The following is a 72,089-nucleotide window of genomic DNA, read 5'->3' as shown; positions in this document are numbered from 1 at the left end:
ATGTAAACACAGCAGCATAGCCTGTAATCAAGATGACATTTGAGAAGAAAAACTGAGTAGCAAAAAAGATATACAGATATTTCCACATTAAGCTGCTTGAAACCAGAGGGCGATTTTTTTATGAATAATACAGATACTAGAGCAGCCCAGCCAGCACTCGAGCCCCAAAAGAATGATTACATAAAAAAAATAATAATTTGCTTATGTGTACTGCTGATCTCCTTTCTACAGTGCTATTACAGAAGCACAAGGAGTAGTAATTAAATACACTTGCATAAAGTAGTGGTCCATCAAGGCCTTCTCTTCTGGCCTAAATTTTATCAGAGTACTGATTAGAGTAGAGAAACAGAGTACAGAGAACTGATTTACCTTTTAATATATTTTTGTACAAGAATAGGTTAAAAATTATTCCCAATCTCTTCATTTCATAGCATTTTAACCAAGTGTAATTTTATTTTGAAGTTTCTATCCAATCAGATTTCAGCCACCAATTTAGCATGATGTGTTTTAACCAGTCAGACCTGTGACTTGCATACTCAGAAGGCATTCAGAGAAGGCATAAAATACGTTAACATTTTCACGTCCATTGATTGGATGGTCAAAGGGGGCACTAGTCAGACTCGCAAACTTCATCTATAACAAACTGCACAAGCTCAAATACAACCGTGTAAATTCAGTAGGTGTTTTTTCATTTCACAATGCTTTTCAGAGAAGGCTTTTATTTCCCACCCCCTTGTGTTGGCTCTGTCTTTGTCTCTCTCTACTATTAGATCACTAAAGTCACCTGTTAATTGCTGTGGAGGCCTGGGAAAAAAGGGACCAATGAAAAAAAAAAGAGCCTGACCAGAGGAAACGGATCCTACAGTTTAAAAGCACCAACTTGAAGCCCTACCCGGAAGGAAGGAAGAGGAAGTTGCCGTTTGCTAGTTGCTGCATTTGCTAGTACTATATCACCTGGTTTGAGAACTGGTAAGAACGTGTGTGCACCTACATTCCACCTACTGGCTGGAAATGTTATGTGTCCCAGTAGTTTTGCCTATAAATGTATATGTGTATATTTTTTTATTTTCACAATACATTGTACTGGCTTTCAGAAACTGTGCTTCAGTGCTCCATCTCATTATCATGGGGAGTCATTACCATGTTGGACTGCTAAGTTTCATGGGCATAACACTTTATCAGCTACCTATACATTAATTAGCTAATTAGAAATTTTCTTTCCCATATGTTATTTTTTTGTGGTTTTGCTGAATCTAAACTTGTGTAGAGATGTTATTAGTAGTTGTGTAGTTAGTATGATAAGGTATAATACCTGGATACCGTTGGATGTATAAATGTTAACCAACGGTTTATTAAATGTGTATTTTCTTACTTCCCTTTCCTGTTTATATTTTCTCCCAATACTAAATATATGCAGTAAATATATAATCTATATATTCTTTAAATATCTTTCTCTAGTTATGGTACAGGTTGTTTCTTTCTCTTACAAAATATTATCCTAGCATGTAATTCATCTCTAATATCTAGTCTTCTGGCTTATTTGATTTGCATTCATGTAAGAAGGACAAGTGTTTTTTCACTTCCTTAGTACTATTCCACTTTCACTCTGTTATTCCCCCTCTTACTCCCTCACCCCTTCTGTCATTCAATCTTTGCTTTCACTACCTGCCAAATCATAGTGGAATTTCTTCCTAATGTAAACACAGCAGCATAGCCTGTAATCAAGATGACATTTGAGAAGAAAAACTGAGTAGCAAAAAAGATATACAGATATTTCCACATTAAGCTGCTTGAAACCAGAGGGCGATTTTTTTATGAATAATACAGATACTAGAGCAGCCCAGCCAGCACTCGAGCCCCAAAAGAATGATTACATAAAAAAAATAATAATTTGCTTATGTGTACTGCTGATCTCCTTTCTACAGTGCTATTACAGAAGCACAAGGAGTAGTAATTAAATACACTTGCATAAAGTAGTGGTCCATCAAGGCCTTCTCTTCTGGCCTAAATTTTATCAGAGTACTGATTAGAGTAGAGAAACAGAGTACAGAGAACTGATTTACCTTTTAATATATTTTTGTACAAGAATAGGTTAAAAATTATTCCCAATCTCTTCATTTCATAGCATTTTAACCAAGTGTAATTTTATTTTGAAGTTTCTATCCAATCAGATTTCAGCCACCAATTTAGCATGATGTGTTTTAACCAGTCAGACCTGTGACTTGCATACTCAGAAGGCATTCAGAGAAGGCATAAAATACGTTAACATTTTCACGTCCATTGATTGGATGGTCAAAGGGGGCACTAGTCAGACTCAAACTTCATCTATAACAAACTGCACAAGCTCAAATACAACCGTGTAAATTCAGTAGGTGTTTTTCATTTCACAATGCTTTTCAGAGAAGGCTTTTATTTCCCACCCCCTTGTGTTGGCTCTGTCTTTGTCTCTCTCTACTATTAGATCACTAAAGTCACCTGTTAATTGCTGTGGAGGCCTGGGAAAAAAGGGACCAATGAAAAAAAAAAGAGCCTGACCAGAGGAAACGGATCCTACAGTTTAAAAGCACCAACTTGAAGCCCTACCCGGAAGGAAGGAAGAGGAAGTTGCCGTTTGCTAGTTGCTGCATTTGCTAGTACTATATCACCTGGTTTGAGAACTGGTAAGAACGTGTGTGCACCTACATTCCACCACATGTGCTTCACCCTTGTTTAGACACCATAGGTTAGAGGGCATGGTGCCACCTCTTGTATTTTTCTGATAGCGTAGCCTAGTGTAGTCAGCTAGTTTGTTGCTGTTTGTAGTCACGTTAGCTTCCAAAATACCGCCTAGAATAGTCCTTTTTTACTCTGTTCATTCTTTTCCACTGTCTATGTACTTTTGACCTGTTTGAGTCTAGTCTTCTTGTCACCTTTGAACAGCGTGTATTGCCATTTTTGTTTGTTATATTGTTACACCTGACCATTAAAAGCAAAATCTACTCTAACCTCTTCTTCTACTATTTTGTCTAAACAAACCCGCAACAACTAAATTGTTATTGTACCCACACTAGACCTTATCCAAGGTGGAAACAAAAACACCTACAAGGAAATTTACAAGACTGACTGGGCATTGAGTGAAAGGTGGGCATTGAGAAGAAAGGTTGGCCAAAACAGTTAAAAACAGTTGTATACATTTGTGTTTTCTTTTCCATATTAAAAAACACAATATACCTCCATTTCAAATTCCGAGGAAAACCGTAATCCAAGGAAGAACTCCACAAAAAATGCAAAGCAAACCCGATGTCATTTTATAAGGTTAATATTGCTGCTTCAGCTGTAGCTACAGTGAAAGGAGATTTGTTAAGTTGTGTTCATTCTTGCTTTAGTAATGACATTCATTCTCACTGTATGAGATCGCTGTCTGTAATGCCTTTAATTGATCCCGTCTGTGATCCCTGTCATTTCTCAATAATATTGATTGGTTTCTATAGACATGACATCATAATGATGGTATTAAGAGGTGGACTGATTCAAGCAGGAGGCCACTGAAGCCCTAGATGTGAAATGCACGGCATGTCACTGCTTGAAGGAAAACATTAAGTCACCATTTTATTAAGGGGTCTAGAGGGTAAAGTCTGACATGATCCATCTCCTCCTAGTTGGGTGGAGTTAGTCTCCAAGAGTGGATACCGCTCTGTGTCTGCTGGATCCATAGAGACATTTCCCATAAAACTGGTTGCCAACAAGCATGTTTTTTTTTTTTCACCCTTCCATTACAGTGTACTGTATGTGCCTGCAAATGTTAAGCATATTAGGTAAAGCAAACTCCCATTTCAGTCCAGTTCAATTCCAGGTTGTAATGCTACAACATGTTGAAAAAGTTCAAGGAGGCTCAATACAAAGCACTGGAGCCCCTGCCAAAGGTTTGATGGATTAATCCCACAATGCAATGAGACATACTATTGAGTCCAGATCTTTATTACAGTCTCTTGGCCTCTTTCCCAGATTCTAGAAAAAAAGCCTTATAGCAAGATATTTGCATTTAAAGCCATTCATTTGGTAGACAAAAATAAAATTAAAAAATACAATCTGTCCAGGGTTAGGGGTTATCCTCAAAGCTCTGTCTGACTATACTGCAATTATCCAGGTACACAGTATTCCAGTCGAAAAAGCACAACTTTGACCACTGAGTCGCCTCCATGATTACATAGAGAACCAGAATATGTTTAAAGAAATGAACTGCAGTACAGTCTACCCTAAGAGATACACACACACAGCATCGTGAGAACATCTGTTTCAAATCCTGAATGAAACCTCATGAAATTGTGACAAATGAGACTGTAAGATTTCCTCGGAAAATGTGCACATGGTGTAACATATGCAGGATATAAGTGATTGGAATATGCAGAATGTCTAAGAATAGTTGTGTGGTCTAAAATAAAGGCTGCCTCTATCTGCAGAATGAGTAACACTGCTGTAATGTGCTCTTGGTTTGCACTGCCTGTTGGTGAGAACAAGGCAAACACTGCTGCTGATGTTACTGCTGCGATAATACTGTGCCAGCTTGTACTCAAGATGTACCCAGCTGACCTTCCAATTTTATAGCCTTGCCCTTGGGTAAAATAACTGTAGAGGAAATAAACCAAATTCTGCAGTATATTCGTGTGGTACAGCAGCAGTGAGGCACTCAGTGGCTGGTAAACCTTCAAAATGATTCAACTTTTTGTGTGGCCATGGTTTTCTATATTTTAACAGAGACCATGATTTTATTTTTTTTTTTGTTGTTGTTGTTGTTGTTTTTTTTTTTTTTACAAATAATTTCCTTTTAGTTACTTTTAGACTTTAGGCAATAATATTGCAATGATTGTCAATCCAAGGTCAAGTATACCAAGCTAAAATGTGTTTGTTTTTTCTTCATAAAAAAGCAGTGTAGATCTTTTTTTATAGTGAACAGTTAAACAGGTTTTAAACCAGGAAACATCCAGGATCTAGTACTGGACGTCTCGCTCCAGCTTCACTCATTTTTGCACACTTTTTTTGCACTAGGACACTTCAACTCTGGACTTGCACAGCACAGTGCCACTTTACACCACACCATGCTGCACATGGACACTTTAAGGACAATCACTAAATCACTTTAATTTGTACTGTCAATAGCTGCCATACGCATACATATATTTTCATATTTTCACATATATTTTCATATATTTTATATGGTTTTTACTTTTATTTATCAACCTGAAAAAAGGTAGATAAATAAAAAGTAAAAACTATATAAAATATATGAAGATATATTTCACTGCTTTTCGTACTATGTATGTATGTGTATGTGACAAATAAAATTTAATTTGATTTGGTAGGATTTTATTCAGATGACCCTTCCATGCAGATCATGGTGGTTTAAACAGTGCTGCAGAATGGAAAATTGCAGAATGAATCCTGCTACCACTGTTCTTACAGGCAGTTGTATCTGAAAGTTTTTTGTTTTTCAAGCTCCCACACATTTTTTTCCTTGTGTATCCGTGCTAGGCTAAAGTCTAACCATAGCCGGCTTGCTCTCCCATCCATTTTACTTTCAAACGTCTGCTCCCTGGACAATAAATTGGATTGCATCGGACTCCAGCAGACCACATGGCAAGAGTTTAGAGACTTTGTTTACGCAGAGATGTGGCTCAGCGACAGAGTTCCGGACGCCACCATTCAGCTACATGGGCTAGCTACATCAGCAAGTGCATTGATGATGTTAACATCTCCAAGACCATCAGTACACACTTCAACCAGAAGCTGTGGATGACCACAAAGGTGCATGCGCTCACACATGCCAGGAGAATTCACAGCCACTTCCAGGACAGCGGAGAGACCCGGCGCATGTGGCAGGGCATCCAGGCGATAACAAACTACAAGACAACTTCACCTGCTTGTGACCATGACGCATCCCTCCCAGATGTGCTGAATGACTTCTATGCTCAGTTTGAGGTGCGGAACAAATGGCGCCGAGAAAGACCATCCCTCCTCCCAACACCCAGGTGCTCTGTCTAACCACAGCTAAAGTGAGGAATACTCTATTCAGATTTCATACACAGAATTCATACACAGAAGTCTGCTGGACCAGACAACATTCCTGGCAGAGTGCTCAGGGAATGTGCAGAACAGCTAGCAGATGTCTTCACTGACATCTTTATCCACTGTCTCAGCAGCGCAGTTGTTTCTACGTGCATCAAGACAACGACCATCATCCCAGTTCCAAAGAAGTCTACCGTCTCCTGCCTCAATGACTATTGTCCCGTCGCACTCACACACGTCATAATGAAGTGCTTTGAGAGGCTGGTCTTGAGGCACACAGCTGGTCTTGAGGCACCCAGCTACCACCCTTATTGGACCCATGCGGTTTGCGTATTGTCCAAACTGTTTCATATACAAACCGTCAGCCACCTGGACAATAAGGACACATACATACAAATGCTGTTAATAGAATTCAGTTCTTCATTCAACACAATCATCCCTCAGCATTTGTTAGAGAAGCTAAGCATACTGGGCCTGAACACCTCCCTTTACAACTGGATCCTGGACTTCCTGACTGGGAGACCTCAGTCAGTCTGGATTGGGAATAGCATCTCCAGCACCATCACACTAAGCACTGGGGCCCCTCAGGGCTGTGTGCTCAGCCCACTGCTGTTCACTCTGCTAACTCACACCTGTGTAGCAATGCACAGCTCGAACAACATCAATAAGTTCACCAATGACACGACCGTGGTGGGTCTCATCTGCGAGAACGACGATTCATCGTACAGAGAGGAGGTGCAATAGTTAACAGCCTGGTGTAGAGCCAACAACCTGTCTCTGAATGCTGACAAAACAAAAGAGATGGTTGTTGACTTTATGAGAGCAAAGAACGGCAATTCTCCACTGATCATTGTTGGATCCTCTGTCGAGATTGTCAAGAGCACCCCATTCCTTGGTGTTTAATCTGGTCATGGTGTCTCAACACCAGCTTCATCACCAAGAAAGCCCAGTTACACCCCTACTTCCTGAGAAGGCTGAGAAAAGCCCATTACCCTTCTCCATCCTGACCATCTTCTAAAGAGGAACGATCGAGAGCATCCTGAGTAGCTGCATTACTACCTACCTGCCACACCTGCACTATCTTGGTTTCGCAAGACCCTACAGAGGATTGCTAGGACAGCTAAGAAGATCATTTAGTCTCTCTCCTCTATCACCGACATTTACACCACACGCTGCATCTGCAAAGCCAACAGCATTGTGGGCGACCCAACACACATACATAAGGTTGTCCCTGAATTACGGTGGTTTGATTTACGATTTTCCATTTCACAATGATGATTTTGAGCCATATGAGAAAATTATATAAATCTTTCAAATCTCTTGGGACAGGCAAAATTTGTGGCATATGTGTGGTAAGTACTCATTAATATCTTTTAGTCTACTAACGATCCAGCTCAAAATATATAATTACTTTAGATAAGCTAGCGTGTTATATTTAGGTCAACTACTTTTTCATGAAAATAAATAAGCCAGTGGGTAGCACACCAGAGCTTTTAGTTACCCAGTAGGTTAACTAAATTATTTAAAGTATTATTTATCCCCAGTGTATAGACACTGGGCGTATGTGTGGGTACATTGTACGTGACCTAGTATGACCTTGTCAGAACTGTACATGTTGACACACGGATAAACAGCTTTATTCAAAAGTATATGTGTGTATGATGTGTTACTGTGAGTGCTGCTCTGTACTGAAAACTGTAAACTGCTGGGAGGCCCGGTCATCGGTGTGGTCATGGCCGCAAAGTGTCACACAGCGAGTGATGATTATCCGATACAACATGCAGTTAGACACACTTCCGCTCTCCAAACCAGTGGAATTTATTTTCTTTGCCAGTGTGGCTTTAACTTAAAGACTCATGGCATATAAAGGACTATGTTGGTGCAGCCAAAGGGCAGATTTTAGGCTTTGCTAACACTCACAGTTTGCAGTCTATCATCAGATTCTGGGTCATGGAATGTCTTTTTTTTATCTAGGAAAGAGAAAGAAATGTAAATCGATCCAAGTTTGGTCTGATTTCCAATTTGAGTGAATCCATTGGCCTTTTGTAACATTTGGTTGAAGTCCATTCCTTTGCTAAAGTTCACTGTAGCATGCTTTTTAAGGGTAACCCCTATGAGATTCTATGTACAGAACAAAAGGCTTTCCTATAGAAGAAAAGGTTGCATGTGGAAAACATTGAGGAAGCATAAATTAATCCCGTGTTTTTCTCAACAATATTACTTAATTGTTCATATTATTTATGTAGTTCCTGTTTTTTTTTTCTATTCTATCCAGTTTTGTTTTATTTTAATCCTGGTCAAGGATTCACATGAATTTGGTTACTTATGTCTAAAAACCCTGTCCTCTGCAGACCACCACCAAGTCTGTCTTAGCCAGTGTTAAACTTGAAGAAGGAAGTAATGTGACAAATGCAACCAATCACACTATTTTAGGTCATGCCCCAGGCCTAAAGTGCTTTCACATATGGTGCGGTTTCTTTCAGTGGGCCAGAGTTCAGTTTCTATGACTACACCCAAATTCAGAGACTGCTTTCTCCAGATTTATTTATTTTTTTTCCGATAGGTTTAAAAAAATAAAATACATTTATTATATATATATATATATATATATATATATATATATATATATATATATATATATATATATATATAATTAAATAAATTATTATTTATTTACTTATTTTTATTGTCTTTATTTATTATCTTTTTTTTCATATTCTCTCATTTTTATCCATTTGTGGACTATTTACATACATGATTTACTATCTATCTATCTATCTATCTATCTATCTATCTATCTATCTATCTATCTATCTATCTATCTATCTATCTATCTATCTATCTATCTTTTGTGAGCTATCTCTCTCCCGATATATATATATATATATATATATATATATATATATATATATATATATATATATATATATATATATATATATATATATATATATGGAACTCTAACCCTAACTCCAGCTGCGTCGAAACACTTTGGGAATCAAAATGCCCCCGAGTGTTCACGCTCTGAACTAACATTTGTAATCAGTCAAAAATTGTACGCTGGCAGTCACTGGTGGGTTGACATCATGACCAGAAAGTATAAAACACAAATCAAGTGAAGGCAGCGTTAGCTTCTGTTTGTTCAAACGAAGCGCTTTGTGTGTATGTGTTGAACTGTCTGTCAATTGTTCGTCAGAAAAGAAAAAAAAAAAAAAACTCACCTGCTTGGTCCAGCACTCGCTCACAGGCTCGGAAGCACGCCGTCCGGCGGTTTCTTCCCCCTGCGATGAGAGCACAGAGCTCGCTTCATCTGAGAAGTAATAATAATAATAATAATAATAATAATAATGATGAAGATAATAAGCAGTAAGCCTTTTCGGGGTTGGGACCTGCCCATAGCCAAGCTACAGAACTTGCTGGACAAGCTGGACAAGCGCTCTCTGACACCGGGTCGCAACCTCCATTTCTGGATCTCCCGTTCTTTGCAGACCTGCACACTGAGGTCAAAGCCCCTTCAGCCCCTTTCAACGCTGTATTCACGTCATGGGGCAGAAAGTACACAGGTTTTGAGCGATGCTGCGGGTTGATCTATCTCTTCTGAGCTATCTCTCTCCCGGGATCACCTCCTCCCTCAAGACCCGGACATTACCCATGAAAACACTGCATAAAACGTCGGCGCTCATGAGTTAGGCTTACGCCTTGGCAGGTCAAGCTGCTGCGTCCATGTACACCATGGCGGTCCTGTAAGACGTTTCAGGCTGAACTGCTGCATTAACTGGATGTGGGAGGTGCCCCCGTCGAACAGTTCCCTAGCTCCGCCAGACGGCAGGCCTGGCCCTTAGAGCCACTAAGGAGACCACTAGGGCGGTCCATTGTCATCTCGACAACGAGGCAAGTCTGGCTCACTCTCTCAAAAATTTCCGACAGGGATAGGGCCGTGCTGTTGGATGCCCCACTTACTCTTTCAGGAGTGTGTTCCAGCAGTACCTCACAGGCCTCTCTTATGACCAACAAAGCCCCAGCCCAAACCCCAACCCATCATTTCCCATCAGGGATCCCACTTTTCGCCGAAACGCCGTGAAATGTCAGATCTGAGGACTGTCATCTTCAATAAGAGGGCTACAGCAAAAAAGGTCCTAACATAGGACCTTGAAAAAGGTGACGGCAAGCATCCAATTTTTGACTGATTACACACATTATTTCAGAGCGTAAACATTTGGGCGCGTTCCCAAAGCGTTTCAGCGCAGCGCCTCGTTCCCTCAGGAAACTAAGGTTACATATGTAACCTAGAGACGTTCTCTCAGATGCAAGTACACTTTAAAAGCTTCTTTTGCACAAGAATCTTACCACAGTACACATACTACACCAATGGTTTACATTTTCTGTTGCATTTTACCCAAACAATCACTGATCAGGTCTAGCACAGTCCTTACTTTCATATCTGTGTAACTGTGCGGTGTTGGGTTTGTTGGAACAAAGAATTTGAGATGCTCAATGGAAAACAATCATATATATATCCTATAAGTCATTCTCTCTGATTTGATCAAATCATCATGGAGGTGTAACTTGCAAAGGTGAATCAAATACCTCTTCAGTGCCTTGTGGGACGTGAGAGGAGATTTTTCCCATCCTAGTGTTTCTGCAGTTTTTTTTTTTCTCCCCTGAAAAAGCTGCGTGACTGGGTGCACATCGTCTGAGAATTTCCACATCTGTGTGTGTGAGAAGGTGAAATGGGGAATGAGAGGAGGGAGGGCTTGGAGTCAGGAGAGGGCACACAGCACCAGGCTGGAGAATAACGTGTCTTTGTGGACAAGAGAACCACAAACACACACACTAGGCCTCTGAAAGGTGACATTGATGCCGTGCAGCAGCACAGGAAACCTGCCAAGCTAATAAGCTAACAGGCCCCAGAACACCAGTACAGTATTATGGAGTTAGGAGGAAAATCTTTAATCTTGTCTGTGATCAACGTGTGTGTGTGTGTGTGTGTGTGTGTGTGTGTGTGTGTGTGTGCGTGTGTGTGTGTGGGTAAGATGGCAAATTCTGCCATTAATTATATATACACACGCTACAACCTAGAAGACAACCAATTAGTTATGTATTTTCACTTTATTTCACAAGATACAGTTATATAAAAAAATTACACATATTGCATGTTTTTTCCTACAGCTATAGCAAATGTACAGGTCACACATCCTGTAGCATATGTCACTATAAGAATTTTATGTTAATTAGTTAGTGTATGCTCATAGATGTTTTACCTGTACATACTGGTACTGTAGCTCTTTCACTCTGTCACCATTCCTTTCAAATCGTATGCGGTACAGCTGTTTCATGCTCATGTGGTGACTCTTCAACACCCTGTCGATAGTTGAGATGCTAACAGACTGTATGTTTTTAAAGACATTATTGTCTTCTACAACAGTCCCCTGGTGGTCTAGTGGTTAGGATGCGGCGCTCTCGCCGCTTTGGCCAGGGTTTGATCCCCGGTCAGGGAACCAACCCCAGCCACTCTTAGTGCCGGTCCCAAGCCCGGATACATGGGGAGGGTTGCGTTAGGAAGGGCATCTAGCGTAAAAACATGTGCCAAATCAAACATGCGGATGATCCGCTGTGGCGACCCCTAATAGGAGAAGCTGAAAGAAAGTTTATTGTCTTCTACAACAGCTTTGTGTATTTCCCTTAGCCTAATGGCATTGTTTGCTCGGACCATGGTGCAAATAATCTGATCTTGTTGGGGTGTGAAAAGGGGTCCTTTGCTGTACCCTCCGACCCGCCTCAGCCATTGTGAGGCCGTGATTGACAACATGGTCCACAATAGTGGCTCTAATTTCATCTGAAATGTGTCTATGCCTCTGGCCTCTTCTTCCTCTTCCTCTATTTTGTCTCCTTCCCTTCCAGCATGCATCCTTATTCTTGTTCTCTCAAACATGTTAGTTTCCTAGTTGTTCATCCATTATCAGCAACTGTAAATCCGTGTTTTGCTGTTTTTTTCACAAGATTCAGCCTTGACCTATTTTAGAAAACTAGTTAATTATTGGTTTATCTGAAAGTGAACATGCCCCTTCATTAGTGACATTCAAGTTTTATCTGCGCAATTCATCAATTCAAGACACATTGACAAAAAACGTTTAATAGAACTGTGAAGAAGAACAGCTTGACCAATTTTGACAACTGGTTAAATCATTTTGCATTCCATGACCTATGCAATGAACTGATGCCTAACTGTTTTGGGGGTTAAGACTATTTAGGTGAAACTAGTATATTTTAATCAACATGAACATAAAAAACTGATAATGATACAGCAGACTTGTATACAATGGATTAAATGATGTACCAAAGCATTCGTAATTTGATCAAAGTAACAAGAAATGCTCTTATGATGAGCACAAATGACTAAATGATGTGAAGGTTGAACAAGTGGTTTTGAAAATTTCATTTCTGATCTGAGAAACGCTCCAAAGCGACTGAGAAAATATGTAATAGGAAAAATGCTATTTTTATTTTTTTCTCTCCCAACAGAGATTTAAGACTCTGATGAGATGGTATTTGTAGTCTGTGACCTGATGAACCAGTGTCAGAATATGCATTTATTGATAAAGACTTCAAAGCATTTATTCACCAAATGCCATAAATGTCACAAGTCATTATATATATATATATATATATATATATATTTATTATTTTTTTATTTTTTATTTTTTTTTATTTTATTTTGTGTGTGTGTCAGTATGTCCAGAAACATTATAGAGAACTGGCTTTATTTGGGAGCTCAGTAATACAGGGTTAACCCTGGTTTCTGAAGAAAACCTAACTTCCCTGTTATAACATACACCATGTCCATATGATATGTATGTGCTTTTTGAACATCCATTTCCTATGTAGTCTCTATGTGCTGTTATAATAACCTTCACTTTTCTGGGAAGATGTTCTATTAGATTTTGAAAATTGTTTGTGGAGATTTGTGCCCATTCAGCTACAAGGGTGTTAGTAAAGTCAGGTACGGATGTAGGTGAGGTGAAGAGGTCTGGGGTGCAGTCAGCATTCACATTCATCCCAAAGGTGTTCACTAGTGTTGAGGTCAGTGCACTATAGCAGTCGATCTTCCACCCAGACTCATGTAAAGCATATCTTCATGGAACTCATTTTGTGCACAGGTATATTTCATGCTGAAACAGTTTTTAGTCTCTTTGTTCAAGTGAAGGGAAAATTTCATTATTCAGCATTAAAAGACACCTTATACAATCGTGAGAGTCCAAGTATTTGGGAAAGAACTAAATATGTATTAAGTCGATAATGGCTTAGTGTCAATTCTGAAGAATTTTGTCATTTTAAGTTACTTCTCTACCTACAATAAACATGTAAGTGCTATGAAAATAAAATAAACCACAGCAATCACTGCATGTTATTCTGCTCAAACCATAATTACAATGTTTGATAAATGATGTAATAAATTACACATTCGTTTTAATGGTTCATTGCTTTAAAATAAATGTTCCGGAGCACACAAGAGACAAATTTCTTCCTGTCATTACTCATGTTATAACAATAAAAAATGTTCATTCCCTCACCAGCATCTTTTTTCATCCCGTTGTTTAAAAATGCACAGCTTGTCATTTTACTAAGAAATCAGAATGCACACACCCTATCTTCATAAAAACTTTCTTGATAAAGCATCCTGCAATCGGTTTCCTTGTTAGATCAAAACCTTTCTATAGAAACAATAATGTTTTGGCAGTTAGGAACAAGTAAAGTACACAATTCCTGTACTTTATTAAAAGTACAAATTCAATGCTGAAATACTAAACTAATACTAAAATCATCTTTTAACATTTCTATTTGATTAGAGGTACAAAATTCTTGCTTTTAAATGTGCTTTGTGTGTGAAAAATCATATTGATGTATGCACAGTCAATGTGAATAATGGATGCAGTTTAGTGCTTTTCTCCTGTACCTCAGACCTGTAAAAGAAGAAAGTTTTATAGTTACACACACAAACAGTGAGAGAACCCTTACCCCATATACACTTTCACCAGAACTTCAGGGTTACGCTTGCATTCTCAACACAGCTTCTCATTTAACACTCTTCAATATTTTAACTTGGAGGGATGACATTATTTTCTTAAATGTAGTAGAGTAAAAGGTAACCCAGCCATTAGGGTTGCACAAGCCAGTGCACTCTTAGTGCCGGTCCCAAGCCCGAAAAAATGGGAAGGGGTTGCATTAGGAAGGGCATCCAGCGTAAAAAACGTGCCAAATCAAATTGCGGATCACAAATAAGAATTTCATACCGGATCGATCGAGGCCCGGGTTACCAACAACCGCCACAGGTATCGTTAGCCTATAGGGTACCAGTGGAAATTGGGATACTGTTGGCCTAAGGAGAAGAAGGAGAGGAGGAAGACGTCTACAGAGACGGCAGGGAAAGGAGAAGTGTAGGAGAGTTTCGGGTTGGTACTTTAAATGTTGGTACTATGACTGGCAAAGGAAGAGATTTAGCTGATATGATTAAGAGGAGAAAGGTGGATATGTTGTGTGTTCAGGAGACCAAGTGGAAAGGGAGTAAGGCCAGGAACATTGGAAGTGGGTTTAAACTGTTCTATCATGGTGTGGATAGAAAGAGAAATGTTGTATGGGTGACTCAGAGTACAGTAAGAGTGTAGTGAAGGTAAAGAGAGTTTCTGATAGAGTGATGAATGTGAAGCTGGAAGTTGAAGGGTTGAAGATAAATGTCATCAGTGCTTATGCTCCACAAGTTGGCTGTAAGATGAAGGAGAAGGAAAAATTCAATTGGTGATTGGGGCAGTCTTTAATGGGCATGTAGGTGAAGGAAACCAAGGTGATGAGGAGGTGATGGGTAGGTATGGCTTTAAGGAGAGGAATGTGGGAGGGCAGATGGTGGTAGATTTTGCTAAAAGGATGGAAATGGCAGTGGTGAACACTTATTTTAAGAAGAAGGAGGATCATAGGGTGACGTATAAGAGTGGAGGAAGGTGCTCACAGGTGGACTATGTTCCAAGTAGGAGATGCAACATGAAGGAGATTGGAGACTGTAAGGTGTTGGCGGGGGACAGTGTAGCTAGACAGCATCGGATGGTGGTCTCTAAGATGGTTTTGGAGGTGAAGAAGAAGAGGAGGAGAGTGAGGACTGAAAGAATTATAAGATGGTGGAAACTGAAGGAGGAAGAGTGTAGTGTGCAATTCAGGGAAGAGGTCAGACAGGGGCTCGGTGCTGGTGAAGAGGTGTTGGATGATTGGGCAACTACTGCAGAAGTGATAAGGAAGACAGCAAGAAAGGTACTTGGTGTGACATCTGGAAATAAAAAGGAAGACAAAGAGACGTGGTGGTGGAATGAGTAAGTGCAGGACAGCATAAGGAGAAAGAGGTTGGCAAAACAGAATTGGGATCGACAGAGAGATGAGAAAAGTAGGCAGGAGTACAAGGAGATGTGCCAACAGGTAAAGAGGGATGTGGCGAAAGCCAAGGAGAGGGAATATGATGAGCTGTATAAGAAGTTGGACACTAAGGAAGGAGAAAAGGATTTGTACTGATTGTCCAGGCAGAGGGACCGAGCTGGGAAGGATGTTCTGAAAGTTAGAGCAATAAAGGATGGAGATGAAAATGTGTTGACTTGTGAGGAGAGTGTGTTGAGAAGATGGAGGAAGTATTTTGAGCAGCTGATGAACAAGGAAAATGAGAGAGAGAAGGTTGGATTGTGTAGAGATGGTGAAGCAGGAAGTGGATAGGGTTAGTAAGGAGGAAGTGAGAGCAGATATTAAGAGGAGAAAGAGTGGAAAGTCGGCAGGACCAGATGACAGAAGCATGGAGATGTTTAGGAGAGATAACAGTGGAGTTTTTAACCGGATTGTTTAACAAGATTCTGGAGGGTGAGAGGATGCATGAGGAATGGAGAAGGAGTGTGCTGGTACCGGTTTTTAAGAATAAGGGAGATGTGCAGACCTGCAGTATCTACAGGGGAATTAAGTTGATCAGGAACGACAGACTGGTTTAAGGTGGAGGTTGGACTGTATCAAGGATCGGCTCTGAGCCCTTTCCTGTTTGCAGTGGTGATAGACAGGTTGACTGACAAGGTCAGACAGAAGTCTCTGTGGAATATGATGTTTGCGGATGATATTGTGATTTGTGGTGAGAGTAGTGAGCAGGTTAAGAAGAGCCTGGAGAGGTGGAGGTATGCGCTGGAGAGAAGGAAAATGAAAGTCAGTAGAAGTAAAACAAGAGTACATATATGTGAATGGGAGGAAGGGCAGTTGAGTCGTGCGGTTGCAGGGAGAAGAGGTGGAGAAGGTGGAGGAGTTCAGGTACCTGGGGTCAACAGTGCAAATAATGGAGAGTGTGTTAGAGAATTGAAGAAAAGAGTGCAGGCAGGGTGGAGTGGGTGGAAAAGAGTGGCAGGATTAATTTGTGATAGAAGGGTATCTGCAAGAGTGAAAAGGAAAGTTTATAGGACTGTGGTGAGACCTGTGATGATGTATGGTCTAGAGACCGTAGCATTGAGTAAAAGACAGGAGGTGGAGCTGGAAGGTAGCAGAGTTGAAGATGTTGAGGTTTTCGTTAGGAGTGGCAAGAATGGACAGGATTAGAAATGGGTTTATTAGAAGGACAGCGCATGTAGGACGTTTTGGGGACAAGGTGAGAGAGGTGAGATTGAGATGGTTTGGACATGTGCAGAGGAGGGACACGGGTTATATTGGTAGGAGAACGCTGAGGAAGGAGCCACCAGGAAGGAGGAAGAGGAAGGCCAAGGAGGAGGTTCATGGATGTGGTAAAGGAAGAAATGCAGGTAGTTGGTGTGACAGAGGCAGATGTAGAGGACAGGGGTTGTGGAGACGGATGATCCGCTGTGGCAGCCCCTAATGGGAGAAGCCAAAAGAAGAAGAAGTAGTAGAGTAAAAGGTAACATATTACACTTTATCAGTGGTCAACCAAGTACACAAACCATTTATTTAAGTTAATGTAGAGATACAGTAGGTAAAATATTACTCCAGTTAATATTAAAGTGCAAAAGATTTTGCCTTCAAATGTACTAAAGTATCCAAAGTACTATGATTTATTGTGGCTACAATGTTCCTAGTATTATTTTTGTCACAAGGCCCTTGCATAATCAACTCATTTTATGTGAAAAGACTCTAATGTTACTCTTAGCACACCAGTCTATTAATAGAATGATAATTAATCAAACATTGATTTATTAATGAATTATCATGAGCCCAAAACCTTCTTTTCAAGCCACCAAGTGCAAATCAAAACAAGTTCAAAACAGAGCACATGCTCTACTCTGATTGGTGGCTTGCTGTGTGCTTGTCCAGACAAGTTTTTATCCTCCTAAATAAAAAGGAACGTCTAATTTCGCAAAATGTAGTTGAGTAAAAATTGAAATATTTTGCTTTGTAATGTAGTGAAGGTAAAGTAAATGAAAATACTTCAGTGAAGTAGAGAATATCTTCATTTATTCTTTTTTTTTTTTCATTTTCAAAATAAATTAAAACAGATGGACACGGCGTAGGCTCATAGTTCAGTCCAAAACAAAGCAACAACTTTCAGTGAAAGTAAAATATCTGGCATCTACATAAACATTTGATTTCAGGAACTGAGGACGTGACAAATCTCTTTTGACTCTGGGTTTTACAGTACCACATTGTAGGCCAGTTTCAGTTGCAGGCTAAGCCTAGTCCTAGTCTGAGACCAACCATTTTTAATAGTGTGTAACATCCAAGAACATAATTTAATTTACACTAAGCTCATGCTGCATCCAGGAAACGTAGCACTTCAAGTTTAATAAAATAGAATAAAAAAAAAACAAAATCAAAATAAAAAATCAAACTTCAGTTCAACCAGAATTCTTAGCAAATTCAGTTATCATTACTCTGCTTGTTGAGTTGCAAAGATAAAAAAATAGAAACCATATTTCTCTGAGTTGGACATGAACAACAGCAACAAAAAAAAATAATAATAATAACAGCACCTCATTACACCTCATATCAGCAGTTGTTTTCTCTCCTGAACAATTTGATAAGAAAGTAAAATGAAAAAAAAAAAATGAATTGATCATTTGTTAATAAAGAGGGAAAAAAAATGATTTCCCATTATTTCCTAAAAAAAAAAATATTTATATATTCTACTTACTGTAACCATGTGTGTGTGATTTGTGTGCATTTTATTGTGACTGTCTAAACTTTTGCACAGCAGTAAAAGACACAAACCAACAACTTCAACAAATCACACAGGCAGAAACAAAAAAAACCATCCCTCAGAGAAGGAAGTTAAGGGTCGATGAAGGACACTGCGATATAGCGCGTGCCTTTGGTGGTTGGAAGTCCTTCATGAAGATGCGTTAGTCTGCCTGGGTGCATGAAACTCCAGCCTTTTCTTGGAGACTCTATTGAGCAGTTATACCTGTGAAACCTGCAGCCTCCACCCTAAAAAAAATAGCAATCATTATTAGGATTCACATCAAATATAGCATTGATACGGAGTGAGCAGGACGGATAATAACACGCAACATAGCAGCAGACAAAAATAAAAGTTAATCGTCATACATTCAATCACGTTTATGCATTTTTAATTCCACTGGAACACTAATGACCTTTTCTGAATGACTAGTGATAAGAAAACGCTCCATTTCGCTCGATAATGTTATTATTGCACCTACAGTAATTGTCCCAAATGGGAACAAAAAAAAGGTGCCAAGAGAGGCCCATTGGGACAGGTATCACGATGCCCCATGCTCAGGGAGAAGCCGTTAAAGGAGAATTGGTAATAATAGAGTTGCCAGGGTTGTGTGTTTTGTTATTTTTATGCCAAATTGTACAAAAAAATTCTGTAGCCACACAATACAGATTATTCCAACAAATAAACTGAACTAAATCTAATACATCTTGCAAACAAAAGCAAACAGTAAATGCAGGCACTGTCTCCATTATGTACAGAAAAATTACTAATGGAAACTATTCTGGAGGGATTGAGAAGAAAACAGGAAGTAACATATATAGTTTGTAAAATCAGAAATGTGTGTGCACCATAGCGAATTTATTTCCCCATGCTAAAAAAGTTGAAAAAAGACAAGTTTGTCTTCTCTTTTTCAATGTTTACACAGCAAAATCTCCAGATTTAAATAAACACCCTGAAATGTTTATATAGAGTCTAGTTATACACAATTGGGTTTTAAATAAACACCTGGGGGATTAAAACAATATTTTAAAGCATTTATTTGTGTCGATTTAACGCTGAGTGAAAATATATATATATATATATATATATATATATATATATATATATATATATATATATATATATATATATATATATAAATGTCCAATTAGCAACACCTTAATCCAAATGGCTATAAATTAACACATGTAGTGCTGAATTAATATTATGCAGTGCTTATGGATGTCCCATTGGACACAAAAGCTCAGAATATATGTTATAAACACTCTATGCTAAAATTTATATGTTTTTATTTACACACAAACAAACTCAAAGCATTAAATTAACACACAATTTAACACTAGGGATTTCACTGTGTATGTTTAAAATCTCTCCTAACAAGCTGTTAGACTGGATGAATGTACAGTATGTTGTTGACTCTCTAATGTCTATGGACAATTATTCATTACAGTGTTGACTAGAAAGTAGCCTATTGCATAAGCTAATTGTGAATGGGGAGGTGGTAGGTTAGTGGTTAAGGCATGGAAGGCATGAGTAAGACCCTTAACCCCATGTGTGAGATAAAGGTTATTCGCTCTGGATAAGGGCATCTGCCAAATATCATAAATGTACATGTAAGTTTATGTCCACCTGTTTAATTTTAATGTTTTTGTCTTAAAGCAATTATTTCTCTTTCCATTTTGGCCTCAATGAGACGGCATTTTTAGTCAATGAAAATGTAGCTTTTTAAAAAACGCTCTCCAAAGTGAATAATTTTGAATTACGAAGGCTTTTAAAAACAATGGCGTATTTTTTGTCATGTGACCGTGGCTTTCCTTGACGTTGCTGCGAAGCTTCAAATAGTAAATAGTGACTGCGTGAATAAACGGCAGGTGGAAATGACGGCATACATTTTACTCGTGCGTAATCATAGACATAGACATAACCGTTTTCAGACGTTTCCGTTTGGATGAGCAACTTTTGGGAAACAATTGAAAATTATAGTTTGGATAAAAATAGCATTTTAAAATTTATACGGATTAGATGTTTCCTGGTGGTCTAGTGGTTAGGATGCGGCGCTCTCACCACTGCGGCCCGGGTTCGATCCCCGGTCAGGGAACCAAACCCAGCCATTAGGGTTGCACAAGCCTTAGTACCAGTCCCAAGCCCGGATAAATGGGGAGGGTTGCGTTAAGAAGGGCATCCAGCGTAAAAAAAAAATACGTGCCAAATCAAACATGCGGATGGTCTGCTGTGGAGACCCCTAATGGGAGAAGCCGAAAGAACGTTTTTTAGAGCAGACGCAACCTAAATGTCTCTGAGGTAAAATCGGGCAGCATGTACAGACTTTTGTACCAAGGATATTCATTAGTGTAGTCAATCTGCCTGCTGCGTACATTGTGGAAGAAGGAAAGAAACCCAAAAAAGTCTGTTAAATGTAAAAAAAAAAAGATAATAATAAATGCACCTCGAAATCTAAGCCTTTATGGTTGAGCGCGATGTTGATGGTAAAGGTGGATGAGTCATGGTGAGGCCTCAGATAGGCCTGTCTGCCGGGAGTGTATTTCACCACAAAGTTCATAATAGCATAGCCCTGCATGAGACACAAAACAGGCACTAGTTTAAAGGAAAGCATTTCATTTAACATCTTGTCAGGTCAAAGCACACATTCCACAAAAAAAAAAAAAAAACAGCTTCTCATCCAAACACCAAGAAAGAATGAGCTTCTTTGTTTGCACTCTTTTTTTATTCAATGTAGTCCACATTCCTCGAGACAAACTGAGCAGAGAGCTTGAAAGGCAAATGGACAGACTGCAAAGGCGGCAGGTTAGGACGGCAAAATTGCATTTTTTTTTTTACCTGTCTCAGGGGCATAAACATGATTTCTGTCAACATCTAACAGTATAGAATGACTCAAACAGTGCACAGTGCAACACATGCGTCATCACCTTGGTGTAATATCCATTGAAGACCTTAAGCGTGACAGGCGAGATAAACTCCCGGATAAAGTGTAGCCACTCCTTTTCGTAACCGATCTGTGTCATGTGGATGTCATCAGTAGGTACGCTTTCATATCCTCCGGAAATGCGCTTGTCCTGTGGAGTGGTAAGTCAATTTAATTCAATTTAATTTAATCCAATTAATTATCAATGCTGTTTTTGATGGACATTGTCACAAAGCAGCTTTACAAAAATAAATTGACTGAGAATATAATTTTTGAATTCACAAATCTATCCCTATAGATTTATCCTCAATGAGCAAGCCAGATGTGAATATTTATTGAGGCAAAACTTCATGAGTAGGAAACCTTCAGAGGAACCAGAATCAAAAGGGAACCCATCTTTATTTGAGAGACATTGTGATATTTATTCATTATAGTTTTATCATTGTTAAAGATAACATCTGTTCACTGATGGAGACTTGAGTGCAAAACTCTGTGTTACAATTGTAGCCAATGTAGCAGACCTGTTTGTATTAATTGCAGTCCAAAGTCATTGGTATTTCCCATAGTAATCTAAAACAATGGCTATTCATAAAAAGTGGACTGGGTTTAATGTTCTTTTGCAAGAAATGTACTGGTCATCAGTTACGCTAAAATCTATATACAGTATATTATGGTTATATGAAGAAAAACACTATAACACAGAACTGAAACATATGCCTAATTCTCAGCATGTCAGCACATATAAATACTCGCTATATATCGTGAATTCAGGATGCTGTTTACTGAGTAATTATTTGTTTGTTTGTTATCTCTGTGCCAGACAGGAATTTTTCACTTCATACGAACACGTACTTCATTACTTTTATTGTAGTAAATAATCTTTATTCTCTCCTATATTTCCCTTTATTTCATGAGTTACTATTCTGCAAAAAGATGAAATAAAAGAGAATGTAAACCAGAAAAAAAAGAAAGAACAAACTTTTTATTAACAAAATTTACTGTTCGCAAAATTTGCAGTCAGCATTCTCATTCGTCGGGAAAAGTCCCTATACTTTTGTCCATATTGCACATAGCACTAAATAATACATTCCATGACTAAATGACTAAATAATGTGTTAGTTTAAGTACCATATACTATTTGTTGTATGTTAGTTTTTGCTGCTAAATAAAAATGTAGTTGTTTGTGAATCGACAAAATGTCTTGTGTTGATGTAATTCAGACAAAGCACTCAACAGAATCTCAGTATCAGGGTCTGACCCCATCTAGAGACGTACCAGCGCCATTTGGATTCCACTTTATGTGGTGTTTGGACCTCTTTGGAAGTTTAAAGGCTCTGGCATGGAGAAGTTGGTGTTGGATCTATGATGATCTTAAATTTAGCTATTTTATGAGTTGCTCAGTATCATTCATAATCCCACATTCTGGTGCTCATGGTAGTTCTCACTTTTGAGTCTGGTTTCTCTCAAGGTTTCTTCCTCATACATTCATATAATGTCTAATAGAATTTTCCCTTGCTGCAGTCACCCCATGATTGTTTATCAGGGATAAATACACATCATTTAATTTTAAGTTCTGTAAAGCTGCTTTTCAGACGATGTCTTTAGTGAAAAGCGCTATAGAAATAAACTTAAACTTATTTTTTTTTTCCATTCTCATTAAGAACATTCCTGGACAATTTCAGACAATAGTGTAAAGAAAGGCATCACCTGGCAATGCATTCAAGATCCTATTACTCAACCATTAGGCATCAGTGTTGTATTAAAATATCCTGTGCATGTGTATAAATCCATTCCTGACAGCCATCTAACAAGACTACATTGAAATTACCAAGAATTGATTATCTATGAACAGAGTGTATGACTGACCTCGTGTTTTCCACCAGACCATGTGCCAAAGTTCTCCATCTCTTTTACCATCTCATCACAGGCTTGCTCAGAGAGCACAGGGAACCAGAACACATCTGGACATGGCTACACACACAGACAAACAGCCATGCATAAACATTACACACAAATACATACTGAGACTTGACACAAGTCCATATGTAGACTATATTCCATTTAGCAATTCAGAAAAAGTGCAATTTAAGTCATGCCTCTACCTGTTCCAGACGGTTCTCTGTGAAGATCTGGGAGTAGTTAGGATGGATATACTTCTCCCTCCAGTCCTAAGAGAGAAAGAATGGATTAGTCCTGTATGTTTAATCAAATGACCCTTAAAGAAGTGCATTGTACAGCCATCAGGGTGACTAAACACCCAGGATAACAATCACAAGATCTCCGGCTGTGCCTATTTTATTCAAAACCGATCAGTGCCCCATCTCAAGCACATTAAAGCACATTCCCAGCCAATGAAGCACAGCAATGTGAGTTTTAACTAAGGTTTATCTTCCTGTCAGCTTTCCATATAAACAGCTCAGGAAGAGATGGGACATCTGGATACTCACCACCGGGTTCTCAAAAATTTGCCATAAATCATTGTTCAAGTGGGACGTGTTGTAGTTGGCCGTGGATAATAGCCTTCCGAACTCATGGCGGTTTGTAATGTACATGAAAACTCCCTGGAGAATACAAATATGTTGTGTTACATTTCAGTTAAACAAATGATGAAAAATAAGAACAAAAAGAATAAACAGTATTGATGGACTCAAGATTCAATAAAGACTAAATTATGAATCTCAAATTGTGTGTGTGGTTTTTTTATGGCAGAAGGGAGCAGAAAGGTGGGAAGGAAAAATTATAAGAAGGGAACTCAATAGCAATAGTAATTCCTTTTCATTAAGGATGCTTTCACATTAGTCCATTTAAAACCCTGATGTGTCACAGTAGTGAGGGTCCTGAGGTACGTAGGATCCTCCTAAATCACACTCAAGAACACAGGAAAAAAAAAGGGTTGTAAAAGCAAAGCAAATGGGACTCGATCTTCTCCCAACTAAACATAAGTACTGTAAAATGAGAAAATAAGTGAGCTCTGAATCGATCAAACTTTGTATCAAAAACGTGTATCAAGCCAAACTGACTTGCAAAACTCTTTTTTCTATGGTCTTCCCCGTAAACTCTCACACAGTTGGTGCAGAACTCAGCTGCATGAATAATCACTAGTGCGCCTATGGTGGATCACATATCTTCTGTTCTTCAACAGCTGCACTGGCTTCCTGTTAAGCAGCGCACTGAATTAAAAAATCATGCTTTTTGTTTATAAGTCAGTACATAACCCCTGTTCTTTTATCTATTTGACCTAAGTCGTATGCATCTGGATCGTGAGCTTTTAGCTGCACTGCTCATTTTTTGTGAAATCTACTTCCTCGTTGTAATCATCATCCTCACCCTTCTACTTCCTTATACTGTATATACACACACTAATCAGGCATAACATTATGGCCACATGCCTAACTACAGGAGCTCGTCTGTTGGATCGGACCACACGGACCAGCCTTCGCTCCCCACGTGCAACAATGTGCCTTGGCCGCCCACGACCTTTTTGCCAGTTCACCACTGTTCCTTCCTTGGACCACTTTTGATAGATCTGATCACTGCAGACCAGGAACATCCCACAACAGCTGCAGTCGACTACCGCCACAATTTGGCCCTTGTCAAACTCACTCAAATCCTTCCACCTTGCCCATTTTTCCTGCTTCTTACACGTCAACTTTGAGGACAAAATGTCACTTGTTGCGTTATATATTCCAATCACTAACCGGTATCATCTAATTTAATCTAACCTAATCTAATGATATTTACAATCTCGACCTTCAAATCTCTATAAAAAAGCATCTTTTTAGGCAGTGATACTGTATATGTACTTCTTATTGGTTGTATAGTGTTTTCATTTGTAAATTTGAAATAGTTGTTGATTGTGTTTTAACTCTAAGGCAAAAGTGTTGTGTATGGTGCCTATTAAACATTGTGAGGCATCTCTGTGTTTTTGGGTTATTTTTATATGCACTTGTCAAAAAAATGATGATGAATTGTTAAGTAACAAATCAAACCAGAAAGCAAACAGCTCAAAAGAATCACCTCAAAGATCCAAATTCTGCAAATGGACTAATAGATATGAAAGCATCATAATAAGAAGGAGATGAGGGGATCTTACACTCAGGGATGTAAGTCTCCATGACACTCTCAGTCTACGCTTCACCTGCTCCTTAAAATTAATGAGTCATTTAACTAAAGTAAAGCCATTACTAGCATCGAATTAGTGTTTGAGCAGGTGTCAGTGCCTAGTCTGAGATCAAAGTCAAGGAGTTGGTTTTCTTGGAGTTATAAGCTCTGTTATTGGGTGGGTGGGGGTCTATAGGATTTAAAGTGGGGGAGGGTGGAGGTTTAAAGAATAAATAAAACCAGGTTCTGCAGGGAATTCCTTGAGGCAGGTGACAATTCCTGCATCCTGATCTTTACTCTCCTTATGCTAAAGATGCAGAGCATTAGGAAGTACTAGTTTAACCCAGGTGGTTTTGCTTAAAGCTGATAAAAAAAAACCCCAGATGTAATGTATCGTCTTTTGGCCAGCAGTAGCATCATCACTTTCACAAAGGATTTGACATTTTCTGTTCAAACTGCTTTCCAAATTAGATCAGTGTTTAGTGATGTGGTTGGTCTGTTTCAACTACTTGGACATACAGTATAATCTACTTCAACGTACTAACAGCTAATGTTATGTAATACAGTCTAACGCTATTCAAATGGAGATCAGAAAATAGTTTTTAAAGCATTTTTCTGCGCATACAAGTTCATATCTAGTTTATATCTAATGTAGTTCACAGATAAAATGTTGATGTTCAGATTGCACCACACATGTAAGTCATTTAAATATGATGTGGTTTGGGAAAACCCATCAGAAGGCACTTACAGGCGAATACACTCTTTCTTGCTAAATGGTATCACTATAAAAAAATAATGTATCCTCTCGATTCAGTGTTAATGTGATGTATTTGTTCTTGGAAAAATAAAGAACATGTTGGTGTTGATGTAGATATGATGCAGAATAATCAAAAAGTATAATAAAACCTTTGGGGATCTGAGCATATGGAATGATTCCGGAGAAGGAGAGTCTTTTTCTCTGTGTATTGTCTAGAACGAAGGGAAAAGCACCATGTCAAACCTGTAACGTCCATTCTGAACATGAATTACACAAAAAGCACATGATGATGGAGACGTCACAGACTCGAGCAACCTTTCAGCAGAGACAAGGTTCCTGCACATGGTAAAGCCACACTGCCTGTTTCTCTCTCACATGCTGTGAGGATTCAAATCAAAACTTCACCCTCTGCCAAGCTGAGAGTGATGGACTTCATTGTCATGCGGATTGAAAAAGATTGGAGAAAATCAGTTCTGGAGGATCTCAAGTTTTTTTTCTGTTCTAGCTACAATCAAACTCACAAACATCAATCAGCTATATTCCTTTTATTGGTAGTTTTTCATTTCCTGAGGTAAATAGTTCTACTAGACTCTTGTTTACTTTGTGACTGTTATTTACATTTACATTTATGGCATTTGGCAGATTCCCTTATCCAGAGTGACTTACAACTGAGCAGGGGAGAGTTTAGGACCTTCCTCAAGGGCCCAGCAGTGGCAGCATGGTGGTGGTGGTGGTGGTGGGATTTGAACCTGTGACCTTTTCGATTCAAAGTCAAATGCTTTAACCATTGAGCTCCCACCTTATTTGAGGGTGCTCTGACTGTTCTCTGAAAAGGACAACTCAAAGTGCTAAGCTAAATCTGATACCATTAAACATCTAAAAAAAAAAACTCAAACGAATTAATTGTTCTTGGGAGCTTATGTGGATGATTACAAAGTTCTAGCTGGAACTTTCGGATTATAAAACTTTCTACATTTATGATATACTTAAAATCTTTTAAACATTCCCTGCAATATTCCTCTAGGTAGAAGTTGAAATATTTTTGTGTAAAATACAGAAGGATTGGTGGCTCAGTGTTTAAGATGCTAGACTTCTGCTTGTAAAATCGGAAGTTCTAATCCCAGCACCATCACGCTTCCACTTCTTGAGCAACACCCTCAACCAAAAACCTAAAATGCTTCTACCTGGAACCATTTTAATGGAGAAATCCTTTGTGATACAGATTTACTTACAATCTGCAGAGACAAATAGAAATTGTTCTTTTCTAAGAGGGATTTATATGATGGTGATTAATTGTATTTTATGTATTTTCTATTAAGAACATGGGTCCTTAGGACCATAGGACCATGGGAGCTTTTAAATGTTTAGAACCTTGGGAGTTTATCTGGAATTCTTTGTAATGGTAATTTGTAATTCTATGTTTCCAAAAGGAGTTATACTTGAAGCCTTGTCTAAACTTGACTGTTTGGGGTATAAGACATACTGTAGTAACGCCTCTGCAAAAAAAAAAAAAAAGATAGAAAAACTATTTAAAAAAAAAAGAGAAATTGTTTTTATGGATTGCACTTATTATCTACCATGAAATCGTTCAGAACTGGAAGTGTTAATGGGTTAATATATCAGTTGGGGAGAAGCAAAGAGGACTAAGAATGGCAGCTGGACATTCCCATTCTCTAAGCTTACAGTAAAAGCATGGAGAAAGGGAGGATTGTGGGCAAACAAACAGAAAGGACTGGACGTTCAATGCACCACAGACTCTAACAAACACACAAAGGCCATGCCTTGGACACAAACAGCACAATGATACACTCAGCTCACTTTCCAATTGTGTCTTTGCCACAGAACTGCAGCAGATGTTTGAAGGCATTAAATCAAGAAACATTACATTTGTAAACTAATGCTGTTTGATTGGCACACGTTCATTTATCAAGCTACATATAAACACATCTATTCATAAATTATTCTAAATATTCATGTGTTTGTGTTGAAGAGTTACTGCTATATTTTTAGGTATCATATATCAAGTAGCAATTATTTATTTACCTAATTTAGGCATTCAAATGAGACAATAGATACACAGGGTGCCATTATTTTGTATCAGATGTGCTGCATAGGCAAAACAGCATTGAATTGAGCGTTATAACTTTACAGTTTAGTTGTCATTTCGATGTTTTTAGCTCTCTAAGATTTATCCTTGATGAAAATTTATGTAGTCATTAAATGTAAAAAAAAGCCCAGACGTATATTTCATGTGTGTGCATTTACATTAACATTTACGCATAAGTCCGAAAAAGTCAGTTAACTTTTGTAAATTTGTTAACTTTTCAACACAAATATTAATAAATAAAATTGATAAATGAGGCCCATTGACAACAAGAAGACTTAAAGCCTCTAAAATCATATAGATGTCTTTTAAAATCTGGAAATATACTAATCCAAATGAATTTTCCATACTAAGTCAGAATATTGTTGAAGAAAGTGTAAATCTAATCTTTGCAGTTCAAGCTCCTGCGTGGTCGTTCTCACCAACTCCCTGGCGTTTCTACACAAAGCCATGTCTGGATCGAGCTTCTCCAGGACGAAAACGTTCCTCTCCTTCAACTCATTCCTCAAAGCTTCGCCTTTGATGAGGTAAACATGGGCCATATACGGAATGTTCCACACGCCACTGTTTCGAAAGACAGACATAAAGATTTCAAAACCACTATACAGTAAATCACATTGTTTGATTGCAGACCGGCTTTTCATTTGAAAACTCCTCGACTTGTTATTTGTGTTCTGTGGACAGAAGCCATAGTTCTGTATTGGTAGCAAGAAACAAAACACATGTTATCCATTTCAGCCGTTTGGTCTGCGGCGAGATTGCATGACATAATCAACAATTATCGTCTTTTCCCAACCCGCTCGTGTAAAACTCCTTGCCAAATTTACTTAAATCGAGTCTAGGAGGAAATATGTCACGGCTTGTGTATGTTCTAATCAGAGAACGTTGGTGAGACAACTGTAATCTGGGATCAATTCGTTGATATGCTGTAGGTTCTGTTATGTCTTTTCAAGAATTCTCACTTACACTCGCCTCCCCTGCACGATGTCGATGTAGTCCTCAGAGCGGGCGTAATAGCCATCCAAGCTCAGAGCTCCCCAGAAGTTGGACCACAGTTTGCCGTGACGGGTAACAAGAGGGCTAATAATTTTTCTAAAAAAAGACAAAGAAGAGGTAGCAGCCAAAGGCCACGTCTTAGTCAGGATAAAAAGCATTGGCATTTAAACGAAAGGCTGATTTTAATCTGACATTAAAAACTTTTATATATATGGAACTCGGCAAGGTGTGAATACGTATGTAGCACAGAGAAGTGTTTATTATAGCTAGAATGAGCTGCAAGGCTAGTCGACTATCACGTCCACAAATAAATAAAATAGTACAGTGGATTAAATGTATTTTGTTACTTTCACTGGGAGATGAATAAGAATTAGAAATGAGATTATAAGAGGGACTGTGCAGGTAGGACGTTTTGAAGACAAGGTGAGATAAATTTTAGTGAGCTGGTTTGGTCATGTGCAGATGAGGGACATGGGGTATATAAAGTGGTATAAAAATGCTGATGATGGAGCCACCAGGCAGGAGAAAAAAAAGACTAAGGTCAAGGAGGAGGTTTATGGATGTGGTGAGGGAAGACATGCAGGTGGTTGTTTTAAAAGAGGCAGATGTTGAAGACAGAGTGATATGAAAACGGGTTTTGTTGTGGTGACCCCTAACGGGAGAAAGAAGAAAGGAAAGATGAAAAAGAGGAATTTTTTGCACAACAATTGCACATTGTGAACAAGGTTTTTCTCTTTATTTTCTCTTTTAATAGAGTTCTGATCAGAAGGTCATGAGTTCAAATGCCAGTACTGCCAAGATGTCACTGCTGGGCCCTTAAGCAAGGCCCTTAACTATCAGCTGCTCAGTTATATGAATTAGATCAATGTATGTCACTCTGGATAAATGTGTCTTCTGAATATAATAAAAAGATTATTTTTTAATCCCGGCCAATCACAATTTTAATTTTGTTTACCGTTTAAATAAAAATGTTAAATAAAAATTCAATAAAATCCTTGCATTGTATACTTGCATACTGAGTTTTATATTAAACAGCAGTATTCACAAATTCAAAAAATTTGTTCAAAATCCCAGAATTACTTTTTTACTTTTAAAAGTATTACTTTTAAAATTAATTGCAATAATTTTTTTACCATTATTTCGATTCCCGGTCAGGGAACTAACCCCAGCCATTAGGGTTGCACAAGCCAGTGCACTCTTGCGGTCCCAAGCCCGGATAAATAGGGAGGGTTGCTAGAAAGGGCATCCAGCGTAAAAACATGTGCCAAATCAAACATGCGGATCATGAATACGGATGATCTGCTGTGGCGACCCCTAATGGGAGAAGCCGAAATAAAGTTATTTACTATAACCTATACAACATATTTTGTTCTGTATATAATTGAGTTACATCCATATTTTATTAGTTTTTTATCAATAGAAATACAAGGCGAATAATCTATTTTGTGTTATAAACATTAAGTATACACCCTTAATGATATCAGCTTTTATACAATATTTGTTTTTTATTTTCTCATCCAGTGACCCAGGACTGAAGCATTTCATCTGCTGCAACAATGTGACACGTTCACGTGATGAATGTTGCTGTCGTGAGGAAAACCTGTAATTGGAGAAAATATACTAGGGCAAATTATAGTGTCTTTTGACAGATTTCAAGAGGAAACAAAAGCTTTCTAAAGTTGTCGTTTCCAAATTCGGCCCATAATTCAGGAGGAATTTCCCATCGCTTCTTGAAATATCTGAGTGTAGGTTTACTGTATGGAACAGCGCATAGACACTGCTAAATACTGACCTGTGGTTAGAAAGCTATCCTCAGGCCAATGAGTTTAGGAATATTTGCATTTGGTGTAATGTGAAATGACAAGTCCAGACCTCAGATGGTATATCCTTATACTGTTTTTAAAAATTTGTTGAGAAAACAGGGCGGGTGTACTTATTTTTTATTAAGCAAGAAAAGTCCGAACCATTCCTGTGGTTTCAGTAACTGGGTGAGGTAGGAGGAAGTAAAGCGGACCTCAGTAAATCATGGAGAATTACCTGTTTTGCTCCATGAGTAGCTTCAGGGTCTGCCGGTTTGTCAGAATGACATCGGGGTCGATGCTGAAATAGTAGTCACACTCCGGGTCTTTTCGACACAAATCCCTGCTCGAGAACACAAAAGTGCTCTTAGTTATATTTTCCAATATCTGATTGTTTGCTTTTATTTATACAACTTCTGTATGTACAACACCTGCATGGCCAGGGTGTGTTGTACCATATGCAAAACTGTGTGAACACACACCAAATAAAATGGAAAACATCCAGAAAGATCTCAGAAGATCTGAGTTGCTTCATGCTTACAAGGCTTCTACATGCCATATGGTATGAATGCAGGGGTAGGAAAATCATCAAAATGCAACTACACATCCGAATAAATACTCTGGTAAAATAAAAAAATATATGTTTACATTTTTCACTAAAGTCTAAGAAAGTAAAAAAGTATAATAGCTTAATTAATGATAAAGTCAAAGGACAAGAAAGAATTATAGCTAGATAATGACTACAAATTAGCACCTCTTTAACCAAAGACCCAAGTGCAGAAAGCATTAATCTGACTAGCATGCTAACAACTCATATGATATTCTTTGTATTTACCAAGACAACTTGTACTGTAACCTCTAATTATCCACATTGATATTGTTTGTAGCTATATAATCCAATTAAAACAGTTCTTAATCCAAATTCCTGATAACTATATAAACAATAACCAATACTACAACCTAGCCTGATGCGAATGGTTAGTATCACCTAACAAACTACCTAGATTAGTGAAACAGCTACAATAGCTATTAACATCATCAGAGTTATTAGACTATTAGCCAAGTCTGACAGATTTGATCTATTTGACAATTCATGAAATATTCAGACGACTAGCTTTTAGCTTTCTGCTTCATTCAGTCATCAGAGGTATTAGCTAAGATTAACAACAAATTTTATGGTTAAAGCTCTGGGTTACTGATCGAAGGGTCAGGGATTTAACCCCAAGCTTGCCAGTCTTGGGTCCTTAAACTAGGCCCTTAACCCTCTGTGCTCCAGCCAACACAATACAAACTTCTGTGATAAATAAAAAGTGTAAATAGGAGCGGGTTTCATTATTATGAGAAACGAAGTGCAAATGCTTAAAAACAGACTTTTTAAGTACATAAAATGTTAAAGTAAACCTGAATTATACTTTATGTACATGGACAGGTTTTTTGCACACACACCTGGTACGTCTTTGCGTTTCAGTAAATCGAATGTTGTGAGAGAAGGGATTTAGTTTACTCTGGTGCTTGAGGAGAGTTTGCCTGATTTTTCTGATTTACTATCTTTCTGATTTAACATATTTTTTGCAATAACAAAAAATATACAGCATATACAAAACCGCTTACATGCCCAGGTTCCTCGCTTCTCCTTGGGTCAAGATCTCTTCAGGTCCAACAACCTTAAAACTATGGAAGATATTTTTGTTCTCCTCCCAGAAGGCCTGTAAGTGCTTCTCATGGTAAACCTCCTAGCAGGGCAAAGAGGGGGAAAGAGGATGCTGTCAGCTGCATCATTAAAACCAAACTTAAATGCTTTCTTAGTTGAAATGCAGCATTACTCTTACACTGTTATGGAAGAAGACATCCAGTTTATCTTTGGGATAATCCAGAGTCAGGAGCCGCTGTAAGAACTCGGGAAGAAATGGGGTCGGCTGTTCGATAAACACTCCGATCCTTACTCTCGGATAATCCTGTTCAGGCACAAGAGTCTGAGTTTGGGATGTTTAGTGGCTGTTAACAAATTCTTATTTTCTTAACCTTCGTTAAAAACAGCACTGTTAAATACTCCGTCACAAATGGTCAGAATTGTGCTACTTTATCTTCTATAAGAGGTATAGTCTGTATTAATCATCTCATCTTAATGTAATTATTTCTGTATTAACAACTGACACAGCACTGCACATGCTCTATGTAAATGTATGAACAAAAGGAAGAAGTCCAGAGTGTAAAAATCTGATCTAATGTTATAATTCACAGATTTCTACAATATAAAATGTATAAGCATGCATAATGTATGAATAATTTTTTTCTGGACAAGAAAAGATGGATCTTGTTAAAGTTCTGAAAGGGAAAACATAACAGTTGATGGCCATTTATAGCTGCTAGAATTTAGGTGATGTAACTATAAGCAGCTTAAATAAGTTTTGGCCATTTTTGTAGTTGAATTTATTGTAATTGTTTTTATAATTGTTGATATTGTTGAATATTGGAATTTGGATCACAAGGTCATAAGTTCAAATCCCTGCCACACCAAGCTGCTACTACTTGGCAGCAAGGCCCTAACCCCATATGTTGTATAAATGAGATAAATGCAAGACTCTGTATAAAGGTGTCTGCCAAATGCTGTACATCTAAATGTAAATTATGTGGTATAAGAACAACATATGAAACATATTTAGATGTGTTTATTGTACGAGAGTATTGTGCTGTGTCCTTGCATTTCATTGTTGATTACTTCCCTCCATTTTTCTGTTGTTGATCATCATCATCATCATCATCATATCTTTACACTCAGATTATTGTTTTATTCTTATGTAGATCTTTAAAGGATTTGGAGAGTTTAACTTATTTCCAACACTATGGCGCACAAATATTTATCACTTCTAATGTCTATTGTATTGGGTCTGAGCCTACACTTTAGAGCAATAAGTAAATATCACAAATTAAACTGCCAGTGAATTGTAGTTAATAGATCAAGCTGGACTCCAGTGAGATTTTGACATGGTTGATTTTAAACAGACTTTCCCATGACACTTATCTGAAGACAACTTGATTCAATCATTTCCCACTCGTCCAACCCCCTTGACCATGGCATTGAGCCAGAATGAACTGTGCGATTAGTTTCCCCCGCATTCCTTAGATAGAGGGAGTGCGAGAATGGCCAGAAATCAAAGCAAACACTAACAAAGCAGAATGAGTTCACCAGTTCCACCATGAGGACCGAGGTCAAGATACAAGAAAGACTCGCCCATATTTTTAGCAAACATTTATAAAAAAAAAAAAAAGTTTTAAATCTATGAAAATTGTACACTTTCTGACTAAATGTCTCTAGCTCTAGAGACTGTCTTCAGTTCAATTGGGAGACAGCTAGAAAGGTACTTGGTGTAACATCTGGAAATAGAAAAAGACAAAGAGATGTGGTGGTGGAATGAGGAAGTGCAGGGAAGCATAAGGAGAAAGATCCCAGAATTGGGATCATCAGAGAGATAAGAAAAGTAGGCAGGAGTACAAGGAGAAGTGGCAGCAGGTAAAGAGGGATGTGGTGAAAGCTAAGGAAAGGCATAGGTCTGTTGACTAGTGAGGAGAGTGTGTTGAGAAGATGGAGAAATTATTTTAAGAAGCTGATGAATAAGCTAAATGAGAGAGTAGAGGGCAGAGTAGTATGCAGACGTAGAATCTGCTGTGGTGACCCCTAATGGGAACAGCCGAAGAAGATACGTTTTAAATGTCATAAATTAGTCTCTATACATTTACCCCTAATGAGCAAGCCAAAGGTGATGGTGGTGAGGGATAAACTACCTAAGACTATATGAGGAAAAAACCTTGATCAGCGAAGAAACCTGGGAGTGACGAACCATACGAAGGTGGTTAAGGCCAGGACTTTGGAAGTTCTTGAGTTCTAATTCAAACCACACCAAGCTGCCACTCCTGGTCCCCTTGAGCAAGGCCCTTAACCCCACAGCTGCTCAGTTGTATGAATGAGAGGATCCAGACTCAAAAGGGAAACCATATTCAATTCAATTCATTTTTATTTGTATAGTGCTTTTAACAATGAACATTGTCTCAAAGCAGCTTTACACAGATACTATGGTGATTAAAAGTGAATATGTTCTTTATAAGTAAGTTTGTCCCTGATGAGCAAGCCGGTGGCGACCATACTCATCTGGTTGACACCAAATATATATTCATGATACTTTTATCATTGAGGTTATCAACTGTTTACCGATGGACACGTGTGCAAAACTGTATATATAACTTATAATCCTAAACCATTGTAGTAAAACTATTTGCAGTGATTGCAGCCTTAACCCATTTTCACGGTTTCTAAGTGTTTATAATCCACAAGTGCACCACTGAAAAAACAAATGACCTGTCCCCAGCTTTAAAGAATCACCACTGCTTCAACTTCGATTGACATAAAGACACACAGCCTCTAAATGCGACATTGTTTGATTTATCTTAAGTTTTCTTTCTTATGCGATCTTAGGGAGTTTTACCTTGCCACAGTCAACACTAGCTCAAAGTGATTTAAGATGAATGTCTATGTGGGAAGACTGGGTGGAAATGACGTCATTATTGCACATAGTCACGTACCACGTTGAAAGATCAGCTTCTGTACTCTTTGTATTCATTTCAACTTGTTACGTGGTCAGTGTAGCGTAAAAGATTGAGAATATTGGTTCTGTCATATGGAAAAATACAAACAAAATAAAATTCAACCCAAAGTGGTTTGAATGTGATGGATTTGACTGCAAAGATTATTTGAAAATCTCTGGTTCAAATAAGGAGTTTAACTGTGCATGCTTTACTTCACTTTCCAGTCAGTGTGCCATATGCCAGTAATTATGCCATGTTGAGCAACTCAGTTAAGGAAGGAAAAAAGTAGACAGACACCAAGCAACAGACACAACAGACAGCTGGCCTTACGATAAACTGAACTGCTCAATTTAAAACTACCAGCCTTGGCTGAACCCTGTTGAGCAAATTTTCAGACCAACCACTAAATCTTGCCCTATGCACAAAAGTTTAATGTTTAGGCCACTAAAAAGCGACATAGTGCTTGGTGACACCCGTTTAAGTAAACCCTCTGCAAAAACCAGAAAGCCATTTCCTGTACCACAGAAACACAGAGCTTCCTGTTCCTAGACTCAATTCTCCAGACACTGTTGTTGTAGCTGGATGTGATGACAGTTCTCAACAACATTCCACGTTCCACATACTCCTAATGAAATGTACACAATCGCATGGATAAATATACAGTAATCCATTCTTATATTGCAAATGATGAGGCAGTTTTTAAGGAAATCAGATTTCTTGGTTCACTTACTTTCAGTTGGGACAAGTCTAACATGTCTTGGTCACAGATGGTGCAGCCTCTCTCATAGGTCCAGGCATTTGGCACATAATTAGCCAAGTAGTTCAAATAAATCTGAGGGGAAAAAAAATAATTAAATTGGGAATAGTTTTAGCTTAGTAAAACATGACTCAAGTCAATTATGGAAACAGTATCCTTGGAAAAGACAGATTTTTCAGTTTCTTTTACTAGGTTTTTATACTAAAAATAAAGTAAGCAAAGCAAAGAGCAAATAATGCATTTATAGAAATAACTAATACTAAGCATACAGGAACAACTAAAGAACTAGCATAAACTTTGCTACACTAAAGGTAACTCAAGCACATTTTTTTCACATCCGGAAATTTCTAGAAACCTTTATTTCCTCAAAGAGTTTACATTATATAGACAAAAGCTTGTGGAAACCTGACCATAAGATTCGTACATGCTTTTTAAACATCCATTCCACATTTAGTCCCCATTTGCTGTTATAATGACCTTCACTCTTCTATGAAGATGTCCCACTAGGTTTTGGAGTGTGCTCTAAACCATGTAAAACTTATCTTAATAAGAGTTTCCTTGGTACACATGGGCATTGTTGTGCTGGAACAGGTTTGGGTCTAATAGTTCAAGTCAAGGGAAAATTTCATGCTACAGCATCTGACAACATCCTCTGACAACATCCATCTGACAACAGTTTGAGGAAGAATCACATATGGCTCAGATCTTGCAATAATTCCATGTAGTGTACATCTACCTGCTTTAACACTATTTTGCTCAAAAGTCTGGCTATAAACCTCCTTTCTCAGCGCTACCACTATCCTAAGTTAGGAAATTCCATGATTTTCTTTTATGGTAGACACATAACTAAATATCATGTCTAATTTTGGAATTAATTGAAATGTTTAGCTTTATTGTCATTTGAAAAAAATCAACATGGGTAATCAAGCAAATTAGCAGGTTACTGATAGCTGTACTGTAGCTAACCAACTACTTACAACCACAGTACCTACATGAATATTCTGCAAACATTAAAACTAGGATAGAAGTTGCTAGGATTATACAAATATTCTCTTGTTGGGAATTGCTTTTTATTTGTTGCTAAAAGTGGAATCACTCTAAAACTACCAAGCTATGATAGTTTCCAGTTACTCTGCTTGTTGCTAGCTCACTGCCTCAGTCCCTTACACCCTGATGGGATGAAGCTGGTGTATTCTTCGCCCAGAAAAGCAGTGTTCCAGTGTTCTGTGTGATTAGATTGCTAGACATGGATCGACACCAAGCAGACATGCACTTTCTACCAAACAGATTTTGACTCCTGGATGATGGGGCTGTAAAACTGAGCGGTGAATCCTCGACCCAGTTCGACAACAGATGGCCGACAGATGCAATCGATTTCAGAATTTACATGCAGTTTAGATTGTTAGTGTTGTAGGTAGTCCTGGATCGGAGTCTTACATCAACTCCATGTAAACGTGACCGTATTAGGAACAGGGTTATTGTGATGTAGGGCTTTAAGGAGTTCAACAGGGTACATCGGAAACCGAGGCGCTTGTGTTGTTTATATAGACAGGAGACATAAACCAGACAGCTAACTTCACTTCTTGACAATAGCTCAGTGGTGCGTCAGCTTACAGTTATACGATATTATGCTGAGAAGTATCAACGGAGGTTCATATCTAGGTCGATGATCATCAGTCATTAAGAGTAAGACATAAAAATGTTTAATGGTTAAGAGCCAACGATTTATTTACATGATTTATTAACATGATTATTATAACAATTTGTTAACATGATCATGATTGCCATAGTGATGAGGAAAGAAAGCAACAGCTGGTCAAGTAGAGGAGATTACTCCATCGTTTTGATATCCTTCTTCCTCGTTCCCCATGATTTCACAATAAGACTGACTTAATGGCTCAAGCTTTTGCCCCTTTAGGAAACTATCAGCTGGAGTTTTTGGATGCCTGTACACCCACACCCAACTGAGAAATCACATGTGGCTGTAAAATCTGAGAAATGAGTCCAGTTAACTAGAAGGGTTGTGTGTTTAGGAACAACTGCCAGACATGACTGATGACTGCACACAGGAAATGGAAATGTGCTTTAGTTTGGAGCTTCTTGTTATATTACAATATGAAATATATATATATATATATATATATATATATATATATATATATATATATATATATATATATATATATATATATATAAAAGCTGATAAAAAAGCACTGGCCAGAATGCATTATACACTGCAACAATAACACTTTCACCATTCTCAGCTAGCTAACTAGTCTACTTCAGTGGGACTCTTGTTATTCGATTGGTTTCACTGTAGATGCCGGGCTCATTCTGTGCGTTTTTTTAATAGTCCTTTGCGATTGTTGCTTGTCAGACTGTACAAACATGATCCACATTGTCACACTGTAGGATCTCAGTTCCATAAAAACCTGACACACACAAGAACTAATGTCATCAGTCCATGACACATTCCGACCTGCATTCTCTCGCTAATGTTAGCTAGCAGCAAACAAAATCAATCTGTAGTGTAATTCAAGGCAGGGCAAAAGAGGATGTTACGGAAGTGGTTTGAAGATATCACGCTAGTTGCGTCATCAGGTTTGGTGGTCCTATCGGTTCTTGTTTTGACAGTCATCGTAAGAGAAGTCACACTGCAAGGAAAGAGTCTGAAATCTTCTGACTCTGCCAGAATTTCACCGGAAAAAAAAAAAAAAAAAGATCACAATGACCATTAATCGGATGTCAAACCAATCAATGACTACAGATTTTAGCCTTGGATTAAATGAATCTTTTAGGATTTTCAAAATTTGTCTCAGATGACCAAATATTGGCCAAAATCACAGTGGGCACCTGGTTTAAGAGATACAAAAGAATGTGATCTGCTTGTGTGACTTGGCCATATCACTGGATCTACAATTAAAACACTCATATCCCATACTGATGATTACGAAAAAAAAAAATTTAAGTTGGGGTACTGACATCTAAAAATGTGACTACAGTCTTTTACTCAATTTCTCAATTGTCTATAAAATTACTATGTGATTGGTCAGAAGGAAGGAGGTAATGTAATGGGAAGAAACTAAACAAGATCATTTATGATGTATTTTTTTTTTTTATTACATACTAGTTTAACCATTATATAAATTTGGTGTAACAAAAAAGGAAAGGAAAATGTGTGCCTTCTGTTTGTATTTGGATAAAACTGTCAGGAAGTCAATAATAATAGCTAGGCTCGGTACTTTTCTAATGAATAAATAAAGAAATGCCATTGTTTCCAAAATTGTATTTTTTTTAATTAGGAAAACATTCTTCCAAATAAATAAATCAAAAATAGAAAATTCTATTTTTAGATTGTAGTGTGGCATGAGGAAGCAAAATATTAAAATACATTGATTTTATAGCTATTTTTATCCATGGAATACTGTCATGTAAACTGTTCAATTAAAAAGAAACAAAATTAAGATCGCTTTGTACACCCTTTGCATATTGCATATTTTTTCGAAGGGGACAGAACATTCACTTGCAATTACTTTGCTTCAAAAAGACAAAAAGTAAACAAACAGTTGAAGGAAATGACGCAGATCGAAGCCTCTTATGAAAACAGAGAAAAATACAACAATGTAGTTTTCAGATCACCCAAGTGAGAAAGTAGCAATAAGAAACTGCTTACTTTGGTGTTGATGTTGCCGTGGATGGCCACAGGAAGACTGTCATGGATGGTGTTTCTGATTCGAACTCTCTCGCTCCCGAACTTCATCAGTACTTCATCTACAAGGAAAACAAGTCTGGGTATACTTGGAAGTGACCTCAATTATTTTGGAACGAAACATGGACAGCTGCGTAACCACAAAAACCACACGGTTGTAGTAAAAACAATAGAAAGTGGTAGCAATGACTCGCATATGTCAGAGATGTTACAGAAGAATGAATCTGTACATCACTACCTGTTTACGATTCCAAGGCATTTGATACATGTTTGTGAATTCACTCACCCACCGCTCCATTTAGATTCTGAAATATCTGGCACTTGTGGTCCAGAGTCATATTAAGACTTTCCTAAAAAGGAAAAGAAAAATACAAACACACAGGATATGAAGCCAGAGCATGAACGCAGTGACGATGTGATCTTTTTTTATGCTTCAAACTGTGTATTTGTGTCTCGTGTGTTTGTTTTTAGTGGGTGTGACGTGTTGTCGTGCATGTTATTGTAGCATGCGGTTAGATTACAAGCTGAATTACAGTCTCAGCTCATACACAAGTGATGGACTTCACACACTCACCCTTTGCAGCGGATCCACGTAGATCTTGGTGTAAAAGAGCTGGTCATCGTCGTTGTCATGCAACTGCCACTGCTTTACTAGTTTTCCGATGTATGGGGCGTAGCCCATAAAACCTGGAAAACAGAGTCGCAGAGTTTTACGGCACGCCATAAATGAACGTGTGATAGAGGAAAAGAGTTTTGGCCAGAAGTCATAGCAGTTTCTATATGTCAATTATTTTGGTAATGAAAATGCCTCAGCCTTGAAGCACATCTGGCTCAGGGCCTGAAGAAACTACTGAAAAGTATGGGTTACGACACAATGAAAAAATGTGAGTCAAGTCTCGGTTTTCTGTGTGAAAGTTTCTGAGTGAAAGTCCAATGACCTGCTCAGGGCCTCTGCTGTGGCTATTTAACCCCAATCATGACCTGCATGCTGTATTCCTCAGAAACACAGACTGCAGAGGAAAATTGCAGGGTTCGGGTATGTTGTGGGTCTCAGTGCCTTTCAGTGCCCCGTCATTAAGACGTCCTCATTGCCTTTCCTCACAAACAGTATTCGAAATGTGGAATGAAGAAATGAAAAACAGAATGAGGGCGGGAAAGAAAACGCAGAAAGAGCGCTAATCCAAAGACCCTCATTTAGATCATCCATGGGAAGCAAAATCTTCCCCTTTAAGTGGCTTCCTTGTTTGAAGCTTGAACTTAAAGAGCATAACCGCTGCATAAACCAAACAGCAATTGGGACAGAAAAGCCAATCAGTCATCAGAAATTATCCTTTTGACAATGTTCAATTTAGTTTTTTGGGTGGAACTAAATGACAGAAACCCACCCTATATTCAGAGAAAGCCTTGAATTAAAATAATTGCAATAATCACCATGTCTTTTAGATGTATCACATTAAAATATTCCACTTTAACTGGTCTGGTTTCACCTGTATACAGAAATACACATTTGCATTTTGCATGCATCTCAACCACAAGTAAAAATCTCACAATTTAAACCCTATTTACACCAAATAGAAGAACCAAATTAAAACATTTGTTATCTTAATCATGGTGTAGGATCATTAGGCCCATTTTGTTACATGGGTATGCAATTGCAAAGCAATTTAATTAGATTTGTGCATTACATGTAGCTATTTAACAACTATCTCCACTTTAGTGTGTGAGGAACATCTTTAAGACTGAAAAACATTGTTTGTTAAAATAACCTCAACAGGATGACTGTAAAACAGACATGCCCAAACTAGGGCCTGAAAGCCAAAGTAGGCACATGGTGACATGATGACATGTATGAGAAGACAGACATACAAGAAAAAAAGGGAAAGAACTAGCTTAATGTATTTCATTCGAGGTTACTCATATTACAAAAATATGGATGTATTGTTTATAGTTGAAATAGCTATATTAGGTGCTGGACTTTATTGTACTATAAATGGGACATTTACATTTCATTTATGGAATATGCTCTTATCTTGAGCAGTTGAGGGTTAAGGCCCTTGCTCAAGGGCCAAGTATCGGCTGCTTGGTGGTGCTGGAATTTGAATTTTGTGATCTTCTGATTAAGTCCGATATCTTACTGTTTTTGTTTTTAATATAATGCAGTTTAATATAATGACAGTAAACCAATTTTTTCATCAGTTTAGTGAAATATTTTAGTGGTTTCATTAAATAGTTTCTCCCAATATATTGCTCTAAAACCTAAATGCACCACTGTACACAGTGTAATACTTTAATGTGCAATATCTAAGTATTGAATAAATATATTGTATAATATTCTCATTCTAATTTACTTTTCTTAACTAGTTAATTTGTATTGATTTTGATAAACGTTTGTTGTAAGGAATACAGAGATCTTTATTTTTTTACTGGCAGATTTTAGATTTTGTTTTTGTCAAAAACCAGGTTTTTCATCATTGTTGTTTGGCAAAATTCAGCCATGATATTCAGTTATAGTGAAGTTTAACAGGAAAAATATTTCCGATAAACTCAAACGAATAAGGGTCAGTTTTCACTGTTAGCTCATAAAAACAGATGAAAAAAATAAATATCTTTGTTAGTCACCCACAATTTTCCAGCCATCATGTTAATGAGAAAGCCATACTAGTTGAAATGTTGGACTTGAAAACCCAGAATTCAATTCATATATAGAGTATAATGCACTTGCTCTGAGTTACAGCAGAGACCCAACTCAGTCTTGAAATGAAGTAGATGGTAATATTACCATGTCAGGTAAAGCTTTGAAAGCTGATCTGGTTAAGCAAGGTGTGCAGATGTAGAGTTGATAGAGTTAGACACGCTAAAGGACTAAAGCTCTGCCGCATTATTCTCTTTAGATAGATTTTCTAATACATTTCAATTAGCACCAATATCACACAGTATTATGAGTCCAACCCTAATTTCAAAAAATTTGGGACACAGTAAAATGTAATTAAAACCAGAATGCAATGATTTGCAAATTTCATAAACCCATATTTTATTCATAATAGCAGATAGAAAACACATCAAATGTTTATTCTGAAAAAGTATACTATTTTAAGGGAAAAATAATGACATTTTTCTTCAACTGTTTAATTTTAATAACTCTTACTTTTCCAGACTTTTGTTGCCCTGTCATCATTTTGAGAGAAATATTATAATAGCCTTTATTTGTCACATGTAAATTAAGGCACAGTAAAATTTATTCATTGCATTTTCCAGCTTGCTCAGAAGCTAGGGTCAGCCATGATAAGGCACCTCTGGAGCATAAAGGTTTAAGGGCCTTGCTCAAGGGCCCAAGAGTGGCAGCTTGGCGACACCGGGGCTTGAACCCCTGACCTTCCGATCAGTAACTAGCACCTTAACCACTGAGCTACCACTCCTCCAACTAGTTCTATAAGTGGCCATTAATAAAAGAAAATAAATCAACATGTACGTGAAAGAATTTCTGACCAAAGATTTATTATAAATAACAACCTGCAAGCTTATCAGGCTAGATTTTGAAGCTTCATTGGCAGCCCTGTCACCATGTTGTGTAAAGTACAAACAAGTCACAAACAAGTTACTTCTTTATGTCTCACTGATGCAGGACGATCTTTTAGGCATGTACAATGACAGTGTCTAAATTACAACCAGCCCTCAGGTTTCACATGGCTGAACACATGGCTGAACTTGAGCATCTCAATTAGGAAGCCCAAACCAAACAACGCCCATGTGTTAATTCCATACATTTACCCGGACTGATCTGATCAGGGGGTAAATATTCAATGTGGTAATTCTGCTGTTTAAAAATAGGTGCATAAACACTGTGATTTCTGAAACCTAAATGACCACCGATTGATGAGTGTCTGGATGAGTTTCTGCTTTCAATTTAGCTTGGGAGGAGATGAGGAAGGAAAAGATGGAGATAAAGGGTTAAAGAAGAACCACAGAGAATAGATTGGGTGTGGTCCAAAACTAGTTCTCATCATACATACACACTATTTTCCTCTGTCTTATTCTCTCTTCATATGTAGAACTTTTCAGCTGTCCTTTTTCTGCCTCCTCACCCCCTCAAACTCCCTCTCGGATGAATACAGCCTATTCATTGGGTGCTCCGACATGAATAGAGCAGTATGCCTAGTGTCCTTCAGGAAATACCACAGTGGGACTGTGCCAGGTTAAAAATAAGTACGAACCTTTTCTTATCAGGTAAGATTTACTAAAATTACAGTACCAAAAATAATTACCATACTTAGTATAATTTGGGCTTTTGTGCCAGCTTGGTGGATTCACATAACTGCCCAGAAGCTTAAATAATGTTTGGAAAGTAAGACTTGACTTGATCTGACCTCCCACGTTGCTGTGGGCTAATGGATCAGGAAGAAGTTAACATAGCAACCAACAGGGTCAACACAAATCTTGCTCATATTTGAAAATGGTCTAGATATGGAAATCCTAAAATCCGTTAATTTTCCATAAACAAAATGCAGTTATTTTGTCTCATTAAAAAACACTGCAAATATATATTTCTTCCGATTCCCCAGCTGCCTACCTCCAGAGTTGAGGAAGCGTTTTCCATTCCGGACATATGGGTACTTCTCTGCCAAGTGAGCATCGGGCCAGATTACTCCCTCCGCAGCGAATACCACTTTATGATTGAACTGCTGGAACTTCCTCAAGATCTCTTCTGGCCCTCCAGCAAAGATCAGGTCATAGCTACAGACAGAAAGCAAATGTCATTTAGAAATAGCCAACAACATACAGGTGATTTGAGTCCACCTGCTAGAACAACATGGCTCCCAAATTATTAAGATTTTATTTCTTTGGTTACAGACAAAGGCAGGTTTTGTACTCTGGACTTTTCATATGACTTATGAAAAACAAACTTTCAGCTTAGATGTTCTGCATGAGATCTAGACAAATGGCTCTCATGGATGTTGAAAAGTATAACCAAGGGGTCACTGGAACACTCAGAACCCACCATTATTTAAATTGAGAAAACGGCAACTTGAATCTACTGTCAATATCAGTCTAATGCTCAGTTTGAAATGGTAGCTCAGTGGTTAAGATGTTGAATTTCTGATTGGAAGGTCATGGGTTTAGATTCTAGCACCACCGAGCTGCAGATTCTAGCACCACCGAGCTGCCACTGCTGGGCCCTTCAGCACGGCCCTTAACCATCAACTGCAGTAGCTATATAAATGAGATCATTGTAAGTTGCTTTGGATAAGGGCCAAATGCCATAAATGTAAGTTTTAATAATAATGGATTCTGTGGTTGGCTCAAAGAGGGTTCTTGGGTTCTTCAAAATTTATTTTTACAAAAATGTTTTTAGTACAAAAACACAATTAGCCAGCCAAGGTTAAAAGCTAGTATACTTCAGTCTTAGGTTCTATCTAATGTAGCACCTTGAATGTTTCTTCCATTCTACAATAAAATAGAAGGTTCTGGAAGGAGAGCAGAAACAACTTGAAGTTTACAGAACTTTTATAGATTATATAAAAAAAAAAAAATTAATATAAGTAAATTATGTGTATTTATCCACACTGAGCAAGCCTGGGGCAACTGTAGCAAGGAAAAAGTCCCTTCGATGATATGAGGAGATTTCATATTTGAAGCAGTCTACATAGAACATTGTAGATGTTGCCCCAAATGATAATGTATGCTCGGTAAAAGGTTGTATCTTTAACGACTCCACTATAGCTGTCCCTACATTACAACACACAGCTCTAGGAAAACCTATTTCACCTTAATGACACCAGACAACATACATTAAAAAATAGACTAAACACTTGAATGTTTTAATGTTTAAACAATGTACCTAATTTCAGAATACTTTGTCTTCCACCTGAATGTACTGTATGGTGTCCATGAATTTTTATTACAGTTAAAGGTGACCTTGAAATTTTAGGAACCCTAGGCTAGACTAATAAAAATGCATTCCCATCTGCACATCTGTCACCAGTCTAACAGTTCTAGTTGAGGGCCATCCGGAAAAAGTGTGTCAAATATAAGAGGTGTTCATAGGCTCTGGTTCCAACCCCTATTAATATCCATGGTAAAAAAAAACATCTATCATAAACATCCAAAAGCGGAAAGCTGCTCTAAAGCCTTACGTCCTCACATCTGGACTCCACTTGCATCCAAATGCACATAAAAGCGGAAAGCTCTAAAGCCTCACGTCCTCACATCTGGACTCCACTTGCATCCAAATGCACATTTACTTCCATATCATACTTCACTGTGTACCTTAAACCTGTGCTGAAATGTGAAAACTCAAAGCACTTGTCTGTATATAGTAAGGCAAATGGTTCAGCACTTATTGCCCAGAGGAATGTGAGGTCACATCCTAGCCACTGGTATGGCCTTGAGTAAGGCCTTAACTCAACAGCTCAGTCCTGGGCTTGTACTAAATAGTCTCTTGTACAAAAATGTGTGCCAGAGAATAAATATAAAATACTGACCACTATACACTATATAGACCACAATATTTAGACACCTGATTTTCCAAGCCATATATGGTTCTTTCCAAAATGTTATCGCAAAGCTGAAGGAGCACAGTTGTATAAGGTTTCTTTGGATGCAGTTGCATGAATTTCCCATTTATTTGAACTAGGAGACCCAAACCCGTTCCAGCCTGACAATGCCCCTGTGCAGAAAGCAAACTCCATTAAGATGTGCTTTATGGGTTGGAATGAAAAATCTCCTGCTATTAAGCTCTGACCTCAACCCCATTGAACACCTTTGGGATGAATGTGAATGCTGACTGCACCCCAGACCTCCACGTCTCACCTACATCAGTACCTGACTTTACTAACACCCTTGTGGCTGAATGAGCACAAATCTCCACAAGCAACATTCCAAAATCTAGTGAAACTAAAGAGTGGACTAAATAGGACTAAATGTGCACATACTGTACCATACATATGTCCAGGCATCCGCAAACTTTTAGCAGCAACGTGTATAAACCTTTGGGAATATGGATTTTCTTCGTCACCTGAAGCCATCAATCGATCTCAGCATGGCTGATTTAAATTAGGCCACACACAGACAGCTCAAAAAATACTAAGAAACATTGAGATATATATATATATATATATCTCTCAATGTTTTATATATATATATATATATATATATATATATAATTTTTTTATTTTTTTATTTTTTTATGTGCAAACTCCTTCTTTAATAGGGGGCCAAACCACCATATTTTCATTGCAAAATGGGCTTCAGGTTTGTGGATCATTGAAATAAAAATTGTCGAAACTGCATAAATCAGACATACTTGGATCTTGACAAGTTCCTGCAATTTTATGTATAAATTACACTGACAGTTGTATACGATCTGGAATACATAACCCAGGAATCACATTATTGATTCTAATGTAAATCTACCAGTGATGTACAGTTAGAAGTATTTTTTAAGCATCTTGATCCTACACAATTATATATAGACTTTTACTTCAATACATGTTAATTGCAGTTTCTTGACACTTTGAAGTGAAAACATAAAGAGTGTTAAATGAAAAGTGTGTGTGTGTGTGTGTGTGTGTGTGTGTGTGTGTGTGTGTGTGTGTGTGTGTGTGTGTATGTAATTATGGAAAACTCTCTCCTTATAAAAGTGTGATGTGGAGGAAAATGAAGCACTGAACTGCAAGTATCCACATAGAAAATAAAGTAAGGTGCTTTAGACTTGTTTACAGCACAGTGAAATAATTTCTTCGCATATACCAGTGATGTTAGGTTGCTGGGGTCAGCCATGATACAGTGGTTAAGGGTCTTGCTCAGGGGCCCCAAGAGTGACAGATTGGCGATACTAGGGTTTAAACCCCCAACCTTCCCATTAGTAATCCAGAGCCTTAACCACTGCTCTACCACTTCCTTCTGTATGTATGAGAGTTATTATACATCACTACTTTGACTTTTTATACTTAAGCCTGTTCAAAATTGAGGAATTTTCTACTTTTATAAAAGTGGTATGTAATATACTCTGTTCACTATTGAGATTTGCAGGCTATGGATGTTTCCCACCTAACTGGATTCCTAATTGTTTTGTACTGTATAAACATTTCTGGAAGCTAGATACAGTATCCCAATATCCCAAGCTGCATATCCCCCGTCCCTCCATTACAGACTATACACCTACCCAATTCTTAGAACAAAAAAAACAAAGATTTAATTCAATTCAGTTTAATAAAATTTGATCTGTATAGCTCTTTTGACACTAGACATTGTCGCAAACCAGATTTACAGAAGTAAATAGATTGCAAATATAAATTTTAAATGTATAAATCAGTCCATATAAGTTTATTCCTAAAAGATGAAATGGTGAACCCACTGCACTATATATATTTTTATGAATATTTCACCTAAACCCAAGCTTCAGTCACCTTTGGGTAAAGCCTTTCATTATGAGCTTTACTCTAAATCTGAAAGCAAACAGAAACCTGAAATTTCCCTCTCAATTCAGACATGTGCATTTATAATCAGCAGTCTGGAAACTTCAAAGTTTTATTATAAGGACTTTCCCTGAATTGAAGAAAGGTGTTTTTATGGATCCATCTTAATCATACAAAAACAGCATGCATTGCAGGTAGGGATGTAAAGCTGAAAATAGCTGGTCCTCTTTAAACTAGCATCATGATAATTAATGTGATCGTCTATTGCAGTGGGCCAGACATGCTCATTATGCTAGGCATGCCATAATTTAAACGTGAGTAATGGATGTAAAATAACAGGCTGTTTATTCCTAACAGGCAAGTAAATATAGCACGAGTGTTAGGAATTGGACAAACGTATATTTTCTATATAGCAGCAATGCTGTGTGACTGTTAACTCTGCCTACTGAGGGTCATAACATATACATTTCATTGCAACGCAGCACAAGTTTCCCCCTCATGGCTTTCCAAGGAATTCTAGCCAGTAGCAGTTTTGCTTCTTATTAACCCCAATCACCATTATCTATCTTATAGCACAGGGTGCCACTGGTCCACATGGGAAAAAATAAAAGAGTCGATTTTAACGCGGTCCACAATATGGCTGTTGTGACTCTTGGCAGTTGTGAGTGTGTGAGCCTAAATGTGTAAGTATATTCTCCACAACAGACTTGCCTTTTTTCTGTCTAGTAATTATGTAAGTGTAATTCAGCTTAAACAAACACACCACCCCCATAAAATATAGGGTACTAATGAGGACCACTGTGGTTCAGTTACAACTATTTTATTTTCATATTGCTCACTACTGCTCTTGAAAGCATCTATGGGTTATTGAGTTTTATACCACAGCACAAACACATCATGTATTTCTTAAAAGAAGTTACTAGAGAGCCACCATTGGAAGGTAACAAATTCTTAGTAGAGACCCACAAGGACCGTTATAGTTTATCTAAACCAATTAAGTATTATATTAAGTATATATTATTATATTCCAATTAACTATTAAATCTGTTACACAATTATTAAGCTTTCAAAAGTGTTCTTTTTTCAACATGGATTCTATAAGATGGACTCCTTTTCCCTTCTATATCACACCTTACCTGTCCACAAAGAGGATCACTAGGTCTTCTTGGTCAGCCAGGGCTTCCATTGCTTCTTTCAGCAGTCGGACTTTCTGTCCTCCACCAATGGTGTGTCCTACATCTCCTCCCTTCCAGTCTTCACCCATTCCTAACACCTGGGAAAGACCAGGCATAGGCCATTGGCCATTTTAACTTTAAATATTTTTCCATTTACTGCATATACCTAAATGAGTCATTCAGAATGTACAATAGACAATAATAATTAAAATAAAATAAAAAAATTATAAAATTATTGTTATGCAAGAGTTTATATACAAATAGATAAGTATTCACACCCCTTGAAATATTTAGCAATTTGTAGTGTTACCTGAATACTTGAGATGGTCTCCTTCACTGCAAGTTTATGCAAATGTCGTCAAATCTACCGCTTAGAGTAAATAAAGTAGTAAACTTCTTTCTTTTTAAGGAGTTAGAATTAGTATTTGCTTTGGATCAAATCAACATGCAGACTAATAGATCTTTTTTTGTGTATAATAGTAACTATACAGTCCACCAGTTTGGGAAATAAAAAAAGGAACATAATCCCAGATTACTATCTAGTTGTTAGATGGCTAGATTTAACATTAAAGTTATGATCTATACAAATTATTTAGTCCATTTGATAGTCTTTTTTTTCATATTTAAATGCCAATTAAATCAAAGTATTCACCCTGTAATAGTGTACAATTTCCTTTTGTATATATTCTATAATAAATAAACCTTGGCTTCATTTAGCAATGAACAGAGACACAGCACCATATTTTTCGCAGGCTAATCAAGTAACATCATCATTAGCATGTTTTCTCAGTAGCTGAGTTCATGGTCCGGAGATATTTCCTCTATTTTGTCCTCTGTTGAAATAACAGCAACTACCATTTTTTGTCTTTTAATTCCTTAGCATAATTCTAGATTATAAACCATGAGGTCATATGTTTGACCCCTCAACCACTTACACACTAACTAATATGAAAATCTAATTTCACCTATAAACAAATTCTTTCAACTTTCTTACTGCCATTGAAGATCCTCAATGTGCTCTGGTCAGGAGCAACAAGAGAGCTGCCTGGTCTGATTCCATAAATGGCAACATTTATGCAGACACCAAAGCAAAGCCATCTGAATCAGGACTTTGAGTCTTCAAACACAATTTGCATGTTACATCAAGAAACACCACAGTGAAGCACATGACCTATCTAGTCTTGATAGCCCTGGTCATGATTCACGACTGAAATATTTTACGAAGAATTAGGAATAAAAATCTTAAATCTAAAGCAGACATTAGCATCAAATTGAATTAAATAAACACAGAAGCATGATGAAGCAGGACTACAGGATTTAAAACCCAGACATTTTTAACATTCATGATGCTTCCAGTGCTGTTTTATCCTTTTAGTTCATCTGTGAAAATATTTCCCGACGTTCTGAAATCGCACAACGCTCCAAAGAATTCAGACCGATTTGAGGTCAGTGCTTTAGAAGAAACAGATTTGGCAATGACTAACTGGCCAAACATTTCTCACAGTGAATCTTACCTTCACAGAATATTTGAAGTAATTTGCAGACTGCATGAAGCGAAGAAAGCCATCACTTTCTTGTGTAGCAACAGTGAGCACAAGCAGTTTATCTAGAGAAAGAAATGTATTTAACATTATTAAGAAGAAATTTACAAAGTCATGTAGGATTGTATAAAATATATTTAGAGAGACGTTTTAAAAAAAATCCTATTTGGGAATGTAGACACATTCAGAATACAGGTAGACCCCAATTTACAACCTAGATAGGGACCAAAAAAACGGTCGTAAGTCTATCAGGTCGTAAGTCGAGAAGAGTGACTACTCTATGATGCGTTCCGACGCAGACATAAAGAGGCACTGTAAACACATTTGATTTTTTTTTTTACATAGTACAAATAAAGTAAATAAAAAATACGATATATATATATATATATATATATATATAACATTTTTGTCTTTTTCCGTCGGAGGTGAGTGGTCGTAGGACGGGGTCTGACTGCAGTCGATCAATTTAACTGTATTTAAAAATGTTTTTTTTTTTTATTTATTTATTAAAACATGAATTGCAAAATACATTAACCCTCAACTGGTACATTCTTTCTGTTCCTCTTTACTACAACCTCCTCCTATATCTTCTCAGGTTGCATTGCACAGCTTATGGCTATTTCACACTGCCTCTCATCTCCTATAATAAACACATGTCCACAAAACTCTGGTACACGTTTGTACAATATTGATGCTTCTTCAGCACTTTATTAAAAAACATATTACTTGCTGTTTTATCGTATTGATTAAATTCAATTCAATGAAGTTCATTTTTATTTGACATTGTCTCAAAGTTGGAGTGTATAGGTTTAGTGCCTATAAGTTTGTTCCTTATAAATGTATGTTTATACCTAATGAGTGATCCAGTGACAACTGTGGTGAAGAAAAACTCCATGAGATGTTATGAGGATGCCCTGAGAGGAACCAGACTCAAAAGGTAAACCCATCATCATCTGGGTAGCACCAGAGGTGGTAGTTTAGTGGTTACAAGAGCTATATCAAGCTCCCACTCCTGGGCCCATAAACAAGGCCATTAACCCCAATAGCTACTCAGGTTTAAGAATGAGACAAATGTAAATCGCTCTGGATTAGGGGCATCTGTCATATGCTATAAATGTAGTTCCTTCATTGTTACAGTGTAGGACTAGGAATATTGTGATATCTGTAACCAGTGCTAAAAAAAAAAGGAATACACACTGGGCGCACAGTGTAAAACTTCAGCCATGCCAATACCCTTTGCTTTTCGAGAGCCACTTCACCATAATGGCATGTATGTTGATTTTTGGTCACAGTATAGAATTAAAAAAGGGTCTCAAGTTACTTGAAACCAAACTGTAACCAAACCTCAAACCTATGTCAACACAATGAGAATTGGTTCAAGAAGTGTGTTTCCTCATGCTAAATGGATAAACCCAGAATAGTTTTAATCGTCATGATTAGGGGTCCAAGCACCAAAAAGTTTCTTCAAGTAAAAAAAAAGGCTTATTAATTTATTCTCATTGTAATTCTCATGTTGTTATTGAAGGCATTTATAAGGTAAAAAATATTTTAGACATACATTCATAGACAGATTGAGCTATGACAGTCTACCAGAACTATTCAAATTCTTTGCTCGATTGAAAATGTTATTTTTTTTTAATCTAAATAAATAGTTGAGTCAATTTTGTGCCATTATTCTATTTTTTTTATGTAAATAGTACCAGTTGAATAAAAAATTCAAGTATAGTTAAGATAAAACCCAACAGATCGCCAGTTAGGCAATGCATGCGTGACTTTAGAGGCTAATAACTAGCTATAAGCAAAGGTTCCACTTCAGACTAATTGTATGTCTGAAACAGAGGTAGTAAAATTAACAACTTATATTTTAGTGCAAATATTCATATAAATAAACCCTGTTAAGTCAGCATACTAGTGGAAATCCTTACATTTTTATACACTTTTTTATACATTTACTTGAGGAAGAAAAAAAACAAAAACAAATCACACACTGATTTTAGTTCCTGATGGTAAATTAGTTCGAAACGAAGAAACCTTCAGAAACATTAGCAAAGGCTAACTAAAAATGTTAGCTGGCATGGTAAAACCTGTGACGATCAAACTGAACGCTGAGTTTACTGTCTCAAAACATATAAGTTCAAGTTTTCAAGTCTAGGCTAAAAACCTTTAGTCAAACCTTTTAACAGTAGGTTTTTCTTAGGAAAAGGATCAGATATGGAGGGACCATAGATAAAAAGTAGAGAGTTTTGGTGAACTGGGATGTTTGATGCCGGTGCCCCCACTCTCACGCATTGACTCAAGTTTGTTGACAGTGGTGTGGTGGTCTGTCTTTTATCCCAGAGACTGCTTATGTCTGTTGTACTTTTTGGCTTTCCCTTTTTAGGTATGCTGCCATACCCTACTATCACTATGATCACAAGGCAAACAGAAATACATTCATTGCAAAATACGATTAAATAAATTGTTGATTCAATTTATGAAACAATAAATTGATTCATAAATTTAATTGTCATTCATGTATATACATATATTTTCATACATTTTCTACAGTTTATACATTTTATTTATCTACTTTATTTATTTATTCTTAAATTCTATTTCTTTTTTATGCTTAAATGTTGGACAGTTGTACAAAGCATTTCACTGCATGTCTTACTCTGTATGTATGTGTGTGACAAATGAAATTTGATTTGATTTGATGAATGATTAAACAATTAAAAGCAATCAATATCAAATCAAATCTCCTGTCTATTGTCAGGGGTAGGATCTGGACCAGTATAAAGTGCTTTCTGGAGCTGTGTGAATGAAAAATGTAGTAAAGATGGATAGAGAAGATAGATGTAGATACAATATAGAGAAGTCATGGAAGAAGTGCACCGTTGATGCACTCAAATACAAAAGAAAAAGAAAATGGCTTAAATATTACTTCAGTAAAAGTACTGCTTTAGCCTTTTTTCTACCCGAGAAAAAGTACAAAATAAAAACGAAAAATTCCCAAAATGCCTTGTTACTGTCCACTACTGTAAGAGACCTATTCCATAATCTCTAAGATGTTACTGAAAACACACAGTCAACTTAAAAACCTTAAAAAAAAGAATAGCTCTGGAAATAGAATTGGGAGGTATGAGATTGTATAGTGACATGGCATATAGAAAGGTTTTAAAAAGTAATGTATACAAAAACAAATAGCAAAAACTAAAACCATTAGCCTGTGATGGCCAGGACATTCATTCTAGTGTCGATCAACACCTTATAAACTGCATTTGTTTTTGTTTTTTGCAAAGACAACTTATAGTTAACCATACACACTATTTATAATATAACTATGCAAAAATAAATGGTAGCTGTATGACAAAATGTCCAGAATATGACAAAGTAGCAGACTTTTGGGCGCCTCAAGATACAAGCATTAAATGTAGATACTACATTTGCATGTAGAACCTGTGATGTCACTTCCCCAGTAAGGATGGAGCTTGATGGCCTCCATTAGCTTGGCAAGAGCAACTTCAGGGTTGGATAGCATAAAACAGTGCATTTATTTACCAATCCTAAAGTTGCTCTTGCCAAGCTAATGGGGGCCATCAAGCTCCATCCTTACTGAGGAAGTGACATCACAGGTTCTACATAGGGCAACAATTAAATGAAGTATAAAGTGTCGCCCAGAATAGGGAAAGTTCCCATACGATTATTTCTAAAGGTTTCTTCCACATATTACCTCAGGGAGCTTTCCATCCCAAAACAATCAACTGTGGCTTGTTAATTTGGGAGTGAAAACCACATCTGGATTTCTGTAATGCTGCTCTGTGGCAGTTTACAGTCTTCAGTCAAATTTATTTATTCAGAATTAGATTTATCACATACACAATATGATTGTAACATATTCCCTAGAAGAAGTTCTCAAACCATGTGTATAATATATTTCAACATTTGCCTAAAAACATAGAGAGATAAATGATATTTAATAAGCAAAAGTGAAATGGAATGCATACGACGCACAGTTAGCTTTAATCGCTGCCTCTGCCTTGGAGACGACCAGTGGAGTCATGTTTCGCTTTCCCATCTGTGTTACACTTCTCTCAGGTCATGAATAGAAAAGGCCATTACACACACACACACACACACACACACACACACACACACACACACACACACACACACACACACACACACACTCATTTCAATCTTGAAACGCAGAGCGGGGGTGTTGAATAACATCTGGAGATCTTATTACTGCCAAACAGCTGTGTTCACTGTAACCGAGAACATTTCAGACACTTCCTCCTTTGCGACTGATTCGCAAAAGGTAATGCTAACCTTGAGGCACCTACAAACGACATTACCTCATCGTGGTGTGTCTTTAATCACTGTTCCAAATGGGAAACACAGTAGGGCAGACAGAAAAAAAAAGATTTGGGTCTTTTTGGGTGGTTTATATATTAGCTAACATATTAGAGTTTCCCTGGTTTTCTAAGGACGAGAGGTGTCTAGAATATTTGACTCACTCTTCTGTCATGGTACAACAACTGAGAAGTTCTCAGTGTTTTTTTTTTTTATATATAATAGTGTGAATCCATCTCATGGAAAAAATAATATGCAGTTACTGTCATGTCTTGAAGATTAATTTCAGGGCTTGCACATACTTTTGCGAATCTTTTAAGAATCTTAGTACTCTGGCTCTCATTCTGACTTGCTTGAAAGACATTCTTGTTCGTACAGCACTCAAAAATATGCCTTAAAGACAATATAGCTGAAAGACTTTAGGTAGATGATGAGGAAGTTCAGTCACCATTTCTTTCATCCTTTCTCCCATGTGTATGCTTCCCCACACCCAGACACAACACAGATTGTTTTGTCCCAGGTGTGACCTCCACACCATACTACAAAAGCTATATATCCTCAGATCAACCCAGCAAACACAGGAATAGGAAATGCAAATTACTAAGCACACACATTCCTCAAACACCTCATAATGGAACCTTAGTTAGATGTGTAGAGTGTGGAACGCTTAAGGGTGTGTTGGTGTAGGAAACTAGTCACTGTTGGGGAGATGATTTTGGACTTCTGATTGGACGCAATGTCAAGCTGCTAAAAATAATGGGCTGGTGTGATTAAGCATTCACTCTTACTACCTTGGTATTCGCTTTCCAGCAGTGTCCAGAAAAGTTTCACCTAGTCTCCTTCCATCAATGCTAAACAAACATCTCCTCACTGAGAAGAGAGAGGTGGCAGCTCAGTGGTCAAGGCATCGGACTCTGGTTGGAAGGTCACATGTTCAAATCCCATTGCCACAATTCTGCCATTGCTGGGCCCTTGAGCAAAGCCCTTCATTCTCTATTGCTCCATTGTACGCTGTCAGGTTAAGGGGGTCTGCCAAATGCCGGAAATGTAAATCATCATCAATGTCATCTTCACTAAATCCATTTTTTAAACCTAATATATGTGATGTATTCATTCACAGAATTCACTGTACCAGAGAAAAATATATTAAAAGTGGTGCTGTAATTTGCCCTGGAAAATCGAACTACAATTATAGCTGCTGTTAGAGCAAATGGTATCAATCTTCTTCTTAGTATAAATTGTTTTATTCCCTAAGTTGCAGATGTCACCAAGTTTGTAAGAGTTTCTTTTCCAACACACACAGCTGGAGACACATTTCCTCTCTGTCCCAAGTAAGACAAACACTATAAGACATGCGAAGCTGATTTGATTCTGTAATTAGTCAGCAGTTTAACATGGGCTTTCCAAGGAATGATTCCTGAAATGTTCTTTGATGATTAATAGCTCAAGTAGGTTGAATCGAGAACCCTGTACAATGTGAAACACCCTAATGAAAGCATTTTTTTTTTCATAACATTCTGATGAGAATTTATGATGTACTATTGTAGAGTTATATATATATATAAACCTAAAAAATCAACCGTTTTTGGCTTTTCATTAACGTGTTTAAGTATTGAGGTCACAGGACTAAAAAAACGTAAGACTTTTTGCTCAAGTCATACTGATATTGGTGACTTTTTAACTTGTAATAGATTACGTTTTGCAGTATACTTTTACTCAAGTATGATTTTCAGGTACTCTTCACACCTATATAGGATTAATCTTAAGTGACTAAACCAAGAGTAATTTCATGCTCCATGTGTGTGACATTGCATACAGAGGCTAATCTAAATGATTAGTCTATACATAATATGATTTGAACTCTAGCGACATTTTTCCATGTGCTATCACTCGTTTTCTTCAAAACAGAACGGGCAGCTGGCAGAACCGATTAGACTGAAACTCTCTTTTTAGTGATTTCAGTTTCTGAAACTCTCTTTTCATGTAATGTGGTATTATGACGACTATTCCATGTGTCTCCTTCGGGTTGGTTGATGAGGGTACTTATCCGACAGAGAATTGATGCATGTTTATGGAGTCCACAGATGGAGCTATAAGCTCTGCATTAAACTTCATTTTGAAGATTATGAAAAAAAAAACATTCGTTGAAAAAACAGGGTCATTTTACATTATAGCTGTCATTAGTTTCACATTTCTAACCATGAAAAATGAATGATGAAGAATACAGATATGTTAAAGGAAAGTGTTAGTCATACATGGTCTTTTTTCCAGTCTTCAGGAGATTTTTTTTGCTGTTGTAGCCTGTCCGCCTCGAAGTTTGACTTCCTTTGCATTCGGTACCGTGGCCAAGATGTGCAAAACAAATTAACAAATCTAAAAACCAAATTAATCCAAAAATAAATGAACTAAACCATTAACAATGTAAAAAAATCCATCCATAACAAATTAACCAATCTGAAAACAATGTAACAATTCAGACAGGAGAAGGTAGGTATAGTTTATGAAATAAAATACTAACCGCTCATTGGATGAGACATCTGTCATTCAGGATATACAGGAAGTAGGAAGTTGTATAGCATATAACTTTGTTTCTTGTACATGTTTTAAGTTATGCATTTACTTTCTATTAATTTTTTCCAATAGAGAAACTTCAATAATTTTTTACACACACTTTCTCCTGCTGCTGCTTGTTTTACTTCCATTTGCGGCATTTAGCAGACGCCCTTATCCAGAGCGACTTCCTGTATATCTTGAATGACCGGTGTCTCGTCCAATGAGAGGTAAGTATTCAAACTATACCTACCTTTTCCGGTTTGTTTAATTTGTCCTTGTGTTTTTGAATTTGTTCATTTCTTTTGCACTTCTTGGCCTCCATAATTCAGAGATGCCTTTCTGCTCACCTTGATTGTAAAGGGTAGCTATGAGTTACTTTAGCCTTTCTGTAAGCTCAACCCATTTGGTTTATTCGGTTCTTTTCCCTCTCACATCAACAAGACATTTCCAACCACAGAACTGTCACCTACTAAATTTTGATTTAAGAATATTTTTTTTAGAATCTAAACTAGAAGCAGATGTTCACAGACATCTCAGGAGATAACTAGTTCCAAAAAATACTCAAAGCAGCCTGTGTGGCACAAACCACCATACCACAGTCAAAAATCACATGTGGGATTTAATGAACAGGAGCTAAATCTAGTGGCCCTGATGTCCATGATTTTAGGTGTTGCACTGCTGGCACTTGATTGGCTGATGGGATAGTTTGATGAATCTGCAAGCATGGTTTTTTTCTAAGTTTAGGTAAGTGTATATGCTAGCAATAAACATGCTAATGGATGCACAGAAGAAAGTACTGGTAGCAAACCAGTACCTGAACAGGCAGGATGAAGTCATTTGTGCTACTATATTTGTTTGTACAAACTGTCATTAGCGATTGCACCAAGCAACAGTTTCTATACAATCTCAAGATATAATTTGAATTCCCTTTTATTTACAAAGTTCAGCATAAATACAACTTGTTCAAAACCTTGTGCAAATGCAATCAAACTGAGATACTTGCACAACTGCTCCACAAAACATTAATTTTAACATGCATTCATTATTTTCCATTGCTTCAGTATCCATGACATTGCCATGACCATGCTTATGAATGCCTATGATTTATCATGAATATCCCAAAAAGGATTTTTTTTCCCCCTCCTTTTTCTGGGCACGCACACCCACTACAGTCATCTGTGTAAATGTTAGCACTGCAGATGCCTGAGTTTCAGAGAACACAGCAAACATACATAAAGAGAGGGGGGAAAAAAACTTCATTGCTTGCTTAACCCCAGTCTAAACCAACATACTGCTGCAAAACGTCACGTTCTTACCTGCACAGATTTCCTTCGTCTACTGTATTTTTTTCGTCATGCTTGTCTTGAATCAAATGACATTCTTTATTAGCTTTATTAGTTTAAAAAAGACAAGCAATCTTAGTAACAAATGTTGCTCATAGCACCTCAGTAGTGCACCATTAAGTAGTGAAATAAAAATTCTTTAATAAAACTGGGCCTCTACATTATATGCCAACACATGCAAAGAAAAAAGAGAAATTCAACAATTTTGCTTGGTTTTTAGTGAGGTCTGGTTCACATGATATTTCTCACTCTCTGGTGTTTGTATCTTTTAATTATTTATAATCACACTTTTGGTGCCACTCAGATGAGGATGGGTTCCCCTTTTGAGTCTGGTTCCTCTCAAGATTTCTTCCTCGTACATCTAAAAGAAATGTTCCTTGCCACATCGCCCCAGGCTGCTCATCAGGGATAAATGCACAAACTTCATTATAAGAGAATTTTGTTCAGCTCCTGGATTCTGTAAAGCTGCTTCGAGACAATATATACAGTGGTACCTCGATATACGAGTGCCCTAATATAGAGTTTTTTGAGATACGAGCGGTCACTCGGTCGATTTTTTGCTTTGATACGCGAGCAAAAACTTGAGATACGAGCTCGAGACGCCGCTGCTGGATGGCGAATCAAAGCCAGAAAGCGAATATTGTGACGAAAATTAAGATAGCGTTGCATTAGAGGGAAAATGAGAGCTGTTTCTTTAAGGCTACTATCTCTGGGTATTGAAGTCCAGAGTAAAATGCATTATGGGTGGTGTAGTGTGCGATTTATATGATTTGTGTTCTGCCTCCGCTTATCAATTTGAAATTAAAAAGGTTGTGGACACCTGACCATAAGACCGGTATGTGGTTTTTAAACATCCCATTCCACAACCTGTTCCACTCAATTTTGGAGTGTAGATTTGTTCAATTCAGCCACAAGGGGCATAAGTAAAGTCAGGTACTGATGTAGGGTCTTGGGTGCTTTGGGCACAATTACAATTCACATTCTTTTAAAATGTGTTCTCAGTACCAGGCCACTTAAGATCTTCCACTCCAACAAATGTAAACCATATCTTCATGGACTCTGATTGTGTTGGAAACGTTTTAGGTCTCATAGTCCATATAAATAGATACTTTAATGCTTCTGTATCCAAAGTCAATCTATTCAATTGTGTGTCTCCAGCTTTGTGGCAACATATGGCTGGAAAAGTTGGTGTCCCAATAGTATTGTGCATGTAGTGTATTATTTGGAAAACTAATTGAATGTCTATTAGTAGATATCTGTGAATGATGCACCATATCACAGGGTCTCATTAATGAAATGGTAGGAATGGGCCATTAAATAATCTAATGCTTAAAATGAAAACTTTTTATAGTCGTTTTATCCTTAATAGTTCTTTTTTTTAACTACCACTAACAGCTATGCGTTGAGGTTTCGTATCACCTCAGTGTGTCTGATTAACAGTGACACATTCCAAGTGCTCAGACTCCTCCTGAACACCGTCTGCCATTAAGAAGGCAAAGCATGATACGAGACACTGGAGATCCTGTTCTGCTCCACACGAAAACAGATACAGCATGTGTTCACAATCATGGTGCTTAAGTTTTACGGCTCTGTTGTGTCGTAAAACAAATTCATCTGTAGTGAAAATGGACAATGCTTGGCGGGACAGCTTTGCATGGACTGAAGTCTCGAAATATTAACATCGCATTTGCAATAAATCTTTCAGCATTTTAATCTATCCATTTATAATTGAGACTGGATATTAGGGATGAGGAACTTAGTCCAGAGATCCAGCACTGGTCCAGCACTAGTCCAGGGTTCGAAACACATATTTATGGTTTGTATTTTGAGAACAAGATGTACCTTTTTTGACTTTTATTATGCTAAGATATCTGTTCAAAAATAATTTGTGAAATAGAAATTGTGTTATTATTGGAGATCTATTTAGTAAAAAATAAATAAATAAATAAAAGCTTGTATCTTAAAAAGATTGAAGTTTAAAGATTGAAGATTCTATATTTAATATTATTTAATATATAATAAATATAGAATCTTCAATCTTCAAACTTCAATATTTTCAAAATACAAGCTATATATATATATATATATATATATATATATATATATATATATATATATATATATATATACGTACATAGATTAGTTATTGTGATTTTCTACTGAATATGGAAAATAGAGAACTTTAAATGACTTAATTTTAATGAATGTATTTCATATTAATGATTAGTGATAAAAGTAATACAAATGCAATAGAGCCAATTCATAAACCAATTTACAGTGTAGATGGTATATATAATTGTTCTATGTGTCCACAATATCATTGAATAACAAAATAAATACAGTGGAAACATGCTTAACTTGAAAAATGAAAAATGTAGGCCAAATATTGGGATACATTCCAGCCATCGGGAAAGAATGCTCAATGTTCTGCCACATAAAATTACCACCATCATACCTGACCTCTTTACCCTCATCCCTGATGTGTAGTATAGCCATTAGCAAGTTACACTTTTAATTCTTTGACATAACATTTACACTGGTGAATTGTGATATAACTCTCAAACACACACATATAATTTAGGGACACTATGTAGACAGTGATTTAAAGGTTTTTGGTTTAAAAATGCAATCTGTCACTGTATTAAATATGGTGGTATCTCAGTGGTCAAAACATTGGACTGTAAATCAAAAGTTCACAAGTTGAAATCCCAGCACCACCAAGGTGGACCCTTGAGCAAGATCCTTAACCCTTAACTGCTTGGTTATAAGTTGCTCTGGATAAGGGAATCCACAAAATAACATAAATATTACAATAATTTAAAAAGAAAAACTACATTTTTAGAAATCATCAACACTTTCCAAAGATTCTATAATAAGAAAACTGTTATTAAATCAAACTATCTTTACTATACAAAGAACCCTTTAAGATCCCTTAAAGGCCCTTCAGAGGAAACCCAAAATGACACATACAAAACTCGGTAAAAACAGTAATTAAAATGTCTTCTTTTTTTACTGCTAATCATGTAAAAAAACCCTTGAGAGAAAGATTTTTCTTTAAATAGTTGGATTGAGGCCCACAAAAATCCAAAGCGAACATGAAAATTTTTTGGCTCTGAAATCAACTCTACTTTGAGCTTGAAGGTGTATGGCATAAAGTGCTGCACAAAGTCAACCCATTTGAGAAGCCAAAAAAACTTTCCAAGTAACACTGAGATTTTCTGACAGTTATTCTGAAACAATTAAGTGGAGCTTTTACATAGACAATGAGCATAAACTTCAGAGAATAACACTTTAAAAAATTTTAATTTATTTAATTTAGTGCAATAAAAAGTTTTTATTTTATCCCTTTGCATGAAACCTCAAAACTTTCTTTCGGCTTCTCCCGTTAGGGGTCGCCACAGCGGATCCTCCGCATGTTTTGATTTGGCACGTTTTTACGCTGGATGCCCTTCCTAATGCAACCCTCCCCAATTTATCCGGGCTTGGGACCGGCACTGAGAGTGGCTGGGGATTGTTCTCTGACCGGGAATCGAACCCGGGTCGCAGCGGTGAGAGCGCTGCATCTTAACCACTAGACCACCAGGGGACCGCATGAAACCTCAAAAGCTATAATAAAATAGTTTTCTTTGAGAAAAGCTTCCAAAAAACAGCAAACCTTTTTGAATATCTGCATTTGAAGCAATTTAAACTCAATTGTTATCTAGTTTAATTGGTAAAGCCTTCATCAGACCATGTTTGACCTTTTAGTCAAAGGCTTCACATGGAACCTCAGTAGAACCCATTAACAACAAAGGGCTGAATCTATCCATATAGAAACTCTAAACCATATATCCCAAAGACTTGTCTATTTAAAGCAACAGTAATTGACTGAATAGAGAATTAAAAATAAAACACACATTCACACGCCGACTAACACATTCTAATTCTAACCAGGATGAAAGAAAATTACACCGTCAAATTGGAAGAATTTTAATGTGACCACAAGAAGGTTCTTCTCGTAACATGTCAAAAGTAAACTGTACCTGCTTGTCTGGAAACTAGACACAAATTCCTGCACTAAGGTAGGCAGTCCATGTGTTTCTGCTCTGGACCCAAAAACCTAATTTGAGGCCCAGGCGTGCAATAAACCAACGGAAATGATCCTCGGTCAGACGTTATTTCAGCTGTCTATGACTAAAATAGAAATGTACTCTCCTGTGGGCCCTTGAAGCTGATGGTGGGTAAAAAAAAACACATCTCCACTCATATCCCTGAACTGTGTCATGTATCGACAGAGGGCTTACATTCATTCAATGACACAGCTCCAACTCTGCTATGATGGCCTCCTCTTGTTGATGACTAACGTGTGACATCATCCCCATCTGCCAGAACTATATCCTCTATAACTCTGCTCCAAACTGGACTGGTGGAACACACCAAACTCTTTTTTTCACTTCTCCTAGGATGGAACATTTTTCCAAATATAGGGATTAAAGAAAAAGAAGACAGTCGACTGACTGAATAACTGCCATCACATCCTTCTTGAAACCAGGTCAAACGTTGCCCTAGGAAACTCTTTATTAGGAAAAAGCTGAGGGAGACGGGAATAACAGGCTGTGTTTGTTGTGGTAAAAATTGCTTATAAACTGTGTTGTCGGAACCTCAGACGCTTCCATTACCACACTGCAGGAAGAGTTTAGATTTGAAAGCCAGGTTGGTAAAGTAGCCCTGCTTTAAGTCTTTCAATTGTGATGCTTGATTCTGCTAATAGTTTTTACAAAAATCACAGTAAAAAAACAAACAAACAAAAAAAAACAAATAAACGTGTGAAATCTAAGTTCACCTTTATTGCTCCCATAGGATTTAAGAGGTTAAGTACCAGCCAGGTGCTGCTAATTGAAAGACCTTAATTATCATCAGCAAGTATGACCACCTGTATAAAATCGGCGGTTTTAGTAAATTGTTGGTCTCGATTATTCAGGTGTGAGTTAACAATAACAAAGAGGAAAGATAACAATGATCTTAGAGAAGTAGCTGTTGCTGTCCATCAATCTTGGGAGGGTTATAAGGCCATTTTCAGACTAATTAAGTTGGTCAATTTATGTTGTGTGCTTTTTTCTAATGGCATTATAACTTTTGCAATAGGCTACTGAGAGTAATCACAGAGTTACATTTGATTGAATGGTGTAACAGATTGTTTAGGTACATATGAAAAATTGAATCCTAATTTTTTTTTAATGTTATCTCATTTTCAGAGAAGGAGTCTCCAGCACTTATTTTTTTCTGACACTTTCTAGATAACATGACAGCAGTCCATCAGACAATAAATGCCTGAGGGAACAACTGTACTTGGCTGCTATAACATGAGTAATAAAATAACATAAAATTCAAATATCAACAGACAGAAAAATGTCAGAAATTACAGTCCATAATAACATTACAACCTGTCATATATTATTTCTTATATAGTCAGATAATAATGCAAAGGACCTTAGCTGAAAGCCTTACCATTGCTTTGACCAAAATTAGTAAACAATATGAGCAATCTTTGATTTTAACAATTGTATGAAATCAGAAAACTGTGTTAGGAGTTCCACTCTAATACAAATCCAACCTGAAACCTAATAAATACATCCTACTGCACAATTTCCCAAGTTGCCTAAATTATTCTTTTGATTAGTAATGCAGTTAAAATAAAGATTGGTGGTGACAAAGTTGGTTGTCTTTACTGTTAAATCGGAGGCAGAAAATCGAACCATTGTTGACCTTAAGAATAGTACCAAAAATAAACATACTTTTTACTTTACATTGAAGTTCTTTGCGATATTGGGATATTGGCACTGTTTGACAATATTTAACAACTTCAAATTTTCTTATACAGTGTTCACTCATTAACATGACCAGAACAGATAGTCAGTAACATTTATAGTATTTGCTAGATGCTTACAATTCTCTCAGTAATATGAGCATACATATACTCATGACTTTCAGATCAGTTGACATAATAATCACTGATGTACCATTTGCGAGTACACTAATCTTTGGAGTTTTTTCTTTTCTTAGCTTTATTTTTCTTGACATTTTGGCAGTTCTAATAGTTTTGCTCAGGGAATAAAGTAAGAGAGAACCAGCCAGCTGGACAAGCAAGAGATTCTCATCTTTGCCTATTTGACTCATGTTCCGAGTCAATTCACAAAGCTCTGTCTTCTGCATTTCAATATTGTATTTCCAATGAGGCATGTTCATTTATTTTTAGTCACATGAACCTTTTTTGAATCCCTACTAGGTGGTCTGACTAAATAATGTAGAAAAGACAAATAAAAGCCAATCTGGTAGTGGCTACTCCACTTCACACATATCTCAAACTGAATTAATGAGCCTTATACACTGTGGCATTGCAAAGCTTCAAGATCAACTGATCCTTTATCTTTTCCATATCATCCATTGAAACAATCGATTGGCGTACATTGTGAGCAGTCATGATAAACAACGTAGAGAATACAGACAAACTGTATGTACATGGGATTTTCTATTTTATTAGTGGCCATTTGCTTTTACACTTTTTACACATTTACAAGAGTAAATGCAGTAACCTGGGAAGTGGAAATAGTTATGTAAATTCCACTGGGCCTGGTGAGACCCTATAAGAGCTTCCTGTTGTTTTCTCTCTTGTCACACCTTTTAAGAATTGTCCATTTGTTACCTCTAAAATTAGTGTAAGTCTCTTTTAGTTAGACTTGATGAATACACCCAAAACAACATGTTCAAATGTTATAAATAAATATATGCTTTTTAAAATATTATAATTGAAGAATTCTGCTAAAGACAGTGCCCCTGTGTACAAAGCTAAGCTCCATGTCGATATTCTTTACATGTATTGGAGTGGAAGATCTTGAACATCAACCCTATTGAACACCTAAAGGATGAATTGGAATGCTGACACCCTCAAGGCCTCCTCACCCTACATGTCTTTACTTACAGCCTTGCGGATAAATGAACACCAATCTCCACATAATCTATTGAAATATTTTCTCAGAAGAATGAAGGTTATAATAACAGTAAAATAGGGGCTAAGTGTGAAATGGCCAAGTAGAAACAATTGGTTATTAAAAAAAGGAAAAGCTGCATTTTTATGAGAGTATACAGCAGGAGAGTTTTGCTTCATTATTTTCTGGTTGCTTGGCTCAAGCAAAGTCTGGCTGTTGATTGACTTTTCTTGGCTCAAGTCTTAAAATATTAGTCATCTTTTCATCCAACACGCACTCGTTTGGTTTTTATTCTCGCTTCCCCTCTGGATTTTCTTGTTAGCATTTTTTTTTTTTTTTCAAATGGAATGCTTAAGCGAACCATTGAACTGGTTTGTATACATGAGCCTCAAAACAACATAGCCAATGCCATTTTAAGCATTGTGAGTGTAATAAAGTTATTTAAAAAATGCTGAAAATATGTTATTTATTATTTAGGTGTAATCCATTTTAGATGATTATTTATGCCTGCACGTGCTCTTTGAATAACAGCATAAAAGCGACATCCAGCAAGCAAAGAGAAGTGATCGTTTATGGAAAATCTGAGCATACTGTCCAGGACAGGATGACTATCTGGCAAAGATGCGAAAAGAAAGAAACTACACAAGAGCAAAAAGTTATGCTCCACCATCATCCATCCTCAGATTGTTGACTCAAGTCCATAATGAGACAGACAAGAGATACTCTGTAACTCAGAATCTTGCGAGGCTTTGCATAAACTTTCACACAAACAACCTCTTCCATAAAGGACGTGGCAACCCGTCACCCTGTTCCCCACGATGGCTAATTGCAGGGTTCATATTGCCAGCAGCCGCAGCATGCTGAGCCCAGAGTGTTAGATTCTGGCTCTGTTCTCAGATATGAAGACATATGTTTTACAACAGCCTGTATATTCCACAAGGGCTGCTACGAAATGATGTGAACATACAGAAGGTGATGGATTTTCAGCTTTGCCACGGTGAAAAACTCAGGATCAGGTCCTGATTTTTAGTCTTTGCAGAGCAATATGATATATGATGAGGTCTCCTGCTACAGAGCTCTGACGCTCAAACCTATTGAATGCCATTGGGATGAATGTGAACGCTGATCGCACTCAGGCATCTTCACCTCACCTACATCAGTACCTGACTTTACTAACAACCTTTAAGTTAAAAGAACACAAATCTCAACAAACACATTCCACAATCTAGTGGAACATCTTCCCAGAAGAGTGGAAGTTATTATACCAGCAAACGGAGACTAAATGTTGACTGGGATGATTAAAATGCACATGCAAACCTTGTCTTTTTCTTTGCATAACATTTGTCTATATGGTGGTTATAATCATTTGCATTATCATTATTTTATTTATTCTTTTCTATTTTTCACAGAAAATATTGTGTTCAATTTTAAACAAGTTTTGAACATTTAAAAATAGCAAAAACAAACTGGTCTTTTTTTTTCTTTTTGAAAGATAGAAAGGGGCTTATTTTTATGATTTCCGACTACTAAGGAGCATTAAGTGTACATTGCATCTCAAATACCCGAGTCAAACGTTACACCCAAAAGTATACAAGACTATCAAAAGTGCAGTGTTATTCTGTTCACTTCTCCATAACTCCATAACACTCCATACTACTGGTTTAACACATTTCCTCCTGTCCAACCATATTGTGTTTCGTTAAGTGGAAAAATTCAGGGGAAAAATGTATAAAAGACAGTTCACACCCTAAATATTACAGCTGTGCTCCAGCTGAGTCTTCAGGTTGTACTTCATGTTCATACCCTGTCGGCTGGTTTTTATTTTTAGTTTTATTTTTTTAAAGAAGTGTGTTGTACAGGACAAAGAAGAAATAGAAAAAAACCGAAATTGAGTTTGAGACATTTGTATTTAAAATTATATCTTCTTATTGTTTTCAAATGATTTGATTACATTAAACAGTTGATTAAATGCAATTAAGTGGAATTTTTTTTTAATTTTTTTTTTTTTTGTAGGGGGTGTTTGTTTGTTTGTTTGTTTGTTTTTGCGCACCTGACTATTTCACTTTGGCTCTTTTACGCTTCGCACATTTAATGGTTTATTCGTAAACATTTGAACCCCTTTTACACGTGAAAGTGTTATAAAGCCAGGAACCGACATAACAGCTTAAGATTCCTTTCCTTTTTGTTAAACACCCCCTGCTCATTTTGGACATGCTCTTTTCACTGAGTGAGCACAAACCGTGACTGGGAGGAAGATGAACTTGTAATGCACGTCCAGAAAAATTCCATTAAAACATCAAGGACATTCAAAACCTTGTCTAAAAACAAAGTTTTAAGATCATGCTCTTAAAAATAAAAAGACTTTCTTACCTGTCGGGATTTGCTCACGGGCGCTTTGAGCGCAGGAAGCCAGGAGCGCAATGGTGAGCGCGTAAATTCCCGGCAGGAACACCATGATCAAATTCAGGACAAGAGGACAGAGTGCTAGAACAAGCCCAGAAGAGAAGACCAGGGTGAGAAGAACAAGCGCAAGTCCGCCCAGTCAGCCTGCGCGCTGGGTTTTCTTTTCTTTCCCCTGTTTTGTCTCAGCAGTGCGGGTCAGTGCGCATCCAATCCAGACAGTCCCGCAGGAGTCTCTCAGTCCCGGCTGAGTACAGAGGAAACACTGTCTGAACACACAGAGCTGGAGATGAGGTGCACCTCCAGAGGGGCAGGGAGGGAGAATAAGGAGGGCAATTCCAGTGCGCAAAAGGCGGATCATTTTGAACCATTACACAGCAAACCCCCTCCTCCCTACCACACACACACACACAGAGCAAGAGAGAGAGAGAGAGAGAGAGAGATTAAAAAAAATATATTTATTGCCATTACTTTTTAAATACAATCGCCAAAAGCATTAGAATCAATCAATCAAATAAAGCAATCACTAGTAAAAGTCAAAGATACTCAAAATAAATCAAATTTGACCTCATTGTCCAATGTATGAGACATTCCTTTGGATTTGCAGTTATTGGATTTGTAGTTATTTTCTGATTTGTGCCTAAACTGAGCAATACAAACGTAGGAGTGGTAGCTTAGTATTTAGAAAGTCCTGAGCCCCTGGGCAAGGCCCCTAACCCTGAATGAGAAAAATGTAAGTTGTTCTGGATAAGGGTATGTGCCAAATGCCATAAATGTGGGTGGATATAGAAAAAGAGAGTTTTATTTTGTCATGACTCTCACAATACTGGCAAAAACATCAGAGAAAATAATTAAATAAACAAACAAATAAATAAATAGTAGGAACACTGGCCTAAGGCATGAGTCCAGCTTCAGACAAACCTATTATATTGCTTGATAGTTCTTTCTATTTATTGACTTTTGCCCCTTCCCATTCTCAGGTTTCACCAAGTGTCTCCACTAATGCTGCCATTATTTCCTTTCTTTGTTTGACTATACTATTGAATGTAATATATGAAAAATTCCTATGTGTCTATTTATTTCTGTAGTTATTTTTTTTTTATTTGTCTTCAAAGTCAGTATCCAACAAGGCAAAACATGTCGAAATTTGAATTATATTAAAAAATGCAATGCATATGATCTAATGGTTTAAACAGCCTTTTGCCATGTTTCACAGTTCATGATTCACTGCACCTCAACATCATTTATCTGTAATAAATGGACATTCGGTGCAACCCAGATGAGGACGGGTTCTCTCTTAAGTCTGGTTCCTCTCAGGGTTTCTTCCTTATGCCATCTCGGGGAGTTTTTCCTTGATACAGTCTCCACCGGCTCACTCATCAGGGACATACTTACACATAAAGAACATTTTATTCATTGTTTATTACCACATTATCACATTATCATAAGCTGCTTTGAGACAATGTTAAAAAAGCACTGTACATGTGTTTATTTAACCTTTATGGAAGGAGTCTCCAGTGCCAGCACTTTGTAACTTTGTTTTGTTTCTCCGTCTTCTATTTGCGGTTTAAATGCAAACATAGATACACATGTATCCAGGATGGTATATAGTGGTCTTTTACTATCAATCAAAGCACAAAAAACAGACCTTCTGGCTGTGCTTTATGAACAGTAAGGTCACCCCCGGACTCCACACTGAGAGCAGTGACGTTAAAGCACCGCGGGAGCGCCCAGGCGTGAGAGTTACTCCAATCACTCCATTCATCTCTGTGTTTGTGAATAGTGTTTGGTGCAGCTGGATAAACAAATGAGCAGGAGGGTCCTCATTTGCACTGTAAGACGGAATTCATGTGTTACTTCATGTGTTTACTCAACAATTTAGGAACAAATTCAAGAGTCACTCATGTACAGTGTGTAACCTGCATCATAAACACTGTTATAAAACTAGATTTCAGATTCCTGTTGCAGTCTGACTACAAAAATGGATTTTAAATGGATTTATGTTTAATGTCTCAAAGGCCAAAACCACTTACTATCTGTGTATGCATTTGCCGTTATAGTTATAGTTTACACTAAAGCACTAAACTTATACATGTCAACTTTATAAACTTTATAACATTTGGTAATGTTCATTGTTTAATGTGCTTGAAAATAAATCTGAATTAAAAATAACTTATAGGAACAGCTTAATGACAACTAATATGTCAGATGTATCACATATTGTATTCTAAAACTAATAACAAACAAACAGAAATATGCTGTTACTAGAAAATAATAAAAAAAGACTCATTAATATAAGGTTTATATAATGTTGTTGGAAGGAGTCTCCAGTTTAACCAGTGTAACATTCAATCATTTTTACATTACCAGAAACTCCTCAGGTCAATTCAGTACAATTGCATTTGTATAGAGATTTTAACAGTAAACATTGTCCCAAAGCAGCTTTACAGAAATAAATAGATTACAAATTTAAATATTAGCATACCCTAGGTGACAGAGGCATGGGAAAACTGCCTGAGATGTTATGAAGACACCTTGAGATGAACCAGACACAACAGGGAACCCATCCTCATTTGGTTATTTGATTTCTAGAGTTCCATCATTGTTGAGGTTATCAGCTGTTCACTGATGAAAACTTTGAATAAAAAACTGTTCATGGCGTTTAAAAAAACAAAATTCTAGGCTTAAGCGGTTGTAATAGCTAGTGGTTTTTGACTGATAAGTTACATACTCTGACAGTGTACACATGGGACTTTGTTTCATGTAAATTCCATAACATTTACATGCATCAATAATGTAACGAAGTGGAATAGCAGATACATGTTTAAATGCAGATATTTGTTTATAGCGCAACCATACAACTGAAGGCATGAACATGTAATTTTGAAATGAATAGAGACACAAACAAGGAAACCATAACAAAGACCAGGACCATAAGACAACAGCCATAAGTAAGAAACATAAGACCAAGAGTGTAGTGTGAGCTGAATCTTTACACAAGTGATAAATGTTGGAAAATGTTGGAAAATGTATTCCAGTTATAGTTATATTGAGTTTTTAATCTTGCGTACCAGTGTAGATTTATTCATTACTAGAGATTTAAAGCATGTTTGTACGTCGCTCTGGATAAGGGCGTCTGCTAAATGCCGCAAATGTAAATGTAAATGTAAATGTAGTCCTTGGCCATAATCTTTACAGTAATTATAAAAGTCAAATGAGATGTTTAGAATGTTTGTTATTAATGATCATTAATAAAAAAAAATTCTATGGTATTAGAGAAATAAACATTTCCAGGCATACTGTTATGTAAAATACTGTTTGTAGAAATTATTTTTAGGATTTCAACTGTAGCTCTTTTCTTTTATTGACTGCATCATATCAGTCTGTCATTTGTTTGTTTTTTT

General features: G+C 37.2%; 1 protein-coding gene across 2 annotated transcripts; it reads right to left on the bottom strand.

Moving 5' to 3' along the window:
- Nucleotides 1–17,494: 17,494 nt before the first annotated feature.
- On the bottom strand, nt 17,495–69,007 carry plod2 (procollagen-lysine, 2-oxoglutarate 5-dioxygenase 2). 2 transcript variants are annotated; one of them, XM_046847363.1, is made up of 20 exons: nt 68,656–69,007; nt 51,063–51,154; nt 49,510–49,646; nt 44,527–44,690; nt 40,534–40,646; nt 40,246–40,309; nt 39,924–40,021; nt 36,224–36,325; nt 32,742–32,867; nt 32,524–32,645; nt 31,151–31,255; nt 29,084–29,209; nt 28,540–28,681; nt 26,163–26,225; nt 23,603–23,716; nt 23,258–23,323; nt 23,022–23,126; nt 21,160–21,306; nt 20,679–20,804; nt 17,495–18,480 (listed from the first exon to the last, which is right to left on the bottom strand). In XM_046847363.1, exons 1-20 carry the CDS (start codon nt 68,738–68,740, stop codon nt 18,325–18,327), a joined length of 2,253 nt encoding a protein of 750 aa, XP_046703319.1. In that variant the 5' UTR covers nt 68,741–69,007; the 3' UTR covers nt 17,495–18,324. The 2 variants fall into 2 exon arrangements, with proteins under 2 accessions (XP_046703319.1, XP_046703321.1); XM_046847365.1 differs by lacking the exon at nt 26,163–26,225.
- Nucleotides 69,008–72,089: the final 3,082 nt, after the last annotated feature.

The sequence above is a fragment of the Silurus meridionalis genome, chromosome 4, assembly GCF_014805685.1.
Source record: "Silurus meridionalis isolate SWU-2019-XX chromosome 4, ASM1480568v1, whole genome shotgun sequence".
Lineage (NCBI taxonomy): Eukaryota > Metazoa > Chordata > Actinopteri > Siluriformes > Siluridae > Silurus > Silurus meridionalis.
Note: the sequence above shows the minus strand (reverse complement) of the source record. Positions and strands in the feature narration are given on the sequence as shown.

Coding starts and splice junctions, on each gene's coding strand:
- plod2 (XM_046847363.1), bottom strand. CDS start 68,740: ATGGTGTTCCTGCCGGGAATTTACGCGCTCACCATTGCGCTCCTGGCT. Junction 36,326..39,923: donor ACGGCAACATCAACACCAAA/GTAAGCAGTTTC, acceptor TTTTCCCCTCAG/ATTTATTTGAACTACTTGGC. Junction 23,127..23,257: donor CAGAGAACCGTCTGGAACAG/GTAGAGGCATGA, acceptor CTGTGTGTGTAG/CCATGTCCAGATGTGTTCTG.